This window comes from Phoca vitulina, unplaced genomic scaffold (assembly GCF_004348235.1).
Source record: "Phoca vitulina isolate PV1807 unplaced genomic scaffold, GSC_HSeal_1.0 scaffold28, whole genome shotgun sequence".
Classification (NCBI taxonomy): domain Eukaryota; kingdom Metazoa; phylum Chordata; class Mammalia; order Carnivora; family Phocidae; genus Phoca; species Phoca vitulina.
The window spans coordinates 22,747,853-22,819,941 of NW_022589731.1; the positions used below are offsets into that span (position 1 = coordinate 22,747,853).

At 43.5% G+C, this 72,089-nt stretch overlaps 1 protein-coding gene across 1 annotated transcript; it reads left to right on the forward strand.

Moving 5' to 3' along the window:
- The first annotated feature begins 23,935 nt into the window (after nt 1-23,935).
- Nucleotides 23,936-25,618, forward strand: FOXI2 (forkhead box I2). The gene is made up of 2 exons (XM_032423194.1): nt 23,936-24,446; nt 25,176-25,618. Exons 1-2 carry the CDS (start codon nt 23,936-23,938, stop codon nt 25,616-25,618), a joined length of 954 nt encoding a protein of 317 aa, XP_032279085.1.
- Nucleotides 25,619-72,089: the final 46,471 nt, after the last annotated feature.

The window sequence follows — 72,089 nt, forward strand, 5'->3', positions numbered from 1 at the left end:
GCTGTATGGTACTAAGCCTTATATATGCTATGTTCTTTCTTATACATACATAGCTATGATAACATTTAACTTATTATTTAAGCACAGTAAGATACTTATAACAACAATAATAAAATAGAACAATTTATAACAATATACTATAGTAAAAGTTATGTGAATGTGGTCTCTCTCTCTTCCAGAGTATCTTATTATACTGTACTTACTCTTTTTCTTGCGATGATATGAGATGATAAAATGTCTATAGGATGAGATGAAGGAAGTGAATGACACTGGCACTGTGGGACAGCATGAGGCTACTACGGATCTTCTGCAGATATGTCAGAAGGAGGGTCATCTGGTTCCAGACCGCAGTTGACCCCAGATATCTGAAATGTGGGAAAGTGGAGCCATGATGAGAGGGGACTGTTGGCTCATGAGTTACCTTTTGAGTGAGATCCTTTTGTTAGTCTACTGCTCCATTCTGCCTTCTTCTCCTTTTCATCACCAAACTATATTCATTATCAGGACCTCACTTAACACGTTAACATTCATTAGGGCTACTCTTGAGGAGTAATTACTTTAAATGTATTATACTTTAATAGTGCACTTCTGTGAACATTTTTCTCCTTCACTTTAATTATGGCCATTAAGGTTGTCTGGCTGCATGATGTGACTGCTTTCTGCTGACAATGTTCGTGGGGCAACTCACATCCCCATCCTCTCTCAAGCCTTGGGCTACAGATACTCCTCTCAGAGCTTTCTGCTAGTGAAAGATGATGATGACACTTTTGGAGAGAAGAGCACTATTTTGGAGTCCCCAGCCAATTGCCTTCCCTTATAAAAAACATTGATTACATTCCCCAAGCCTATTTTTTAAGTGTAACAAAAATAATTCTAATATTATAAAAGTACAAGATCTGAGTATATTTCAGTCATAATAAATGGTCATTATCAAAGTTCAATTGAAAATAATTTAATGTAACCATAATAAATTCATTCACTAAGTAAATGAATATGACAAATGCTCTACAAACCTGTAAATCTAACTAAAATGTGCTAGAAATTAGAAACATAGAGTAAAAGCATTTCTAACAGATTACAGACTTAAAGATAATATTGAGTTTTGTATGCTTTTAGGAGGCTTTATTTCATTCCAACAAAAGATGTTTGTTTGTTTGCTGACATTTAGTTAGATGCGGAAGCATTCCCGCTAGACAGCATACCCTAGAGGCTGGGAAAGACACAGCTAAATTAGCTATAAACATTCAGAGAAATTTTATTTTTAAATGAAATCTCCTTCTTGATAGGATGAGTGAAAACATGAGAGTTAAAAGGAATTCGAGAACCATGAGAGACGATGGACTCTGAAAAACAAACTGAGGGTTCTGGGGGGGGAGGGGGTGGGAGGATGGGTGAGCCTGGTGATGGGTATTAAAGAGGGCACGTTCTGCATGGAGCACTGGGTGTTATGCACAAACAATGAATCATGGAACACTACATCAAAAACTAATGATGTAATGTATGGTGATTAACGTAACAATAAAAATTTTTAAAAAAGGAATTAGAGATCAAACAAAATAAATAAAAGTACATATGAAATCTGAGAGGGGTGAGAGACATTTTTCCTGTCAATAGTTAATATTTTAAGTTTATATTCAAACCCGGCCCCAAGAGAAAAATAAGTCAGGGTTTCAGTAGCAGCAAACAAAATGTAATAAACCCCTAGGAGTATATTAAGAAACCAATCCACCCACCAATCAAGGTGATTGATGACAGAAACCCTATGAAATCAGGAAACTGAAATGTCAAGCAATAGAAATTTTTTTAAAAAACTATATGTGCACAAATATATTTATGTCTATGCAAATGTATGTCTATGCGTATGTATGTGTTTATACACATGTATGTGTATTTATAAATAGATGTGCATATATTTTTAGTTTTATCTTATTACTGCTTTTAAAAATGGCACTTCATACTTCATTTGGTTTTTCACTAAGAAGTATGTTACCTAGCTTTTTAAAAATACAACTTACCATAACTTATCAACATGCCCATATTACTGAAATACAAAGTAAAGGCTCAAAGACAACTGATGGCGGTAGATACTGCTTACATATAGATCTCTTTACCTTTTAAATAAAAGCTTACCTCAAAAATGGAATTCAAATTATTGGCTCATCAACTTTGAAATATTAATACATAGAATACTTTTCGTTATTTTCTAAAATGATAGACCACAAGGGTCTCATAAATAATGATTTAGGCAACTGTACAAGTTTTTACCTGCACTTCACAAAAAGTATTCAACACTCTGAAGGGTGTCTATTGGGTATGAGCGGCAGCCTACCCACCCAGCTAAAATAAGATGCCAAAAATTCTGAGAGTCACCTGTTGAGTACCTATGAGATTAAGCTGTTGGATTGTATGTTGAAACGAACACGTGGCATCAGACGACCCCCATCAAAAGTACAGCTCTGTGTGTGTGCGCCCCTGGGAGTGAAAAGGAAAGCGAGGAAAAGAAAAAGAGAAAGCAAGTGTCAGCCAGCAGTGAATGAGAGGACTTGCCAGCCCCCTGACTTGCCAGAAATGACCCCATTATAACTTCCATGGGCTAACATTGGAAACCAGGGGCAGAGAAAGCCAGTCCATACCATAGGAACACTCCAACCATGGCCACTTGAAATGGGCAGCAAGAACCCAAATCCAGGGCTTAGTGGAAAATCACGCAGGGGACACCGAGAAATTCTAAAATAGACAGTATTGATCTGTCCCCTGGGTACTTTCAGGTTCTGGCCTTTAAAGCGAGATCTCCGTCCCCCTAAATTCCCTTCGAAGTCAGAGTGCTTTGCTGTGCTACTGTTTCCAACTTGCCCCATATTGCAGCATTATTCATAAAACATGAAGAAAAACTGGCCCCAAACAGAGTATGATACCTATGCCCCTGCTATGGGCCCGGGTAAGAACTGAAGCATTCGAATTCTGCCCACGGTTCTCCATGACTAAGCAGAGACATCAACCGCCCCAGAATCTGAAGTCATGTTCCAAGTGCCCGCGAGCCACTCCTACACCTCTCCTAATTTTAAAGGTCCTAGAGGGGAAAAAAATGCCACTTCTTTGTCCTGGAACTTGGGGCTGATGCAGAGCATCCTCGTGGGCAGCTGTTCCTGAGCCATCTAGCAACTGTTCTGCTCTGCTCCTGTGGGTGGCTGAGCCTTCCTGCCCGGTGAGTTCAGGCCCGATTGCTAGAGAATTCCAGCTGAGCTAGAAGTTAGCACTAAGGGGAAGTCTTCACAGGATGAGGGCCAGCTGGGTGGAGGGAAGGTGGGAGGAGCGAGGGGGAAGAGGTGTCAAATGCAGCCTGAAGTCATTTCATAGAAGCCACATGCTGAAAATGGCCAAGACCATTAGCAACCCAGCTGGACCTGCTTTGTGTCTGCCTTGCACCGACATTCCAGAAGCGCCTCTCCCACCCTGACAGGCCTTGGCTGTATATTTTAATTCCTGTCTTTGATTAAACATTGATCATAATGCGTCACCCCATGATGTTTCATGGAATGAGAGTTCTGCAGTTACCTCTGAAAAATTTTATGAGCATCCTTTGCAGAGAAATTGATCGTACAGTGGCTCACTGGCCAGGAAGACAGATGAGTTGTGGGGCGCCATATCCTGGGCATCAAGAGCTCCAAGAGAGGCTGTGATTTAATGAAAACACCTCCGGACTATAGCCAGCCACACAGTGTCCTGCTTCATCCAGAAAATAAAGCAGGGCTCACCTGACTACAGGCTTTGTTATCTTTACTTTAATATTATACATGCCTGTAGGATCCCGAGTTTCATTTGGTTCCTAGAGAATATACATTTTGGACTCATCCTGCCTCGGTTGGCATCACTGTTGAACTCGATTATTCCCCGACTGGTATAAGGCACAGGACCAATTCTGACCTGGAAATGAGAGAAATGATAGAAGTTCAAATTTTAAGAACTCTGTTACTGAGTTTTTAAAAGACCCATCTCATGCACCGAATACTTGTGTAGGAGGATGCTACATGGCTTCATGTATTTATCAGCCTTCATTTTCCCAGTGCCAAAAAGTGGGTGATGCTCTATTCACAGGCGAGTCTAGGAAGCTGTGTAGGGGACATCTGTGGCTTCTCAGGTTTGACATTTACCGATAAGCATGCCATTCATATGGATTTGCACATTATAGATGATTTCTGGCTTCCGTTCTTAATAGAACCACAGATTTCTGGGATCAGAACGTAATGAATGAATTACAAATCTATCCACCTCTCAAGCAATTTTAGCACTGATGTGACTTCTAAATTGTGAGTTCTTTACTTCTGATTCCCGTATTTGCATATCTGTTCAAATCCAAATGATTAAAAAGGAGCTATCAAGGTTGATAGGCCTAAAATTAGATTTCTCTGTTCATTTTGAATGTACACGTTAATGTAGATATCTCTACTTCCTGTTTTTCTCTGAACCTTCAGTGGAGGAGGATGAAGTGCGTGCCAACAGTTTGAGACATTTTATTTCTTTTCCGAAGGAGCCACTAAGAGCATGTAAATCAATCAACAATGAAAAGCCACTCCACTTTAGAAACATGTACAAGGCTTTTTTAAAGCCACGGTTTTGGGAAAGAGTAAATATCTACCAACTCGATTTAAATTGCTCTCCAGTGACTTCAATCCAAGAAAAAATAGCAACAACCACTTACACTAAGAATTATTATAGGTGTTTTTAAAAATCATTTTATCCAATGTGACTAATCCATGAAAACACATATTTTAACACTTGTCTTTAAACCCACAAAATGCATTCTGATTACATCATCATTCACCGTAATTCCCCATACATTTAGTCACCAGGAAAATTACTATAAGGGACAACTTTTTAAATCTTTTTTTCTGCTTAAAAAGAGTAACTCGTTATTTAAAGGAATTATACAATATTTATGGACCCTTCTTTGAAACACAGTGTGCAGAAACAACACTCCATAAATAAATAAAGAGCTTTTTGAGAAAAAAAAAAATCACTTGGTTTTCCACATCCACAAGGCAGTGGGGGACATGTAGGATCTGTCCTGCTCTTCAAGGAATGGGATACTGCCCAGAACTTTAGGGCTGCTACCCTCTGTCTGGCAACATATGTGCTTTTCAATCCTGCTTCAGATAAAATCAGAACCAGAAGGATCCAGTCTGGTTTTTGACAGCTCTTCAATCAGTTACTGGATAGGACACATGATATGGCTGTTCCTTTTTTCCAGGAAGCCACAATTTTGTAAAGAGCCAAATAAGGTACATCCACCTTGCTTCAGCAAAGACTAAGCCTGTGACCTTTCTTTCGGAAATGACATTGTTGTCAACTAAACCATTGTCGCTGCTGTCTTCTTCAGAGGATCAAGGTCTGTCTGGGAAGTTCTGCCTGCTGAAGCTACCGGCAGAATTACAGTCATGCACATGGTAGGAAGTTAATACTGCAAAAGTTCAAAGGTGGTTTGGGTTGTTCATTCCAAGCTGGGGCTGTCTTTTGTATTTAGTAACTTGAGCACCTCTGCTTTTAGAGGAAGGTACTTGGAAAATAAAACCATGATTCCTTCAAGGCAGATTCTGGACCCCAGGTAACTTCTTGAAAGAATTTTTGTATCCATCTTGCTTTGACTTGTTAAGAGTCCTAATTATTTTTCCCCCTTGAGTGATTAATTGTTGAAAAGAAGAGTCCTGCCATCTGGGATGTCAGCTCACCAACAAAGAGTGATTCTTAGTGTGAGCAATTAAACTGTGTCCATGTTCAAGCCTTCCATTCTCCCATCTTCTGTATCATCAATTAAGGTGTCTTGCAGATTAAGTTACCTGAGGCTGACTTGCCTGTGCTGAGGGGGAGGGGTTTCCCCATTAGGAACAAATGCTGTAATAACTCCCCAAAAGTATCCAACTGGGCTATTAAGTGCTTGGAAGGCGGTGTCATCTGCTTCCTTGAAACAAGGAGGTGTTCTGGTATCTACACCCTGCTGTGCCCTGCCATAGAACTAGACAAAGAACCTTTCCTTAAAGCACAAGAGGGATTCTTTTTCCACCTATTTCCTCCTCTGTGACATCAAGTGTCTGGGAATTATACGGCCCTCTAACAGAAGGTTAGAGACACTCAGGTCTATACACTTTATGGTTCCCACACAAAATTATTATATGGTAAAATGATCTTTGGGTCGTAACTCAGGTGGGTCTTGATCTAACGCTTAAGATCAGCTATTTTACAAGAACGGGTCAAAGACCTGGTTTCAGCAATTGCTTTATAAATACTGTAACTTCTCACAGGTTTTAAAGCTTAGATAGGCAGGGATGGAGGGGCAGGTAATTAAGGCAGGGATGGGGTACAGTAACTGCTGAGAATGGAGTCCCCAAATGCATAAAGGACTTTTGGTTTTATGGTAATTAGTGAACTTTGCTGATCCTTACAAAATATTAGATTTATCATGTTATTAGGAGCAAGCCAATACATCCTGAGAATTGAAAGTACCAATTACTGAGAAAGGCAGGGATGACACAGGGGACTAAAGATAGAGGAATGGCTTGAAAATCCATATTAGAGAGTAATTACACCTCCTGGTCCCATCCAGTGTTTCTGAGACTCTATACCCATAAAAGAAAGAACACTTAATTTCTTAAGCTACTAAACAAGAGGGTTTCAGACTCAAGAGCATCAGGCACAGAGGGAGATGGGAATAAAATGTCTTACTCAAACAGGGAGATTGAGTGAAATTGTACAAGATGAACAGTGATGCAGTAGTCCTTCCATCTCCCAGGCCCACAATATCATAAGCAGGCTCTGTACCCAGGCAGAGTGCTGGGGCATCCCTCTAAGAAATTTGCCTCCATATTATTTTCTGACTTGACATTCAGGGATCAACTCCAAGGTTGCCTTGGTTTTGCATGCACGTGCACACACACATGAGCTACCAACCAACTTTTTTATTGCCTCACTCCTAAATATGAATGGTCAGCCAAGAATCACTAGATCTTTAATGATAGGCTCCAACATGAACAATAAAGATTGAAATGATTAAAACATAAAAAAGTATAAAGGAGCCCAAAGGAAAGAGAGACAACACAGGATGCAGAAGATAATTTCAAAATAATTATAGCTAATATCCTAAAAGATGTAAGAGAGAATTTTGCAACCATGAAACAAGAACAAGAAGTTATAACAAGGAAGAGGCAAAAAATAAGAAAGTACTCTGGTTAAAAAAATTGTTGAAAATATCCATGAGAACTAAAGCAAAACAAAAATAGAACAATTGGAACATAAAGTCAAGGACTTCTCCCAGAAAGTAGAACAATAAGAAGAGAGGATTAATAGGACAGAGAAGACAAGAAAATAGTGGGTCAATCTAGGATGTGCAAGGGAAGACCTGAAACACTTCCAAGGAGGAAAAAAGTAGACCATAACCCAGGAATCAAGAATTTTAAATAACTTTGTACTTCTCAGCAGCTTTTGAGGCTGGGGTATAATGGAAAAATATCTTCAAAATTCTATGTAAAAATAATTTCCAACCTATGTATCCATACCCTGATAGACTACTAATCAAAGTGAAGGTAGAAAGTACAATGTATAAAGTTCTCAAAAACATGTACTTCTCAATCACCTTTCTTGTGAAGCAACAAGAAGTGCTCTACCTTAAAAAGAAGTATATAATCCAAGAAAAAGAAATATATGAGACCCAGAAAGCAGGAGGTTCAAGAAGGAAAGAAAGAGGAAAAAGAAAGTCACTGGATAATTGCAAAGGAAAGTCCTTATGAAAACAGAGAGCAGGAAGACTGGTTTAGAGAAATTAATTAAAAGAAGGACTTCAGGGGCGCCTGGGTGGCTCAGTTGGTTGAGCAACTGCCTTCGGCTCAGGTCATGATCCTGGAGTCCCTGGATCGAGTCCCGCATCGGGCTCCCTGCTCGGCGGGGAGTCTGCTTCTCCCTCTGATCCTCCCCCTCTCATGCTCTCTGTCTCCCATTCTCTCTCTCAGATAAATAAATAAAAAATCTTTAAAAAAAAAAATACTTAAAAAAAAAAAAAGGACTTCAGAAAGATGATTTCTCAGACATATATACAAAACTAGGTAATTTTCATCAGACTAGTTAGACTTTGTAAAGAATTGTACTTATATGCCTTGTAGAACATATTGAAGGTATGGAAAGACTTAGATGTTCAAGGAAAACAATGTAAATTTTAAAAACTGAGGCATTCATTAACTCTTGGAAAAATAACATGTTACATAAAAGAAAATGTAATCATACCATTCTGCTTGGTCAGCAGTGAAAGATAGTTACAGAAGTAAAATAGATAAAACACTAAGAATGAATTTAAATAAAAATTAAGATGCTAAACTGGGAGAATGGGTTGGAGGATTAGGTATAAGTGAACCAAAATCCATCTTTTAAAATAAAACCAATAGGTAAAGCTAAAAATTGATGAGTTGGGCAATAACAATATCTGCATATTATTTAAATGTGCATGTAAAAATTTTAAAAACCAGGCAATAAAGTTTAAAAATTATTACTTCCATGGAGCAAAATAGGTAGGGGGATAGGAAAACAAATAAGTTCTTGCTGTAAGTTCTTTGTATTACTTTGATTAAAATATTAATTAAAAAAAGAAAATGTACTTTAGAATTATGGAGGAAACTTCAGAATGCCCAACAGAAGAAATCAAAAGTGGTCGCCTCTGTGGAATAGGTAAGGAGGTGGGGAAGGAGGATGGGGGGAAAGAGATCTTTACATTTTGCTTTCACCCATTTAGCATCATGAACATTGCTTTAATAACAAAAACAAAATAACTACAGGATTAAAAATTAACATATTTAAGTTCATTATAGTAATTTAAAAAATAGATATCAAAATCTAGTAATCCACCAAAAGGAAAATGTCCTAGCTAACAAACACTGAAAGCCTACTGAGTGCCAGTTTACTTGAGCTAAATTCTTTTATATGAGTTAACACGTTTGGTGTTTAAAGTGCTGTGAGGTAGTCACAGACAACTTAACCCCGATTTAAAGCATAAAGAAGTTAACGTTTAGCAGGGTTAAGTAACTTGATTACTTACAAACCATAGTGGAAGAAGATTCAAGACTAAGCAATCCCAAACTCAAACACTATGGTTTTTAGCCACCAACTTGCATTACCCCTGTGCAATTTGAAGTCTCCAAAATGTGCTCACGACCTTTCTTTTCTTCATGTCAAAATGGTAGCAGCAGTGAGTAATGTTTGGAAGACGTTTACGGCTAGATTTTCAAGTCTTACATTTCACTTTTGCTAAGGTTCTTGTTCACATCTCTCATTTATGTTGAAACATTTTTCCCCCTACAACCTGGATTTTGGGTCTGTGTTAGAGTATAGAGCTGTTTTAGGCTATAAAAAGAAGCTCTAGTTTCAGAAATATGAGCTCTCAGGGAAGAAAATGTCAAGATTTGAAAATTCAGTGGCATCTCACAAAACAAAGCCCATTGCCAATACCATTAGGGCTCAGGGTGAGATACTTTGTTTATGGACCTATTACAAATCCTGAAGACAAAACCTTACACTTACCACCCACCCAAAGTGTACTGAGTCAGTAAGATGAATAAGTTGGACATCTAAATGGTTGGTGAGGACCAGAGCAGAACTCTTATGCAGGTCTAGTATGGAGATTGGTGTAACCTCTTTATAAAATTATCAGTGTGTAATAAATTTAAACATATACATACCCTATGAGTGGGTAATTCTACTCCTAGAAAGTCATTTGTATCTTCACCAAAAGATTTGTATAGGATATTCATAGCAGCACTATATCTAATAGCCAAAATACTGGAAACAGTACAAATACCCACCTATAGGAAGGATGGATAAAATGGTCATACAACAGAACGTATTATAGCAAAAAAATAAAAAAGGAGCTATAAGTACTTGCAACAATATAGCTGAATTGTTCCAAAAGAAGTGTTTAATGAAAGATCTAGACCAAAACCAGCACGTAGTAATGATTGTATTCATACGAAGTTCAAAGCCAAGCACAACTCTTCCATGTTAGAAATCAGCATGGGGGTGCCCATGGCTGGGAAGACAGGAGGGTCATCTGGAGCCCTCTAATGAGCTGTAACCTTCTGGGTACTGATGGATGGATGAATTCACTATGAAAATTCGTCAATTTGTATAGCCGACTTGTGGACTTTTCTGTAGAAATATCAATAACATTCACACAAAAAATAAATTGAGCCAGGGAAGAAGTCTTGATACATTTGATACATTCTGAGGTATGTGTACCCTCAGTTTAACTTGGGCACATTATAAAATTCCTGGCTTAGAGGAGAAAATACTACATACACATATCATTATAACAAGCTTAGTTATCCTTACCTGCTCTAAATTTTTGTTCCAGCTTGCTCTTTTAGCCTTTGCTCTTTGCTTGCCTCCTTCCTAGCACGCGCTTTCTTGCCCTCCCAACCTTGCCAACATCATGTCTCCACAGTGAACTAATATGGTGCCTTTGCATCATCCTGTCCTTCTGTGTCCTGTGCTGCACTTAGATGCTTGCCTCAGTCCTTCCTCACCCGTGTTTTCCTTCTAGACAGTTTCATGCTTGCATGACTTAACACAGATCCTGGCATACTGTTGAGGTGTTGATTAAATTCTTGTTGACTAAGCATTTAATACACGTCCTTCTGGTAACTTATGAGAACTATGAAGTGTGGCCAAGGAAAAAAATCACAGGAATTGGCATAACCTTGCTCCACACACTTTCATGCAGATGACGCCTTGTTAAAATGATGATCATGAACAAGCCTTGAGGAAAAAGAAATGACCCAGCAGGGTATTGCACAATCAAGGGTGGAGGAGAGAGGTAAAGTTGAAATTGGGGAAGTCACTTTCTCCTTCTGGGAATACTTTCTGGAGGAGTGCTTTCTGTATCGGTGCTGGGTGTTTGCACATCCACCTCTAACAGGTGGAGTCAACCTTCAATCAGATTTAATAGTTCACATTGGACTGAACCACCCCTCCTTTCTGTGCTCTCAACCTGCATAACGGTGATCCACTTTTCCTACCTCTGGACCACTGGAAAATCACAAATGAGACCACATCTGTAAGGGTGTTTTGTGTGCTCCCAAGCACATGTAGATATGATGAGTTATAATTTTTTTTTTGCTGATAGCACAGATTCTGAATCATACCATTAAAAGGGACCCAGCAACAGCAAAATAATCCAATAATTAGCACCGAATTAACAGGCAAAGTATCACTGCCCAGTTAAGAAAACAGACATTACTTTAGGTATTACAAGCAGAGAAGATTTAACACAGGGAATCTGATGATGAAATTATTGGATGGAGGTGGTATGACGACGACACAGAAAGCTGCCACATCCGGCCGGAGCCAACGCTTCTTAGCCCGCAGTCCACGGTCTCTGCTCTCCTGAGCGGGACTCCAGGAGCCATCACCTGTGGGTGGCCACCTCTGTGGGACGAACTCAGCTCACCTGCCAGCGCTGCAAGTGCTGCCGAAGCCGGCAGCTTCCCAAAGTTCCCCATTCCTGCCCTCGACCTATGGCCGTGCCTCGGCTGGAGGCGCCGCCTGAAAGAGAGCGGCTCGTACGTGCACCTGCCGGATGCAACCTCGCATCGCCAGAAGTCGAGGGAAGACTGCTTCTGCTGGGAACACTGCTTCCGAAGGCTTTTACCCTAGCAGAACAAAAGAGCAGAAGGACAGAAGTCTGAAGGGCTGCAGCAGACAATATCTGGCTCTGTGTTCAAAACCTGTTATTTTTAAAACCCACCCTGATCATTGTAACCACACCGATATGTAAGGAGAAATAGATCAATGGGCTAGAATTCGTTTTAAAAATATTTTTTTCAAAAATAAGTGGTTAGAAGATATTTCTGGTTTTGTAAAGGCTTCATTGAACATAACTTTTTCTTAAAAAGAGTACATATTTGGTTCTCAACAAAGTGTTTTCTGTAGAGAAAAAAAAAAAAACCTACCATAATCTTGCAGAGCACATTGTAAATACTTCTACAATATATTTTTTTAATCCCTCACAAAACCTTTCTGAGATATGGCATGTTTTATAGATAGAGCAATCTGAGGTTTGAGGAAATTTAAGGGGCATGTCCAGGGCACAGGGATGGTCGGTGGCCTGAGCGTTGATGGTGACTCATCTGCTTCCCTGGCCAGAGGTCTTCTTCCCTCAGGAACACCTCTGAAGTAGTCAAGGTGCTGGTAGACAGAAGCAGCTAGACTGGGTGGGCAAAGAAGCCTGACTCCTAGACCCATCCTTTTCAAAGTAGGCGTGTGGAATCCACCACCCCGGTGATGCCTCAAGGTTCATGGGCCAACCTTGAACTGATATCCTCGTCCACTGGGCCTGGGGATACCCACAGCTAATTATCATCTTGTAATTAGATTGGTTTCATTTTTCCTTAATGCAATTCTCTACAGATGTGTAACGAAACTAAACAGATGTTGGGTGTTTGCCTCCATGTCTGCAGAGCGGCTGTTCTGTGAGTAGCTTTCTAAAGGTAACTGAAGACACAGGGGATAGTTATCAAATGCTGAGAAAATTACTTCTTTTCCACCAGGCCCTGGGAGAATCTGATGGCAACTGAGCAAATGCTTAGCCATTGGCTGGGAAGAAGGCAGTGTCTGGCATGGCAGGGAGTTCAGCATGGAAGTCCTTTGAACGCAGTGCACTTTCCATCAATTCCAGATCATCATAGACAATGCTTGAGCCGATGTGGGCACAGGGAACTTTCAGGTGAAGTCCATGGAGATCAGAGGGTGTGATCTAGGGGTACCAGTCGGCTCCAGAAAGCATCCCCAAAATGTACAAAATTGCAGAAATCCAAAAGTTTAAAAAAATACTATAAACAAGCAAACTCCGAGGGGGTAACCCCTGAAAAATCCCTGGAAAATGCAGCAAGAGGAAGAAGACCCAGACTCGTCTAACTGACATGTGGAGGTGGCAAAAGCTAAGAACCAAATTACAGGTAATCATCATGTGGAAATAGGAACATCATTTCCTTCAGCCAGGTGTCCCAGAAAACCAATTAAGTAAGTAAACAAATAATTAAAATTTAACAGATTAGTATTATACTGTATAGTAAATCTTTAATTCAATATTTTAATCTAATTTAATATATTATTAAATATATAAGTAATATATATTTTATGTTATAACAATTATGTTATGTAATGTGTAACAACATACATGATAAAATATAAAATGTGATTGCTACATTATTAATATACAATTATTTAATATTTATAATAGTTACTCTTTAAAATAAAATGTATAGAGCCGTAAACAGGTGCTTCACATGCATCACCTCATTTACCCTCCATGACCCAGTGAAGCAGATGCTATTATTACTTAGGTTACCCGTGGGAATAATGAGACTCAGAGAGGTTTGCTAACTTAGGCAAAGGGACAGAGCCAGGAAGCGGATTCCAAGCCAGGATTGCCTACCTCCACAGTCCATGCTTCTAAATGTTAATTTCCTTGCCACTTAGGCAAAGTGTGAGCTCCCGTGGCCTTTTGGTTCCTGGCATGAGCATTCTTGGCTCATGCTCTGCGTCAGGACAGAACAGTGAGAGGCAGTCTGGGCCACAGCAAGATCTGGAAAACGACTCAGGACTTCCTCATTTCTGGAGGGGCAGCAAGCTTCTCTGTGTGGCACCTACACAGAGCAGACATGGCCAGAGAAACTGCGCCCTTCACCTGCGTGTTCCACATCACGTCTGCCTGCATCCCTGGCGGGGAGGAGCCAGGAGCCCAGCCCCTTCTGTTCGCCTGCCTGTGCTGGCCCAATTCAAGACTGAATCAAAATGATCAGGAATCAGGGGACATCGATCAAACTTAAGAAAAAAACTGATAAGAAATTGAAAATAAAACGATTTTCGGACATTTTGTCATTATAGGATGTAGCCAGAATTGCAAGCAAAGAATCAAAAAGCCCTAGTAGTCAAGAGCATCTCAGCCTCTACCCTGGTCTATTACATGCATGTTACCCTATACATTTCCTAGTAAAAATAAGATTTAGATGCTCATACAGTTGGCAAGTTAAGAGTTGTAAAAAAAGCAGGTCTCGCTTTTACAGACCTGATCATTCACACATGAAGCTTGGGTGAGGGCTCTGCCCAGCCGAGGTCACCCGTGGTGGGAAAGGGACAGCCCAGATGGGAACTCAAGTCCACTGGCCCCCAGGCACTTCCTGCCTCCAACTCCGAACTGGATGCGTTCAGCTTAATAATCAGTGAAACTTTAAATTCATTCCAAATACATTCTTCTTCTTTTTTTTTAAATCAAGGAGATATTCATGGTGTTTAACTTCAACGGATCCTTCTCTGAAATAAAATTTCCACGCCTATTACAAAGTCCTGTGTATTTAATAGCACTTTGTTAAAAAATTCAACAAAATTATCATGAAAATTGGCATTACAATTTTTAATTCAAATTTTAAAAATATAGGGAAGGAAAAATAAGACAAAAATTGAAAGGAAGGCAAACCCTAAGAAATGCTGAACTCTAGGAAACAAACTGAGGGTTGCTGGAGGGGAGGTGGGGGGGATGGGGTAACTGGGTAACTGGGTGATGGGCATTAAGGAGGGCACACGATGGACTGAGCACTGGGTGTTATAGGCAACTGATGAATCACTAAATTCTACCTCTGAAACTAATAAAAAAGGTCAAATGAATTGATTTCTAAAAAAATTTAAATATAAAAGAAAACTTTATGATAAAACAAACTTACCTACTTTGTAGGATATCTTTCTTGAGGAATGATTATATCCTCAAAAAATTTCATTCAAAAAGATCCTTATGATGGCTATGGATTCTGAATATTTCTTTCCTCTTATCTGTTTCACTACTTAAGTTTCAGTACTTAAGCTTAAGTTCCTTGGAAGTGATGGAACTTAAGCTATTATGTGACATAAATGTGGGATTTTTCTTATCAAACGGGTCTACTTGAGGAAATAGACTCTAACTTCCCACTAGATGGCATTACAGTCACATAATTAAGGAAGGGAACACTCCCAAGAGGAATGATCAACAAGCAAAGCCACCATGTGGTTACAAAGAGGGTGACTTCAGTGTCTTAACTCAGCTTACTGGAGTTTGTGGTCTGTTGAGTGGCTACAGTGAAGACAAGCCACACTCATTATTTAAAAAAAAAAAAAAAGGAAAAACATCCAGCCTAGTGAAGAGAAAAAAATGACTATTATTTGCCACTCTAAATCCACGATTTGACATGTTTTGTGCCAGGAAATGTGCAAAGTGCTTTATACGCATGACTTCATTTTACCCCAGGGGGTGCGGAGGGCCTGGGACATGGTTACTATTACATTAGAGATAAGTAAACTGAGGGTCCAAGTTAACTCCTTCAAGGTCACAGAGTTAGTAACTGACAGGTCCAAGACTCAAACCTGACTCAATGTGACATATAGGCTGGCCTGTCAAACGGAACCTCATTGCCAAAGCCAGCCACTGTTAATGTCGTCCTACTCCGTGTCTGCAAATGTCTGCCTGTCTGCAGAGACGCAAGACAGTAAGGGTTACCATAAAACTTAGAACACCCTCATGTGATCCCAATGGTTTCCATAAGTTTTAACATTCAAGTAACACTATATAAATTCCACCACACCCATTTATTAAATATATGCATGAAAGAAAGTGAACATTACACCATTCACTTACCAACTGTGTTTTCCAGCTTCTTACTCCTCAGCGAATTCAAGCCTTTGAACATGCATGGAATGAAATGAGAGGAATATAACTAACTGCCAAAACAGCAACAGACCACACAAAGAAAAGAGACCTTTCAAGTGACTTTATAACATACTCCTTTGACTGTACTTCATTACTGGGATTTATTTTAAGGACAAAAAAGAAGTGCAAAGAAATCTTAAATCTCATTCAGTAGTTGTTCTGTTACTAATGATACTGGTATGGCTGTTTGAAACCATAGAAATATACTGTAACATAAAGCAAGAAGTAATTATGTTGATATTATTAGGAATCAGATTTCCAGTGTAAGAGAAATGAGACATGGGTATAGAGTAAAAGTTGAAAGAAAAAAAAAAAACCAACAACCCTATAGGTTAAATTTAAATACAAAGTATATTAACCTATGATTTTTTAAAAGTATATTTCTTAGGAGAGCCTGGGTGGCTCAGTTGGTTAAGTGTAGGACTCTTGGTCTGGGCTCAAGTCATGATCTCAGGGTTGTGAGGTCGAGCCCCTCATCAGGCTCCATGCCCTGTGGGGAAGCTGCTTGAGACTCTCTCTCCCTCCCCCTTTGCCCTTCCCCCCACTCATGTTTTCTCTCTCTCAAATAAATAAATAAATCTTATATTATATATATATATTTCTTAGCTCTGTCCACTGAAAGGTCTAGAGACAATGTTATTCTTTCCCCAGGAAACCATTCTACTCCCTATATTTAGGTTTCTGATACTATTCCCTCTAAAAGGGAACCATGGCCCACGGGAGAAAGAGCTGATTCAAGATCCGGGTCAGGGAAAGTACAAAATGAACCTGTGACATCTTGTGTCAGAAAGCAAGGAAACATTCAAATACTAGCAGGGCCATGTCAAAGGGACACAGTGGCCAGCTCAAAGGGACTCCCAATGCCCCAGTTTGGGGACAAGATAAGCATCACAAAAATAATGAGAATTTATTAAAACATTAAATACATAAAAAAATCCTGACTCCACAGTGATACTCAAAAAAAGAGAAACCCAACAAAACTTATTGTTTCCAATTAGGATGACTGTTTCACCAACATCTTACTCTCATAATTGATCAATAAAGGGAAAGAATCATGTTTTTGTGTTTGTCTTTTTAATAGGAATTGTAGTTCGGGAAAACCAGATAAGTCATGACACCTGATGACAGAAAGCCCTATTTTACAGAAAGAAAAGGCAGTTATTAACAAATGTTAATGGAGTGGTGGAATTGGGAAATTTCCAGGTTGCAACTCCCAATAGACTGATTCAGGAAGCAACCACCAACTGAAAATAAGATCAGTAGCAATTCCTACCCAGGGATCCTTTTACTTGGGGAACTGGATTTTTTTTTTTAATTTTTTATTTAAACTCAATTTGGTTAACATACACTGCATTATTAGTTTCAGGGGAAGAATTTAGTGATCATTATATCAAGTGTCCTCCTTAATGCCCATCACCCAATTATTCCTCCCCCCGCCACCTCCCCTCCAACAGCCCTCAGTTTGTTTCCCATAGTTAAGAGTCTCTTATGGTTTGTCTCCCTCTCTGTTTTTATCTTCTTTTACTTTTCCTTCCCTTCTCCTATGTTCCTCTATTTTGTTTTTTAAATTCCACGTATGAGTGAAATCAAATGGTATTTATCATTCTCTGACTTATTTCGCTTAGCATAATACCCCCTAGTTCCATCCACATCATTGCAAATGGCAAGATTTCATTCTTTTTGATAGCTGAGTATTATTCCCTTTTATATATACACCACATCTTCTTTATCCATTCATCTGTCAATGGACATCTGGACTCTTTCCATATTTTGGCTATTGTGGACATTGCTGCGATAACTACTGGGGTGCAGGTGCCCATTCACATGACTATGTTTGTATCCTTTGGATAAATACCTACTAGTGCAATTGGTGAGTGGATTTTTTTTTTATTGTATTCAAGCATCATGCCACAGATTAGTTCCTAATTGCCTTTACAAATGAAAGATCTAGCTGTCACTCCCTTAACCTAATGACCACACTCAGTTATTGAGAGGGGACCAACCCGGCGTTGTGTGCCTGCTGATGTGATGGGGTAAAACCACTTAACCAGAATCTATACCAATCTTGAAACCTAACTTACAGCATAAAAGAAGTGCAGGGGGATACGTTAACAAAGTTAACATCACCAGAGGGAACAATTGGACAAATCCAGATTGTGGGACCTCCCACAAGTCAACTGGACTGCTTTTTTAAAGAATCAGTACCCTTAAATAAAAACTTTGGGGTAGGGGCAGAAGGTAGGGGCTGTTCTAAGATAAAAGAAACTGAAAGGACATGACCAATACATGATTGCTCTCATAGGTACATTGGATTCTGATTCAAAAAGAAAAAGGTTAAAAAGTTATTTAGGAAAAATTGGAGAAATTTCAATATGAAGTGTGTATTAGATAATATTATAGAATTACTGCCAATGTGTTTGTTATCATTATGAGACAGTGTATAAGACAATGTCTTTTTTTTTTAAAGATGTATGCTGACATGTTTAAGAACAAAGAATCAAAAGGTGTATAATTTACACTTAAAAGCTTCAACAACAAAATACCCATGTGCACAGAGATGAGGCAAATGCAGCAGGAACTTACAAAATTTAATTCAACTTCTGATCTTGGTGAGAATAAAAGTTAAAATATACAAAATTTAAAAGTTGAAAAATCAGTGAGATGTCATCTATTTAACTATTATAGTTAAGTATAGTTAGGTTTTTACTTAATAAAAGGAAACTGGAGTACATTGGGAGAAAAAATCTCATAAATAAAGCCTTTCCTCAGTTATCTATCAAGAATAGAGAGAACATATTTGAGTATATTTAACTTATAGAGAGAGACCAATGCTAAACACAAGATTCATTTTCTAGGCCAATGGATGATTGATTAAAAAGAGAGAATGCCAACAGATGCTAGATAGCAACCACTCACATGTATATTTTACATGTATCAACTCAGGTAGACTTCATAATAACCATGAGATGGGCACTATTAGCTCTACTTGGCAGATGGAGAAACTGAGGCTTGGAGGGGGCTAGCAGGTGCTTGGGACTAGAGCCAACACTTGGATCCAAGTTTATCTGTAGGTAAAGCTCTCACCTTCTACTTTCTCCAGCTGAAGAAAAGTTTTGGCAATCCGTAGAACCCTAACATTGCTTTAGTCTTTTTTCTCAATGATAAGAGTTTGAAGCATATTTCAGTTATGTGTGTTAATCAAGAAACCTAACAGGTCAAAGCACTTCACAGGTGGGGAAAACATGGAAGGCAGAGATGGAGTCACTGACCTAAGATCCGTGGCTTGAGGCCAAGGTTAGGTTGACTCCCGCCAGAGCTCTCGGCCACAGTGGCCCCTGACCTGACCTCTTCTAGAGTGAGAAACTGGAAATCCATATATCATTCCAGAACTTGGGGCCTTCTTTGGAAGACAACAACTGCAAAAGTCAAGGACAGGTTTTGTGGATGCTGTAAATGGTCTATTCAAAGACCAAAAAGCTTGAGTTCTCTCCAATTTCAAATGTTTTAAAAAGTTAAGTAGACTGTTCCAACCAAGTTGTGTCCTGCCAATCAGCCTTGAATATCAGTGGATGTGCCTTTCTTGGAGTCCCACACAAGAGATGGTGAGAAGTAAGGGCACAGGGGCAGGGCTTTGCCCTGGGGAGGCCTAGGCTCAGTGAGAAGTGGGAGCCTCGTTCTAACTGCAAAGGGGGGGATCACTGAACTGGAATGACATGGCTCTGTTTGCGTTTAAGTTTTCTATTGCTGTGTGACAAATTACCACAACTTAGCAGCTTAAAACATACCCATTCATTAGCTCATGATTCTGCAGGTCAGGCGTCTGGAAGGCAGGGCTAGGTTTTCTTTTGAGGCTTAAATCAAGGTTGGCTACCTGTCCTCTTCCAAGGTCATTGCTATTACTGACAGGACTCAGTTCCTGGTGGTTATAGGACTGGAGTTCCTGCTTCCTTGGTGGCTATCAGCCTGGGGCCACTCTCAGCTGCTAGAGGCCACTGTCGTTGCTCTTGTGTGAAAGGTGATGAATTCAGTTTGGCACATGTTGAGTTAGAGAAGAGGACATCCAAACGGCTGACAAAAATAACAGAATCTTTAGTGAATTCCGGAGTTCTCAACTGGAATTGATTTGGCCCCACAGGGAATGGTTGGCAATGTTCTAAGATATATTTAGTTGTCACACTGGAGGAGTGTGGCCAGCATCTAGGAGCCAGACATCAGGGACACCGCTTATCATCCTACAATACACAGGGCAACGAAGACTAATCCAGCCCAGTGTCAAGAGTGCTGAGTCTGAGAAACCGTGAGTTACTGGTTGGTACTTAAACCCACAGAGGGAGGAGAAGGGGGTACGAAAACAGAGCCCTAACAGGAGGGCAGGCCAACCCAGAGCTTGAGAAGAAGCCAGGAAAGGGGAGGTCAATCAGAGAACAGAGTTGAAAGACAGGGAGAGGAAGGGGTGTGGATTCTGGAAGGCATCAGGAGCTGCTGAGGGTCAAGCAATGAGGAGTGGAAGTAATCACTGGATTCCTGGAGACAGAGGCCACCAGAGACTGTGCTGGGCAGCTGTCTGTTTGGGCTGAGTGTGTTTTCCAGAGGGGAGGACAGAACAAACACCAGCAGAGGCAGGAGAGAAGCAAAGAGAGGGAGCAGCATCTGTAGAGGGACTCAGGCTGGAGACACTGAGATCCGAGATCCGTAATGCGGTAGTCGGTGGGGGGGGGGGGGGGGGGACGAAGGGGGGGGGCCCGGGGGGACGGGGGGGGGCGGGGGACGATCACAGAGGGAGCCCCTGGGAGAACTGTGGGCATCAGAACTGGGAACACTGCACCTCTCACTCGGGGCCCTGCCAGGGGGTGCCTCCTTAAATGGTGCACCTCGGGTGGCCCTTGTGCCCTACCTGGTCCCAATCCTGCCTCGGAGATAGACCCGTGTGACAAAGAGGGACACCTCTCCCATCATGGCCAGAAGGGAGGAAAACAAGGTGTGGGTGAGGCTGCAGGGGGGCTTGGAATTTTGGTGGAGGAAGGTTGGGGAGAACTATCCTCAAAGTAGGCAGTGGGGTCACTTTTGAGAATAAAGGGGAAGGGGGACAGGGGTTTGAGGAAAGGGTGGAGTTCTGTTAGGAACTCAGCCTGGGCAGGGCTGAGGGCGCAGGGGGAGCTGGGTACTCTGAAGATGGAGTCTTTTTCCTTGTTATTTCATCCCCCTGAGTTTTTGTTTTTGTTTTTGTTTTCCCTTTTGGAAAAATGCTCATCAGAGTTCCGTCCAACTCTGACTCAAGTGTTAAAACATTTCTTCCCCCAAATGACTATACTCCATCTACTGATACTCATTTTAAGGGTCCAATCTGTTGAAAGATAAGGAGACTATTACAGCAGAGATGGGAGACAGACATCGGGCTCAGAAAGAAAAGAACAGTGATTAAAATATGGGCCTTCCTGCACAAATTGTAACGCTTTTTATAAAAGCAAAATTGAGAGAAATTACATGAAGCTTCATCTGATTTTCTTAGAAGTCCTGAAACTCACAAGTGCTAAAGAATTACAATATTAACAGAAAGAAAGGCTATTAAAATTAAAGGGGATTTGGAAAGAACTATCATCTTTTTTTTTATTCCTTTTCATTGTAAGAGATGAGCCAAGATGTTTTTTTAAAATTCAGCATCTCTGCTTTTATTATCACAGTAATGCAGTTCACTGTGATAACATGAATGCTTCCTCCCAAATCACAGTGTTACTCCTCCAAGACAAGTGTCTTCTACATTCAGAGCCTTGGGCAATCCAACCCCCCTCCCCGCACCCCTCCCAAGGGAGGAGCAAAAGCTCCCCGCCTCTGCAGAAGCTACACACCCACATCTGCTGCGGGAACACAGGAAGAAGGGCTGTAGGTCCTGTGCATGCGGCTGTGCTGGGAAGCCCGCCCACATGGCTGTGTTTCTGAGCCTGATGCTCTTTCTCCATGCCTCCCATGGTTTGGGTCAAGATTGAGCTGGGTGGCTTCTGTGCTGTCCCAGCCTCATGAAGCCTGGTTTCTGGACAGCTGCCTCCTAACCAGCAGTCTTTGCAAAATGTCAGTGTGGAAATGGGCCTAGACTCTCAGCAAACTAAGTATAGTGAGGGAGGGCAGAAGGGGTGTACATGCGCTGAGACAGTTTGCTTCTTCATCATGAACACATCTGAGTCACGCTTGCAACCATATTCGCCGACGAGAGACTTTTTCTTTAAGGTGCTGTTACCAAAAAGTTTGTCACATCTCCAGAAAGCGGCACGTGTTTAAAATTGTGAGGAAAAATTGTGAAAATCGCTTAGCTGAGAGGCAGATGGTTCTGGCTGATGGAAGCAGAACAAGCAGGTTAGTGTTTTCCACCCTGAGGATTCCCATCCCCCGCCCCCCCAGTTGTCCCTGCAGCGATGGGGTGGAGGAGCTTCTGAAAGGTACCTGGGATCCCCACTACCTGTACTCCTCCAACCACAATCAGAAATCTCTGGGGAAGGGGGAGAGCGGCAGGGGGCGTACAGGCTGGCTGAGGAGCTGGCCTCTACCCTCTAGAAGCCCTGAATCACCCCCTGAACCGCCATGAGGTCGCCCAGCACTTCTTAAGGGCAGTTACTTTTAAGGGAAGAGGACTATATTGCAATGGAGGGACTCTTCCTCTTGCCCTTTGTTAAATTGTTCCACAAATTGGTTGTTTTACATAAAATTTGAAATTACAATTTGACAGATCTAAAGCCACACCAAGAATAAATGGCTGACACAAGATGGGACCCTTAATTCCAAAGTCCAAATCTTTCCCTCCGTCCAATCCTTAGCCCCAATCCACCGCCCTCCTCCTTCTCTCCACCACCAAAAGTGGAGGGGAGGCGGGCAATAGGATTGAAACTTTGGTTTGTTAAATTAATTTAAATGTATTTGCTTTGAGGATCCACAAAGCCAAGGCGGAAACCAATTTCAATGAGACTGGTTCTATGACAGCAGGCGCTGAATTTCGTAGCGATGGGACCCATCTCCGAACCTTGATCCCCAGAGAATTTTCCTTTCTCCGCGCTGGCAGGTGGCAAGAACTTGGGAGTCCTGGAGGCTGGCGCTCTTTCCAGGCACCCAGCCTTGGGGCACCAGGCGCACAGGGTGGATGGGGGGGGGCGGAGGGGAGAGAGCCCGTAGAGCCGGTGGGGAATAGGGAGGCCAGGAGCCGGGGGCTTTGGGGAACCAGGGGGAGCCGGAGGTAGGGGGAGACGCAGCCCGGGAGACCCGCGAGCTTGGGGGAGCCGGGGTAACCGCGCTGGCGCATGGGGCGGGGCGCACACAGACGTCCCGGTCTTTCCGGAGTCCCAGGAAAGCCAGTGGAGGGTTTTGCTAATCCCTGCACCCGGTGGCGGAGGCCACTGCGGGAACACGCCAGGCGGGGTTTCGGAAAAAAAGAGGCTTCGCTGGACGGCTGGGGCGGCCCGAGCTTCCAGCGTCTGTGCTCTCTCAGGGGTCTGGTCCGCCTTCGCGCATTAATTGCGCGGGGACTCCGTATGACTCCAGTGCCACTGTCTTGGCCCAGCCAGGCCTGGCCTTGGGCACTCGCGTCCTTCACCGCGCTGCCTCTCCTCGTGGCCCCAGCCCATCGACGTCCGTGGGCTTCATCGAGACTCCTTACCCAGCGCAGCGGCCCTCTGCTCCCTTCCCGGTGGCCCCAACCACACAGTGGCCCTGGGTGATGAGAGATTCCGCAAGGGCAGGGTCCCCCATGGGCGAGCAAAGGTGACGTGCGTTCCACTGGGGGCCTGCGGGAGACGTGCTATCTGCGCGAGGGTCCAGGGCAGCCGAGACTCCTGGGCCCTAGAGGCCAGATGAGGCCGGGATCGGTGAGATTCCTGGGGACTCTGGTGTCGGGCGCAGGCGGCACCGAGTGGGGGAATCACTGGGGCGGCGTGTCTGGCTCTCGGCCGGACCAGGGCGGGGCGGAAAGCTGACCCTGGGGCGGGGACCGAGACAACGCTCTCACAGCGCTGTCGGGGGAGGGGGCTCGTCACCCACACTCACCCCGGGCTGGGGCCCCGACGGCATTTAAAGGGCGGAGGGCGGGGCCCGGCGGGCCGCACCCCGGAGCTGCTGGCGGCCACGCTGGATGGGGCACCCATGAGCTTCGGCGCCGAGCCTCCCGGCCAGGCCCGGGAACGGCTGGACATGGCCTCGTACTGCGACGGCTCGGGTGTGCGCCCGGCCCCGCACAGCCAGGCCCGGGCAGCCGCGCCCCCGGCGGGCTACGCGCTCGGGGATCTGGGCGCTGCGGGCGCCGGCCAGCGTCTGTGGCTGAACCCGCCCGCTCTCAGCCCCGCGCCCTACGCGCCCTGCCCCGGGGCTGCGCCGCCCTACGCCGCCCCGGGCTACGCGGCCCCCGGCCCCCTGCTCGGCGCCCCGGGCGGCCTGGCGGGCGCCGACCTCGCGTGGCTGAGCCTGTCGGGCCAGCAGGAGCTGCTGCGGCTGGTGCGGCCGCCCTACTCGTACTCGGCGCTCATCGCCATGGCCATCCAGAGCGCGCCGCGGCGGAAGCTGACCCTCAGCCAGATCTACCAGTACGTGGCCGGCAACTTCCCCTTCTACAAGCGCAGCAAGGCCGGCTGGCAGAACTCCATCCGCCACAACCTGTCGCTCAACGACTGCTTCAAGAAGGTGCCCCGCGAGGAGGACGACCCAGGTGAAAAGGGCGCGCCCGGTTGCCCCGTCCAGGACTCCGCGGATTCCCGCAGCCCGGCTGCTGGCACTCCAGGACTCGGGGCGGCCTGGGGCAACCCAGTCCCTCCCGCACTGCACAGCTGGGGTACTGAGGCGGGAGGAGAGGGAGGAGGAGAGACGTGCTGGGCAGCGGCCAGGCCCCGAGACGACCCAGGGACCCGCAGACCCTGATTTCAGGTCTAGGACTCTGTGAGGCTCGCAATCTCTGTGCGCTCCCGCGGAGGAAGAACCGGGAGAGCTGGTCAGCTGGGCGACCTTTGGGGTTACTTCTCTGGGCTTCAGTGTCCTTTGCTGTAAAACGGGGAGGACAGTGGCTACCCCAAGAACTGGTAAAGCCAGTGAGATGCGGCTTCGAGAAGCGCGGGAGACAAGCCAGAGGCCAAGCACGGGCCGCTGGGCTCCACTGGCCGCGTGACTGTGCATCCCGCAGGCTTTCTCCCTGGCCTTGAACTTAGAGGGGCTCGGTATTCTTGGTTGTTGCCCTTCCCCGGCCTTTCTGGGATGTCCACATTCTTCCCAGTCTGGCTGTGGAGGCCCTCCCAGGGACAAACCTCAAGGTTTAGGGTGGGAGTGAGGACTAATGGCGGGACCGGTGGGGGAATCTTCTTGAAGTTGACCTCCATTCGTCATGTTCACACCATGGTCGGTCAAACCCCATATTCTTTGAGCTGAGCCCTTTCTTCTTGCGCAGGCAAAGGCAATTACTGGACCCTGGACCCAAACTGCGAGAAGATGTTCGACAACGGGAACTTCCGACGGAAGAGGAAGAGGAGAGGAGAGGTGGGCGCCGCTGCTCCCTCGGGAGCCAGGAGCCCGGGACGAGCCAAGGCACCGGAGCTGGAGCCCCTTGGCGCGGCCCCCCCGGACCTGCAGGCCCCGCCGTCCCCGCCGCCGCCCGACGCCGCCGCCTGCTTCTCCAGTTTCACCTCCGCCATGGGGGCCCTGGCTGGCGGCCTCGGGACCTTCCCCGCGGGCCTGGCGGGGGACTTTTCTTTCGGGAGGCCGACGACGGTCGCCGCCCAAGGGCCCCAGGCCCCAGGCCCCGCACCCGGCTTCGGCGCTAGCCATCAGAGGGCGGCCACCGGCTTCCGCGTGGGCCACTTCCTCTACAGTCGGGAGGGGACCGAAGTTTGAGGGGAGGCGGGGATTGTCCCAAGTGCTGTCCAGAGGTACTGAGCTCCAGCCCGGATCCCCGCCTGCTCGGCGCCACAGAGTCGGTGGAGTGGAGGGAGCGCAGAGCCCTCCGGGAGTCGCTGCACAGAACTGACTGAGCTGAGCGCGTCTCACCCCCCGCCCCCCGTGGCCCACCTGTCCTGCCTCACCCGGGTGACCATTCATATGGAGCCAATGGGCCGCTCCCTGCACCACCGGTTCTTCCAGTTCCTCTGGACCTTGGACCTATGCTCTGCCCCATCGGCCTTCAAGGGGCGACAGGCTGGCACCCAGACCCAGCTTTTTGGAGGGGAGCCTGGCCCATTCCAAAAAGACTTCTAGGGGCTTGTGGGAAGGCAGCCCGCGTGCTACCCGCCGCCCATTTCCTCCTCCAGCCCAGCCTGGTCCACCTGGAGGCTCAGGGTCTTCCCTCGGTGCTCTAGGGAAGTCCCCGGGGGGTCAGCGGCAGCCCCATGGGGCCAGGTAGTTTGTCTTCACCCTCACCGGGAGTGTGGCACCGAGGGGGATCTGGGACTCCAGAGACTGGGACTGGGACGGGTGTAGGAGGGACTTTCTTGTGGCTGTAGATGCTGGTGATAGAAGGAAGGAGGGCTGCCAGAGGCCAGGGGATAGCAGCTCCTTTCCCTGTTGGTGCCTGGCCTTATTGACCTTGTCCTAGGACCAGGTGCCTCAGGGAACCGCAGGAGCAGGGCCTGGCACCCCAGAGTCACAGGATGGGCTCCGGTTTGCTCCCCACCCCATTCACACTCACACCCTGTGCACTCTTGCTCCTTAACCCCCAGTTTGGGCCCAAGCTGCCCCTTGCATGCAGAGGGAAGCAGCAGGTTCCTGTGTCCATGTAAGCCCGCCCTCTTAGTTTGTATTTACCCAGAAGGTTCCCTTTGGAGTCCACAGCCATTGGGAGGAGAAAGTTCGGCCCTGGTACCAAACTTAGGCCCTCTCCAAGTTTCTGGTGGCTTAGGGGCACCAGTCATTTCAGGGTGCTTGGTGGGCTCACCCTCTTTCCCTGCACCCAGGGACTCCAGAGAGGCGCCTTCTCTGGAAGAGCACAGGGAGAGAAGAGTTAACCTGGGGGGGAGCAGTGGGCGGATTAGCGAGCCAGCCAGAACCCCAGCCTCCACTAGCCAGGGCCACCGTGAGGGCAGGTTTTCCATGCCTAATTTAGAATCCCAGTGCTGGTGCGGGAAAGGAATGGTTGCCCTTGTGTCTGTTCCTCGGAGCTGACCAGCAGCAGTCCTGATGAACAGTGGGGGGTGTGTGTGTGAGAGAGAGAGAGGAGAGAGAGAAGAGGAGAGGAGAGAAGAGGTGAGCGGCTGGAGACATGGATAGGGCAAACCAAGAGTTGGGGTGAATTTGGACCCTGGGGCATGTGTCACTGAACCTTCCAGGTGGCAGCCACAAACTTGCTCGCTTCTCAACATCGCAAGACATCTCACTGCTGCTGACCTGCAGGAAGAAGGTAAGCAGCGGGCTAGTTCTGTTTGTGATACAATGTTGCCAAGCCAGACTTACAGCCAAGGCAAAATCTCTTTTGGAGAAACACTCCCCAAATGTAATATGATTAAAGAAGGCCAGAAAAGAGAAAGAAAATCCTTACCTTACAAACAAAAGAATTTTATCTCAAGCCTATTTTAATAAACTACGATGCTAAAAAGAAATAGCAATATATGGAACTTGAGTGTACACGCTGTTTTATACATGCACTATTCCCAGAATCCCCACCAGAGACTCTGAGTTTGCAGGAAACTTAAAAAGAGATTTTTTTTTTTAAAAAAGTTTGACAACATTGGGAAAATGCAATGTACAATTTGACAATCAATGGAGCTTTCAGAAAATTGGCTGACAAATACATATGTAAGCACTGGGTATCCTACCTAGCTGCGTGACTGCTAGAAATTGGTGCAAAGCTGGTCTTTTTCCTTCCAACAAACGGTTTTCTGTTAAAAATGAGGAAAAAAAACCTTCAAAAATATTTTTCAGTTTTTGGTTCGTTTGACTCAAAATCAGTTTTTGGTATTTGAAAATTGTTCATCTGTATTCAAGCTTTATACAATTAATAGGTCATTGTATAATCAAACAGATGGAATCTTTGTGAGAAATGCACAATTACAAATAATTCTAGCCCCGTGGGGCATTCAGAAATCAGAATCCACCTCTCCTTGGTGACAGTCCAAGTATCTGGAGGTCTTTTCACAAGGGGTGGGAGGTGGGGGCGGGGGGAGGGTCAGCCCAAATGCAGTTTCCGGGCCTTGGCACAATCAGCTTGGGAGCCCCTTGTTACCCCAAAGAGATGTTTTCCCAGAGAAAGGAAACTTGTACTGAAATCACAGTAAATAAACAGAGCAGAGCAGGTTGTAGTCAGTTTATAATTAAATCCTTTCTTCTGTCAGGACTCATCGAACTTGACCATGGTTCTAAAAGCAAGCTGCCCCTGGGCCACTGAAGGGCCAACTCCTCTTCCTCAGATGGGGAGCTGCTGCCCGGAGGCCAGGAGAACCCCCTCACCTGGGGACTTGGGGTCCTATCGCGGTGCTCAGGCCCCATCTTCTCCACCTCTCTGCCCCTTCGGTCTTTAAAGTAAAGAAGCCTATGGAAAATTCCAAAATATTTTAAAAATAACTGTACTTTGCCAAAGAAGTACCTCTGCATGACGTGGTAGGAACATGATGGAATGTCATTGGAATACGCTGCTCTTTGTCTGAATAAACATTTTGGTGCTAAATAGTTGCAAATATAGAAACAATGTGTCTCCAATTCAGAAGGGAAAGACAACTAAAATTACCAGGATATCAGGTTGTTAGAATTCTTTCCGTTGCTGGACAGCAGTGGAAATTTTCAGGTCATTGAAAACCAAAGAGTGTAATAATGTAATAAATTATAATCTCCCCCAGGAACATGTTAGTCCTGGGGGGAGAGGAATCCCCAGGCAAAGAACGATCCATGATGAAAACTCAAAAATATGTTAAAAGTATTTTTTAAAGTGTATGTAACTAGTGTTTTAAAAGGTGAGCACTGGATTTCAAGATACGAGCTTACATTTCACATATTGATTAAACATTGAGTACGTTTATTTATGACGGACAGAAGTCTTGCATTTTAACAATGCTGCCCTGGCAAATAAATGTTCAACTTTCAGTCTTTAATTTCCTAAGTGTATCCGCTGCAATCAAGTGGCAAAAGGAAATAACATTACAGTAATTATTATAACTCTTCAGTGAAGCGGGAAACTGAAGTTTATTGTCATTGTGCCGATAGAAAAGCTGAGCCAGTGGGCTAAGTGTTCTCCTGAAGCTCATCTAATGGGAGCTAGAAAGGACTCTTGATAGACGTGCAATCTTCCTCTGGCCCATACTCAGAAACGCATCTTCATATGCACATATCCGCACACACAAATGCACATCATAGTGCCACGCTGTGGCTGGGATTCGCAAGAGAAAAGCCATGGATGACAGCACTTATGCAAAGGTATAATATTTTCAACTAATACTGTGAGAATATCACATTTGCATTCAGGATTTGACTTCAGATGGGGAGGAACGCGTACGAATATCACAGACTGCAGTAGGGGTCAAGTCGCATACATCCTAATAAAATGCAGTACTTTGAATAAACCTTTACAGGTGCCGGATCTGGACCGGGCTTTGTGTTCATCCTTGCAGGGCATCGCCCTGGCCCATTGCTGCTTTCCCAGGACCTCCTTCCAGTGGGGGAGACAGAGATGAAGGAGCAATTACAGCCTGCGTCTTGGTTATTTGGCTCCAAAATGATGACTTTGTGATCAAGTCAATAAGCCATTTCATTTGCGAACACACAATTAGTGCATTTTGTCTTTACACCTCACTGTGTTTGCCACACTCTGCTAACTCAGGATGTGTTTGTTTGATTTCTCGGTTTTATAACTTCACTGTGATTGAGGCCAGGAGTTGAGCCCTGTCCCAGGCTGGAACCGGTCCAGTCCGCTCCTTTCTCCGCAGCATCATTCAGGAGCCTTAACATAAAACCTGTCCTCTTACTAGAAGATCTACCGTCTGATAGTGACAAGAGACAGCAACTGTTGTGACCAGAGCTGGTCCTTCCTCAGGGCTCCTGGAGATGAATTTCTTTTGTGCATCCCTGCTTCCATTAGTTGAAATTTTGGGAACTCTGCCTCTTCTAATCTAATATAAAATATGCTATATAACATTATTCAAGGCAAATTGCCTGGCACCTGCAATAAATTGACTTCTTTCTTTGATCAGCTATCATTGGTGATGGAACACAAAGAACGTGCAATATTTTTAGTATCACTCAGCTCACAGAGGGTAAATGAAAAGTATATCAAATTGGATTTTCATTTAAAAAATCAGAATTGTACCCCTGTTTTAATATAGAGCAGATTGAACTGATGAATCATTAAGGCTTTCTCTACCCCTAAGAATCACCCAACCATCCATCAGACATCGATTGATCATTGGGGTGACAAGGACTTTGTTAACTGCTTAACGGACATTATCTCATGAGGCCCCCACAACCATCAGGAACCTGCCTACCCTCTGCCCCTGACTTATCTGCCTATCACTTCATCCTTAGGTTCCAGAAGGATCTCACTTCTCAAGAATCTTTCCCTGGCATCCAAAGTCAGAGTTAGGTGTCCTTCTGTTCTGCTCTTGCAGGTCCTGGGTGGTCTGCATCACCATCACCCCCCCCCCCCGGATTATAGTCTATGTGGGGAGCAGCCTGCCTGCCAGGGTAGACATCCAGGTGGTAGCAGTTGAATGAATAAATGAATGAATGAGTGAGTGAATGAGTATGTGAGTGGGTGTAGTTGTACCCTAAGCTTTCCATACACTCTCCATCTCATCATAGGACCCCCCCACACACACCCACTGTCCCCTATGACGGGCCAGATTCCTCCATATATAGGGTCAGGTCTTTTTCTGGATCCTCCAGATGCAAAAATGACTGAGACAGAACCCTGAGGACAACTGCCCTTATGCACAGTGACCCATGCTGGAGGGCTAAGTGCAGAGGAGGCGTGGAGCTGGGGGCATGTGGGTAAGAAAGTTCAGACTCCAGTAAGGTTTGGTTAGTCCACATGAGCTTCACACTTGGATCATGAGAGCCATCAGAACAACACCAATGATGTTCCAGAGAATGAAGCAGACACTCGGTGGCCACCCCTTGATGAGAGGTTAACCACATAGTCCTTTATTGGAGGGATGATTCCATATATGCCAGTGACGCCCAGGCATTTTCCAGGCCACTCTTCCCTTCCACCTCTGCTCTCCCCCGAGTGAAGTCCCCTTGTCCAAAACAAGGCTTAGTGCCCGAAGTGGCAGGAAGAATCTGAGACAGGAATTGTATCATGCTTCTGGGTTCCTTCCACAGGGTCTGGGCTTAACAAGACTGAAAGATGGGGAGAGGTAAAGAATGTGTGTGCAATAGATAATTTTCACTGTCTACTTCTGGAAGTGTTCAGAGGTCTGCCTGTCTCCCGGCCCCTAATCCGTTGCAGCAATCCATCACTGGGGCTGGCCCGCACATGTGCACGCACCAGTGGTTTGGCTCTGCCTAAGGCATACATTAACTTCTGCACCTGAACCAAACCACCTGCTCCTTTGATTGGACCTCACTTTACTGGGTCCACTTTACTCCAGGAAGCCTGAGGGCAGGTCAGTGTAGGGGGAGATGGACTTCAGGAGTGAGTAGAATTAATACTTTAATGAAAGGTTTCTGTTTCAGGATTCTTGAAAAGTATGGTGCTTAATTCTCTATGCTGTCTTTTTTTTGTGGTCCTGAATGGAACAGGACTGCTTCATTGCTTTATTTACATCCCCTCCTTTATTCCTGCTAAAAAGAATAAATCACATCATATATTTTAATTGGGGACTATTCAAAACAATTGGTCACATTCAACAGAACATCATAAGAAAGAAATTATACAAAAAGGAAGGAAGGAAAAGCTTTGAAACAGTCATTTGTTATAAAATTCTTTTTTTGAGATATAATTGACATATAACTATATTAGTTTCAGGTGTATAACATGATGATTCAATATTTGTGTATATTGTGAAATGATCAATGCAATAAGTCTGGTTCCCATCCATCACCTCATATGGTTAACATTTTCCTCCTGTGATGAGAACTTTTAAGATCTACTCTCTTAGCAACTTTCAAATATACGATACAGTGTTATTAACTATAGTCACCATGGTGTACGTTACATTCCCATAGCTTATTTTATTAGCTGGAAGTTTGTACTTTTTAACACCTTTATGCAATTCTTCAGAGATTTATTGCCCCCAAACTGCTTTTTTGGGGGGGTCATTTACTATTGCTTTAATTTTTTCTGCTGTGCCCTGGTTGGTATCTATAATGAATGAAAGATATATAAGAGACATACGAAATGTAAGAATCCACATCAATAACACGTTTTTATTAACAAGATTTCTTTTCCATCATTGCCAGGAATATTTCTTCATTTCCAGGGTTTGAGCATGTGAGCCTGTTAGTACACATAACCATAATTATGCATTTATTGCAGGCACAAAATTAAAATGAGATTTATAACAGGAAAAGGTCATACATTTTCAAGCAACTAGAAAGATGGATGTTACCACATTCTTCTGACCTCTCAGGAGAGACCCCACTCTTCAGCTCAGATTTCACATGGGATCATTCACACAGCACACTCAAACCTCCCTTGATAGCCTAATGGGGCATCCTCAGTCAAAAGGACTGTCAGCATAAGCGAGTGTAGAAAGACGGGCCTTTGCTGAGACAGATCGTCCAGCTCCCCACCTGCTGGACCAGGCTTTCACCAAACCAGACACGGTGCTGTGGCCATTGTGAAATGGACACACTGAGTTTAGAGGTGACCAAATCTAATGCTTTATAAATGCTACCACACTCACAGACTGAGTGAAGTCTCCATAAGAGAGTAAAAGCGTAGAGCCGGGCTTTTGAATTTAGAGGTGCAGAGTCCTGCAGTTGAAATGAAGCCAGCTGAGATGCACCGGCTGGGGCACGAGTGAAGGTCGTGGTGGTGACCTTCTGTCGAGGCCTCTGTGAACAGGGGCTTCACAGACACTATGTCTACTAAAAGCTCATACGCAGGGGAGGTATTGTTAACTAAGCTTTACAAATGAGAGCACTAAGGCTTCGAGAGATTCAGTGATTTGCCCAAAGTGGGTGGGGTGGGAGACCAAAGTTCAAAGCCACCAGCGTCTGACACCCTAGTCCATGGTCTTCCCATCACCTGAATGGCCTTTCCTGTAGCAGATGGACATGGCAGAGAAACTCAGTGTCTCTGGTCCTCAAGCTCGGCTCTTGAGAACTGAATCCACTGTGTCCCATTCCCGTGAAAGATCAGGCACAGGACAGAAACACGACTAACTTTGGACTTCATTATAAAAAAATATATATAATTTAGTAAAAATGATTTTAAAAAACAGAAACATGACCAACTTTTGACTTTCTTGTAAGAAACACAACTCAGTAGGCAAGCTCTTTTAAAAAATTAAATATGACTAACTCCTCTGCATTATATAATTTATTAGATACGATTTTTAAAATTAAGGGAAATCACTTAATGAATAGAGATATAATCTATAGCTTCCAGATAGGATAGAAGGGACAAAAAATATTACAGTAGGAAATTCCAAATTATTTATCGTATCCGGCCCACCACCTGTTTTCGTGTGGCCCACAGACTAAGAGTGTTTTTTCCATTGGTTAAAGAAGAACACAAAGGAAGGATATTTCACGACATGTGAAAATTACATGAAATTAAAATTTTAGCGCCCATAAATACAGATTTACTGAACACAGAACGCCCCTTTGTTTAAGTGCTGCCCGCGCGGCCTTGGCGCGGCATGGGCGCCCATCGCAGACCCATCACAGACTGCAGCTGCATTGGATACGATCACCGCAGTCACAGACCACACCGCCAATCCCAGTGGTGGCCCCCATGCAGCCTCTTGAAGACCACGGATGTTGACATTCCAAGATTTTTTTTTTTTCCATCACCAGTGGCATACCCATTATCTCAAAAGAAGAAAAGAGTGGACCTCAAATGTTGTAATTTTAAGGCATGGTAGTGTGCGTTATTTGGCTATTGAGTTCCATGGTGAGGCATCGCGTGGATCACGCAGGAACACCATACCTGTGCTAAAGGCACCGCGCTACATCAGAATTACTAGACTAAGCACTTCTTCATTCAGGACAGCGATGCTCAGAAGAATTAGAACATTTACAACAGGCTATATCAGCACAGCAAAACTTCTTCACAAAAATAAGACGATGAACACGAGGCTGCCGTCCTGGGAAGTTTCCGAGTGTCTCGTTTGTCAGGTAGGCAAGGAAAGCCTTTAATTCACGATAAAATAATTAAACTGGATCTGGTGCGGTGGTTGAAAAACGTGCCCAGGAAATGTCCAGAAAAAAAAATAATAAACTCACTTAAGACTATTGGCTTCTGCCCTCAATTTTGTTCTATTATAATTACGCTTTATAATTTGAATGTCATCAAAAATTTTTTGGAAATTTGTTTCCTCTCTTGTTATAGAAGTATCAAAAAAAAAAAATCCTTTCCAGAAAAAAAGTTGTTGACACCTGATTTATCAGATAATAGGAAAGGAGACTAGAAAAGAATCATTAAGTGTGAACATAAAATAAGATGTAGAAATAAGCCCAAATATGTGATCAATTATAATAAGTGTAAATGGCTAAACTGCTCTAATAAGGACAGATGATTTGATTTATTTTTACTGCTGCTGATTAGAAATATACCTAGAATAAACCTCAAGGAAAATTAAAAGTGAAGAAAGAAGAAGACACAGCAGTCACATTCTAACCAAGAGAAAACTGGAATAGTAATATTAATACAAAATAGAATTGAGGTGAAAACATATTGATATGGGTAAAAAATAAATCTACATAGTAATAAATTCACATCAAGAATATATAAGGAACATAAACAACCTACAATATTTTCTCATAATTCAGTAAAGAAAAACTGACAGAAAAAGACACATTTGACAAATTCACAGAATAAGTGATCTGAACCCACTTCTACCTAGTTCAAGCAGACACATACACACAGATTAGTAACATTGTGGACTTGAACATTGAAATTACCCAACCTGATATAACAGATATAATTAGAACCATATGCTAAAAATGATGGTACATTTTACGCAAGTGTTATTTATAAATTAACCACAGGCTAGATCTCAGTGGGGAATTTGAACAATGATGGAAGAACTTTGTGACATAGACCATGTTTTCTGACCTTGAGGCAATTAAATTAGAAATCAACAATAAAAGATCATTAAGAAGATATCTGGGTATCAAAATAAATTCTTAAAATTCTTAAAAATGTTCTGGCTTAAAAAGGAAATTGAAATGAACAATTATGAAAATGCTTGAGAGACAGTTGTTCAGGTAAATATTTAGCATTATATATTTTTGATGAATTTATTTAGAAAAACAAAGGATATAAAAATGATTGAGTTACGGGGTGCCTGGGTGGCTCAGTCAGTTAAGCGTCTGCCTTCAGCTCAGGTCATGATCCCAGGGTCCTGGGATCGAGCCCTGTGTCAGGTTCCCTGCTCAGCAGGGAGCCTGCTTCTCCCTCTCCCTCTTCCACTCTCCCTGCTTGTGCTCTCTCTCTGTCAAATAAATAAATAAAATCTTTAAAAAAAATAATTGAGTTACATCTTCAATAAAAGTAACTAGCAAAGAGAAAGTATGTTAAAGAAACAAGAAGGAAGGAACTCATAACAGTAAGCATGGACTAATGAAAAGGATAACAAAACAATAGAGACAATCAACAAACCCAAATGTGGGTTCTTTATTTTTATTTAATTAATTAATTAATTTATTTATTTTTAAAGATTTTATTTATTTATTTAACAGAGAAAGAGAGAGAGCACAAGCAAGGATAGTGGCAGGCAGAGGGAGAAGCAGGCTCCCCACTGAGCAGAGAGCCCGATGCAGAGCTCGATCCCAGGACCCTGGGATCATGACCTAAGCCGAAGGCAGACACTTAACCAACTGAACCACCCAGGTGCCCCACAAGTGTGGGCTCTTTAAAAAAAATAAATAAATTGGGCAAAATGTTAGCAAGGCAGATCAAGAAGAAAAGAAAGAAGAGGTGGCTCCCTAAGCAGTCCTAGGAAGGATGGGTGCCTCAGTCCCTTCCACCACCTTACCCAGCAATGCTGATTGCACTTTGAGGACCAATCCTGCAGGCCTTCACTCCAGCTGCTCCCTGGGACCTCCCTGGCATGTGACTATTGTATCACTGCCTCCTGACATGTCACGTGGTGCCTGAGTCTGCTTCTTCACACTTGACATCACTCCTGAACTCCAACCATGTATATCCAACTGCCTCATGGACATCTGCATGTGGATGACCTCCACGCACCTCAAGTCCAGTGTGTTCCAAGCAGAGTTCATCTTAGAGACAAGAGTTTCAGCACTGAGACAGGAACCAGACAGTTTGGGAGGACTGGGAGGCAGGGCAGCAGTGTGGGGTCAGAGGGTGTGGACAACTATTTCAAATACTGATCCCAAAGAGGAGAGGGGAGGAGGAGGTCAAATTGGTTTTAATTTTGATTGGTGTTTAGTGGGAGCATGTTCAAATGCAGAAGATAAAGGGCCAATAGGAAGGGCAAAGGGAAAAATAGAGGCCAGAGAGGGGAGAGCAAAGAGAGGAAGAAGGAGGCTGCTCAGAAGTGGGGAAGGGTTGACCCAGAGGGGACAAAGTCCACGTTCTCCTTTGAGACTCCAGGGAAGGAGCTGGGGGGTGAGGGGGCGGGAGGGGGGAGTTCCCATGGGAGTCTCTATTTTTTCTGAGAAGCAAAAGGTGAAGTCAACCTGTCGAGAGGTAGAAGTAAAGAGGGAGTGAAGGAGTGAAGGAGTTAAGGAGGAAGTGGTCTTAAAAGGGAAGGTGCTGAAGACTATAGGGGCAAATAACAAAAGGAGATGAGTAAGTGTCCCTAAAATTTTGAGGACTATCAGCAAGATTCCAGATGAAGGCAGGGACAGGTTCCTTACTCAGGTCTGAATCCTGGCATCAAGCAGGGGGGCAGAAGCATTGAGGCCCCACCTACAACCTAAAAACCTATGTCAAAGATCTTCAACTAATTTTTTCCAACGAAAAACTCAAAGTTGCATTGGATTAGTTTAAAGATTCAAGCATTTTAGAGCCTGAAAGACCCTTGAGATCATTCTTCCAACGACAGCTAATGCATTGCACTTGTTACTCCTTCCACGGCAGACATCAGTAATCACGGGGCTCTTATCTTCTCCATCTTGACTCATCTTCAGAATCTTTCTCATCATTGTCCTTCAAGAAGCCATTATCTGTCTTCCGGCGTTCACACATGGAGTTCAATGTGTTTCCAGCCATGATAACATGAATGAAAACTGAAAAAAGTCAAGTGGTTTGTTCAAAGTGGAACTTGCTGTTAATGGCAGAGCGATGCCTAGATTCTAGGTTTCTCAACTTGGTCTGCCATCTTGTTATGCTAACGTACTGTGGAAAAGCTAGCCTACCCACCCTAAGGAGTGGTTATTCATATTTTCAAATATTTTTCCCTCTTCCACTGAGAAAGATGTGTTTGTTTGTTTGTTTGCTTGTTTGTTTTTTGAGAGCATGTATCCCTCATCCTCCTCTTGCTGGCACTACACAAGGAATAAATATTAGTTTCTGCACAAAGCACCTCTATGAAAATTGAAATGTTTGATTTAAAATTTTTATCGCACAGATGCTGCTATTATAGAATGGAAGAATCTGCCCTTCTCACTGACTTTTTCTTCATCCAGGCCTGGAGGTGACCTGGGGTTGATTTCCAGGTCTGTCCCCGCTCACTCGCCGTTCTCATCATGGCTTCATCAGACACACACTAGGTAAACAGTCAAATGTTATGTTAACCTATAATATAGCTTAGGAGAAGTAAACAGAATCCCATGCATCTTTAAATGTTTCCTTGTCTCATTTTGCATGTTTTCATTTCTTGAGTAAATTATTTGACTTAAATGTTTAAGACTCAACTTGAAGGAACTCGGAGGAAGAAAATAGTGGGATAAACAAACTCTCATTAATATGTTTTCAAATTGAGTCAGACACGCCTCATAAAACAATAGACAGCAGCTTCTGGTTAATTAAGCTGGAGTCACGTTATTTTTTAAATAGTTGAGAGGGAAAAAAAACAGGCAAATTAATTACTTTTTGACTGAATTGATGTCATTATATTGTAGGGGCTTGAATAAAGTTTATCAAAATTATGAACAGGTCTGTATATTTATTCTCTCAGCAAATAATGACTGGGTGCTCAGCATATACTTGGCACTGTATAAAAACAGCTTGTACGTGAGTTAGGAAAGGGAGTAAGGAAATCAAGGAGGGCCATGACTTGGGACAAGGGGTTATATCCATCTCCATGACAGTGCGTGGCCCAAGAACGCTTCATTATGAGGAGCCCCTACTCATGGATGCTGGAAGGTTGAATAGAGAGTCTCCACGTGAGCTGAGTGGGAGGCATTTCTGGTAGCAGAAACTAAGTGAGCAAAGACCTGGGAGTCTGGAAACAGCAAACGGATGTAGGGAGTGTGGGGGTGAGGGTATGACGTCCATCACTGCGATTTTCCATTAGGTGCACAGAGGAGTGTAGCAGAGGACTGAAATAGGAGGTGGCTTTAGTCATAGTCTTGATTTTGAAAAGAACCAGAAATCAAGTCAAAGATGGCACCAATACTGACCAATGGGAGAAGGAGCCAGGTTAACCGCTCTGGAGAAATTCTCAGGGAAAGGGCTTATGCAGCTAGAATTTTATTCTATGTGAAACGTGGCTCCCATGTCTTTGCTGTGACCTCAAAAAGACCACTTTGGGGTCCAAGCTCTGGTCACAGTCTCTGGAAATATGCAATGCCCTGTCTTTTTAGCTGAGGTGACAAGAATCCTACTTATTCTTCCTAGATCCACAGGTCAAGTGGTCACTCAGTTCAGATTTCAATCAGTGGTTCCGTTCTTCTGCATTTTAACACAGGCACTTTTTGTGGCTTCCAGAAAACAAAACAAAACAAAACAAAAAAAACCCTTCCATGAAAACATCTATCTAATGGAAAGCTCTCTAATGTCTACACTATGGTCTCTGGGAAGACAACCAGAAGCTTGAGGCACATGAGTCTAGGTGAAGAGCATCTCTATGATATGTGACATGCACAAAAGGTAATGAATGTCCCCCGAAGTCATATGGTCACAATGTGTTCACATCACATGTCACGTCAGGTCACCTTTTCTGGGCCCCCTTCCACCATCAATCACTCACTCCCAGTGACTCCCTTTGCCCCCATGTGCCTGTCTCCCCATACTGAGACTTAGTTGTTTACGAATCCGCTTCCCCAGTCGGCCATCTCCTTCTTGCAGGAGAAGCCTAGAACTTATGCTTCTCTGCCACCCAGCATGTGGTTTTGTCCCTGGCATCCAGAAGATGCTAGAAGGGTTTATTTTGTACTTACCTTACCTACCATCCCCTCCCTCCTTTTTATTCTTAAGCTGAGATGTTTCTGACTCATCGCTGTATTTTCTCTGCCCCTGCCAAACACCTTGGGTCTATTCATTCCAGGCCCAGAACTAGAATTCTTTCTTCACCAAAGAAGCCTGTTACTTACAACATGACAACCTTTCTGGAGAATTAATATTTTAATTCCACTGTCATTCATATTTTTAAATTTGATTTCAGTTTCAACTGGGTCTAGGCAATTTTCACAGATATGTTTATTCTGTTCATGGTCTGATACCCAGATTTTGTATGAATAATGAGCCAATAGTCAGATGTCAGATAAATACTGCTCTGTTTTGTTGTTGTTGTTTGTTTGTTTGTTTTTTGTTACATCTCTCCACTTGGGCCATGGGTGGCATCACCATGATCCAGATTGAGCCAACCTTAAGCACTGAATATCAGCAGAAGTTGGCACAGCTTCTGAAGGGATATTTCATAGGCAAAATTCCTTTCCTAAATGCACCCTACTGGTTCCAGATATTTAACTGAAAATAATCATAATGTTGAACTTAAAGCTTCTATAGGTTTACAGTGAAAAACCTGATCGGATTACCTAAGCTTTATTGTTCTCTTGAAATTGGAAGGGATAAAATGTAGTAAAAATGTAAATGTTTTCAGAAACTATTTCTCCTGATGTCATTTCTCTAAAAGCCTTAGCTTTTACTTAGAGATTGGTTGATAAACAGTGGCAATAACTACAAAAACCTCTTTCAAGCTGAATTTATATGAAACACTTAGGGTAGCGCTCTTCCCCTGTACTGGCTGAAAAGCAGCCTTCCCCATCTCCTTGCTTATCTAAACAGCAATGACACGTACCCAGAGGATCAGTCTGATGGGAATGCCGTGTGCTGGTGATAGGGCATGACTGGTGTTGTGCTCAGGTTGAAAGTTGCTTCTCTCTTCCCTCCAACCCAATTTCCTCCATCAGGCGAGGCCCCAGAGAGCTGGTGTCTGGTGTCGGGCTGTTTTATTTCTTTTCCCTCCCCAGCTGAAGGCTCTGTGGGTCAAGGGTGCACTGTTTCAACCTCATTGTGGTTTATAAATAGGATTATTTCATTCTAACAATGGGACTGACAACAGCGTTTCCTATAAGAGCCCGGGCCCACCACCTATAGGGATCACAGGGTGAAATGACAAGAAGGTCCTACTTCCTCCAGTCGGTCATATAGTCATCCGTAAAATTTGCCTCTCTCCAGGGTCTTTGTTCTCCCAGGAAGGGTGCAAATGGCCCTCTAATGAGTATAGAATGTGAAGCAGTATTGACTTTGTCCTTCTCCTGTACCCAGTTTGGCATCCTACTGTCAGCCCTATAATTTTGGAGAGAATACATTTCTGAAGAGCATAATCAGAGGAAGGTTCAGCTGAATCACGCTCATTCCCGCACATGTCATGTAAGATCCAGAAATCTGTACAGTTTTATTCATTATAAATCTGATTCTTTAAAAGTTTTATACTAAGAACACAAAATTGGGAGAAGATTTTTCATGACCTCTTGCTTTCTTTCAAGCACCATCAAACACCAGTTTGGCACAAAGTTCCTGGTTCAAGGAAAAGAGAAATTTGTCATTATTTTCCCTTGAATCATTACTATCTCTCAGTAATGAATGTGAGTCATTATCATTGAATTGCTCTCATCTCTCCAGCCTGGGCCTGGCCAATGAGTGCAACACTCAGGACAGAGGCTGCGTGGCAAGAAATAGAGCAAAAAAGGGAAGATTCAGTCACTCAGCCACCTTACATTTCAGGTACAAACTGATGGTCAGGTAACTGAATGAATCAAGGCGACTAAGATACCAACTCAGGTTAGGTGGATTCTCTGCCCACCAGCCACTTTTCTTCCCAACCCATGATGCATGCCATGGCTGAGGTTGGTTTCCCAAAACAGAGGTCACCTCATTTACCTCTGGAAATATCCAGGGGCACCCGAAAACAGAAACTGCCTAGAACTCAAGTTCCAAGAGAAGAAGCAATAAAGCCTTTTCGGCTTCAAGTGCCAAGGCCTTTGGGAAGTTGTTTTCCCATGAAGCCATCTTTCTATCTCTTCCCACAGGGCTTTCTGCCTCATCCCAACTATTACCCTTATTTTATTCTTTATGTGTTTACTGCATTGCCTACCTGTCTCCCTAACTGGATTGTCAACCCCCCGGAGACAAAGTTGGCCGATTCATCTTCTTATTCCCAAGACCCAGGTATGGTGCATGTTGGTGGATTCTTAGTAAACACAGGACAAGGGAGCATCACTGTGTAGTGTTCATGCTAAGAGCAACTGGACTCCAGAGGAGGCCCTGGACACTCCCTTTGTTTCAGCAGAAACTTGCTTTCCATCTCTAAGCTGATAGGGAAGAGAAGGTGCTTGATTCCTCTTTGGAAGCTCCCCCCTCCCCAAACAATTCTCTTACAAGGAGAGGGCTTGGGAGAGACTGCCTCCCAGACATTCTGTCTGGCCTCTAATTTGCCTAAGAGGGGCTGGCAAACTTCCAGGTCAGTGGAAAAGTGCAAGCTTCACCTTCTGTCTCCTGTATCCCTCCCCCACCTCCCTCCAGCCCACCTACCTGTGCAGCTCCAGGCTCAGGACTCCTGGCACCTGGCTGAACACTTTTCAGTAGCTTCTTCTTCCTTTTAAACCCAATTTGCTGACACCTCCTACAAGACCCTATCTTTCCTCGGGCCACACTCACATGCCTCAGCATACTGGGTACAGCCACACATCCACACGACCATGCTGGGCCTACTCGGTCCATTTCTCTCCTGCCTCACCGACTTTGTACACACAGTCTTTTCTGCCCAAAGCCTTTCACTGGTGCACCTGCTGTGGTCATCCTCATGACCCCACTCCATAAACATTCACATCCTCCAGGAAGCCCCCCTGGGTTTAACCTGTTCTTTATCTTCACAGCCCTGACTTCCTCTTGCAGATGACTCAGCACACTCCTGAGCACTGCTCTTTGAAGGTGGGGACATGCTTGGATTTTGCATCACATTATCACCTGGAAATACCACATGAGCCCAATCCAGTCTATGGCCTGCTTCTGCATAGCCCTGAGCTAAGAATGACTTTTAAGTTTCTAGAGGGCTGAGCACAAACAAGCAACCAAACACAAACAAAGAAGAATGTGTGGCAGAGACTCTGGCTTGAAAAGCCTCAAATATTGACTACCTGGTCCTTTTAAGGAAAAGTGTGCCAATCTTGGCCAAGGACACCGCCTGCTCATCCAGTATGTGCTCAACGAGTGACTATGGTTGAATGCATGTGGGGTGCTGTTGGGAGGCACCCTCATTAGCAGTCCTCATTAGCAGATAGGCACTGATTAAGCTTCAGATTCTAGAAGTGACAGCTGGGAGCTGCAGGAAGTTGTCCCTGACACAGGATGAGAGTATTTAGGGGATGGAAGGGAGACATCTATCTTGTAAGTTTGCATGCAAAACCGCCAGAGACATTTGAGGCAATTTGCTGGGGGTGGGTGCATTTTCCTGTCTGGAGGGGGTGCCCAGGGTAGGGTCACATTTTCAGAGGAAAAGAGGAAAGGGAGAAGGGTCTGGTGCATTTATTTCTAATCTGAACCCATTATCACAGGCATCTTTGTGAACTACATCTATACATCCCGAGATCCTGTAATCAACACTTTCGCGACTACATATGGTTTTTCTAAAACATGTTTTTCCAACTTTAGAGTTAACATAAGCCTTTGCTTGAAAGGTTATATTCCTGAGAAATTAAAACAGGCTCTGCAGTAAAATAATTTGACATTTCAGGGAACCATTTCGGCCGTACACTGAATGTCAAGAAACACAAAAGAGAATCTCTAATTGATGATAAAGAACAAAGAACAGCCAAGTTTATTCTTATGTCCATTGCTCCAACCTGATTAGTCAGATAAACAGCTTTGAGTTCAGCCTACTGAGTGATGAATATTCTGTCTCCTTGTCTATTTTTCTTTTGCAGAGAGAGGGATACTTTTCAGCATAGCCCACTAACAAACAAAATAAATTTTGGTACTTGAGATAGTTTTCCAAGCCTTTTGACTGTGTTTCATTGTGACTTATCATTTTGTTTAAATAAAAAGTGGAGGGGCACCTGGGTGGCTCAGTCGGTTAAATGTCCAACTCGTCATCCCAGCTCAGGTCTTGATCTCGGGGTGGTGAGTTCAAGCCCTGTGTTGGGCTCCACGTTGGGTGTGGAGCCTACTTAAAACAAACAAACAAACAAAAAACCAAAAGCTGAACAAGAATATAAGAATAGTTCAGGCATTGGGGCACACAAAGGCTTGGAGGCAGGAGAGAAGTTGGCATGTTTCAGGGAAGTGAAAAGCCCGTTGGGCATGGCGCCCAGCTTGGAGGCAGCATGAAGAGGCTGGAAGGGTAAGCAGGGGCCAAGTCCTCCCCACAGTTAGGGCTTGACCAGAGGGCAAACTAGCAAAGGAGTGGATGCTTATTTAATAAGAGGGACTGACCTAGTGAGGAGGGGATTATGTGGAAGCAGTGTGCTTACTTGTTTTTGGAAACAATTATGGTAGAGTGGAAAGAGTGTGAGTGTTGACTTCAGACATTGGCTCTATGTTTACCATCAGGATGACTTTGGGGCAATTGTTGAGTTTATGAGCTCCCTGGCTTCTCGCTCCCCCAAGGTAAAGGACCTGCTACCTGGCAGGCTTTCTGTGGGGACTGAATGGGACACTATACACAAAGGCCCTGGAAAATGCTTGGCACCTGGCAGAGGCATGGCGTAAGGACATTATTTATCCTGTAGTTCTAGACCATCTCTGAAACTTCCTCTATTTGTAATAATTGTAACTAACATACTAGGTGCCAGACCTCATTCTATTTTTTTTTTTTTTTTTACTAATTTGTGGAACCCTCACACCCTATGAAGCAGGACTTATTGATTCCTTATAGATGATGATACTGAGTCACAAGGAGGGTTGAGTAACTTGCCCAAAATAACACAACTCCTAAGTGTAGAGCTGGGATCTGAACCCAAATAGTCTGGCTTGAGTCTTCCCACAAGTGCTAAACCAGTTTGCATATATATTTACACATATATTACAAATAGACTTATACATACCACTTATACATAGGGCTTAATAATAACTGCAAATATCTAAATCAACCTAGTTTTCTAAAGACACAACACAGCAGTAAATCTTGACTTGTGAGCAAAGACAGAAGACAGACAGAATAGGTATGTGCAACATATATGTGTGTATTCTAACCTTAGAAAATGTGTTCTCTGAAAAGACAAAAATATTAACTCTAGAAAATGAGAAACTTAACCAGGATCCCGCTAATACCATTAATAAATTATAGTGGTGCAAAGGCAGGCATGGAAAATCCTTGGAATCAAGTGAGCCTCTGCAGAGATTCCTCACCCCCTATGGTGTGTCTGCCTGGCTCATTACCACTGTATAACCTGACCCGTCTTCATGCTTTCGGGCTGGGCTTAGCACAGAGCCACACATCACCCTGGCTGGACAGTTACGAGAGACACTCTGAGAGCTCCTAATAACAAAGAGGGACATGATGACCATGATCATGCTGGGAAACCAAAACCACAGCTCTGTCTTTTCCAGAAGTGATCTATGTCCAAACCCTGCAGCTTCCTGCCGACTTTAAAGTAACCCAAGCAGAAAGCTGTGAGGAGCCTGAGGTATTTCATGCTTGTGAAATTTCCCACCCTTTTGACGGCTTTTTGAAAAGAGAACGTATTCGCAGAATTTTCCTTTTATGCCCCTAGAATTTCATGCTGATTATTTACCAATTAAATGCACAAGAAAATCAACTGAAAATACAGTCATTCTTAACTATCAAGTGTCAGTTTGATTCAGTTACACTGAATCAAGACCTTTTGTACATTTTGAGGCAAAAATGTCTCACGAGTACTGGATGTGTTTAAATATTTGTGAAAATGAATAAGAGATGTAAATGTAAAAAATGAAACCTTATAAGTACGAGACAAAAAACATGAGTGATTTTGTCTACACAGTTTGATACAGGTTGAGTGGGGAAAACTCAAAATCCAGAATCAGTAAGGAAAAAGATTGATAAATTTAATGTCACACACAAAAAAGTTTTTGCATGGCCAAAAAAGTAACCTTATATTGTCTTGATGTACAAAATATTCTCCTTCATAGTAATACTCCTTGTCTTTAAATCTATTTTGTGTGATATTAATGTAGCCACTTCTGCTGAAAGTTTTCATAGAACATCTTTACTTAGTATTTAACTCTCAGTCTGTTCTGAATGCATTCAAAGTATTTATCTTTTTAAAAATTTTTTTATTTAAATTCAATTAACCAACATATAGTACATCATTAGTTTCAGATATAGTGTTCAATAATTTATCAGTTGCATGTAACACCCAGTGCTCATCATATCATATGCCCTATTTAATGCCCATACCCAATTACCCCTTCTTCCCACCCACCTCCCCTGCAGGAGCCCTCAGTTGTTTCCTAGAGTTAAGAGTCTCTCATTGTTTTTCTCAAAGTATATCTCTTGTAATACATATGTTATAGAGTTGGTTCTTGAATTTTTTTTTAAAGATTTTATTTATTTATTTGACAGAGAAAGACACAGAGCAAGAGGGAACACAAGCAGGGGGAGTGGGAGAGGGAGAAGCAGGCTTCCCACCGAGCAGGGAGCCCCATGTGGGGCTTGATCCCAGGACCCTGGGATCATGACCTGAGCCAAAGGCAGACGCTTAATGACTGAGCCACCCAGGCGCCCCTTGGTTCTTGAATTTTTAACCTGCATTTTGATAAGAATGTTCAATCCATTTGCTTTTACCTTAATTATTGATAATGTTTTAAGATCTCCATTTTACTATTTGTTTTTTGTTTCCTCTGTTTATTTTCCTTCTCTTCTTCATTCCTGCCAGTGTGTGTGGGTGTGCGTGTCAGTGTATGTGTATGTTAATCAGATATTCTATTTTTTTATTTTTTATTATTTTTTTATTATGTTATATTAATCACCATACATTACATCATTAGTTTTTGATGTAGTGTTCCATTAATCAGATATTTTAATATTCTGTTTTTATTCATCTTGTGGCTTTCTAGCTATCTCTTTGCATTATGTTTTATTGGTTACTCTAAGGATTACCACATACATCTCAAACTTATATCACACTACTTAGAGTTAATATTGATTTAGTTCAGGTAAAATATAGGAAACCTAAAACAGTATATTTCTGTTTACCCTCACATACATTCTCAGTGATATTGTTACAGATTACCTCTATAGATGTGATAAACCCATCAATGCAGTATTATCATATTTACTTTAAGAAGTCGCATATCTTTTAAGAAAGTTAAGAGAAAAAGTACATGAATAATATTTATATGTGCCCACATATTTAAAATTTCCGGTACTCTCCATTTGTCTAGTAAAACTGAGTTATTTGCACTCTTTCCCTTCACTCTGAAAAACTTTCCTTGGCATTTTTTTGTTCACATGTCTGTTTCTGTTGGATTGTCTATTGTTTTTTATCTGAAAATGTTTTTATCTTGCCTTCATTTTTGGAGGGTAACTTCAATGGATATCAAATTCTTGATTGATAGGGTTTATTATTATTATTATTCAGCCTTTGAATAGGCTATTCTGATCTTTTAGTTTCCATGGTTTTGAATGAGAAATCAGCCATTAATCTTGACATTGTCCTTCTGTACGTGATGTGTTTCTTCATTTCTAGATGTTTTCAAGATTGTCCCTTTATCTTTGGCTTTCAGCAATTTGTCTATGGCACAGTTAGGAGCAATATCTTTGTGTTTATCCTTCTTGGGGTTTATTGAGATCCTCGAACTTGTAAAATATTATTTTACACGAAGATTAGACCATTCTTTCTTCAAAAAGATTTTTTTCCTGCCCCCTTTATCTCTCTTCTTTCCTGTGATTCTAATTACACTTATGTTGGGCCAATTCGTATTTTCCATATGTCTCTGATGTTCTGTTAATTTCTCTACTTATATTATTCTCTCTTCTGGTCAGATTAAATAATTTTTATTGATCCACTGTCCAGTTTACTAATTCTTCTGCTATCTCCAAATGGATGTTGCAGCCAGCTAGGAGATTTTTATTTCAGTATTTAACTTTTTAGCTCCAATATTTTCTTTTTTTTTTAAGATTTTATTTATTTGAGAGAGAGAGAGAGCAAGAGCAGAGAGGAGGGGAAGAGGAAGAGGGAGAAGCTCGATGCCAGGACCCTGGGATCATGACCTGAGCCAAAGGCAGACACTTAACTGACTGAGGTACCCAGGCGCCCCTCCAATATTTTCTGTTGTTTTCATTTCTGTATTGAGGTTCTCAATCCATTTGTTGGTAGTATATTTTCTCCAAGTATTTGAACATTTTTCTTTTAATTCTTTGAACATACTTAAAATGGCTACTTTTAAGTCTTTTATGCTAAATCTAACAAATGATTCTGCTTGAAGTTTATTTTTATTGACTGCTTTTCTTCTAGGGTATGGGTCACACGTTCCTGTTTCTTTGTACATCTAGTCATTTTTGTTTAAAAACTGGACCATGTAAATTATGTGTGGTAATGACTCTGGATTCTGCCATATTCTTCTGAGGATTATTGGCCTTTTGTCTGGATTCAAACTGCAAACCTTGTCTCCTACTAGCAGGCACCTGCTGGTATCTGTTCTTATGGTGCTCTCTGCTCCTTTCACAGATTGGTCCCCTACAGTTCTCCCCCATGCTTGTGAAATGTGGTGCTCAGCCAAGAATCTGAGAGGGCCAACCTCTCTGTGTTTTCTTTGCTTTTAGAAATTCTCTAATTTTCAGCTGCTCTGCTGGATTTGAGTTCTGTACTCTGACACTTTAAGTTCATTCAGCTCCAGTTTTCTGCCACTCAGTATTCTCATGGTTGGAGAATGCATGCTGTTTTTGAAAAAGCATCAAACTCACTTATCTGTTTTGAATAGCACATCTCTCAAGAATCTATTTTCCTTTGGCCTCTTATTGCCTTTCAAGGGGCTTTCCCCTACATCTGTGTGTTCAACTATCAGCCAGAGTTTTGGAGTTTATTCTCTGACTTTGGGTCTATTCTATCTGAGTTCTCATATTGCCAAAATTTCCACTTTCAATTTTCAGCTGCTTTCCCAGCCAGCTCTGAACTCTGTTCCCTGGAAGTAAGATCATATTTTGTCCAACCACCATTTCTTACAGCCATAGTCTTGAGTGGATCAGCATCCTTGTTCCAGTGAGCCACAAACAATTCTTATCTCTTCCATTTGCAATCTTTTGAAATTAAACTTCTCTAGCTTCTGTTTGCTTTTGGATGTTTTCCAGTACCTTTAAATAGTTGGTTATTTTATTTCACCCATTTTTTTATACTGTTATCTGCAGAGATTCACATGACCACTTTATTTCTCTGCCAGTAATGGAAATCGAGAATTTTTTCTGAAGTTTTAATTATTTTATTATTATTTATTATTGTTTCCTAGAGTTTTTAAGATTTCTGTTAAAAGATTACAGGTATATTTCATTATGTCAGAGGGTCTGAATCCATTCCACATTTTGGAAGGAATTTATTGAGATGTTATTTGTAACGTAAAATATAGTCAGTATTTGTTCATGGTGCCCCATAAGCACTGGATGAAATAGGTGTATTCATGGGTAGAATGGAGTAAAGTTTGATATATGTATTAGGTAATGTTATCCATTATGTTTTTAATGTTGTCCGTATCACCTATTGTTTTTTGTCTTCTAGGTCTGTGTTAGGCTGTTAGAAATTATAGAATCCTCCCACTGCTATTAAGTTTCTGTCCACTTTTTTCTTTTATTTCTTGGAGTTTACATTTTATGCATAGTGGTGCTATTATTATTATATATTATATGCATGCCGATGCTAATAATATTGTATATTATTTGGTATATAAAGACTTATGGTAGTTATAGCCTTATTATACAATGTACCTTTATTGTTGTAAAAGACTTCTCAGTAATTCTTTTCAATCATAAATTTTTTATTGTGTTACATATTCTTCCTATTTGACATAATTTTAGTTGTTTAAAACTAATCTGTGCATTCCTTTTCTGATTCAAAAATATCACTAAGTAGAATTTTGCTGCAATATTTTATAGGAACATTGGCAAGATGGAAAATATTTTATGTCCTCTTCAGCTATTCATCCCTTCCAAATTCTCTTGTATCCAGGACTGAACTGTACATCAGTCTCAGCACATATCCCAAGCAGTGAGTCACTTGACATCACTGCACATCACATGAGTTCATATTACCCATCTTCTCTTTCTCCATGAGCATTCCTGTTTTAAGGCAGGTTATCCTTTACTCAGCCCTTTTTACAAGCCAGAAGCCATGATACACATTGTAATGCTACAACATTACTGAATTCTTGCAACAACTCTGTGAGAAAAGTAGTATCCTCATCAATTGTACAGATGAGGATACTGAGATTTAGAGATTGATTTGTCCAAGGATACAGATATTTTCAAGGTTATTTGCCAGTTAGGCCATGCATGCACTCATAAGGGTCACAGCCAGATGGATACAACTTTTAACTTCAGACTATCTTACTCCTCCACCTACCTCTATCTTAACCACCATCTACCCTCCTCCCTCTTATTCCACTTCTCAAAGGGAAGCTTTGAACACAGCAGAGTTCTGGTAGGAAACCTCCATGGATGGTTTCCTCTTGCTCATGCACCAATTTCTGGTTTGATTAGCTTTGGCCAAAGTACCAGGAAAGAACCCACACATGGTGATTAAGCACAACAAGATAGGCCATGAAGAATCACTAGGGACCATCTTCCTGGGAAGAAGGCAAGGTTACTAGCATCCATCTGGTGGCTCCTGGAATACCATATGGAGCCTTCCTGTGCAGTGCCATACTACTCATTATCAGAGCCCTTCCATTCATTGCATTACTACCTACATCATGACCAGCTCTTCCAGAGCAGGGTCCTTCTTTGGTCATGTTCATATTCCCAGAACCCAGCACACATCCATCCCAGAGTAGGCACTCAGTGCATGCTTGTTGAGTTTTAAACACAGTGTGTCATCAGAATGTGTTTTCTATACAAGAAAACTTCACTTACTCAGATTAGCAAGAAAGAAAAGCAAATATGAGTTGTTTAAAACATTGTATTATAGTCTTTGATGCTGTTTTGTAAATTCTATGTCTAAATAATAGCTGATGGCTGGATAGAGAATTTATGTCAGGGCTTTCTATATGATACATACAAACTTCAATAAGCACAACTTTTAAAATAAATGATGCTGCGAGCACACAAACATTAAGAGACCCCCTCTTCAAATAGTTACATATACTCATCGCCACATCACTCTACCTCTGGGCTGAGGTTTTGGATTTAAAGTTTTAGTGACCATTTTAACCAACAACATTCTGCTACAGATTTCTTTTCATTAATAATTTTCTAACAAGAGCTCACATGGAATGTAATAAATCTTAGACATAAAGCACGTGCATCATGCATTTGAAGAACTTCTAAACTTTTAATTTCTTTGTTTTTTAAGTCAATATCTCCTTTTAAAAATGCCCAGCAGTATTACTCAACCGGTCGGAAACTTTCTTTGCATATATACTTGAATCATGACAAAAATCCCCAAAGTTTTATTTTCATATATTTTTAAATTTCGTGGATTATATACTTGAGTATACTGGATAGAACTTCATTCTCCAATGTTCATCAATTAAATGATTTATTTTAAAGTGGAGATAGTTAATTGCCTTCATAATATCTAATCTCACTTCTTTATCTACAAGATCTCAATATTATTCTGTGGGAGGGCGCTGGAGATATACCTGATTAAAAAAAAAAGGAACCTACATTTCCCATCATCCTGTGGAAATGTGGTATAACTAAGTTCCCACCAATGGAATACAATCAGAAGTAGTTTGGTGAAGATCTGGAAAATCTTAAAATTGGGGTAAGAAGGGGTCTATTCAGATTGTGTGCTGCCTTTTTGCTTTTGTTCCTTGTCTTCATCCTCTTTTTTCTGCCTGGGAAGAAGGGGGGACAAGTGATGAAGACACTGTCCATTTACACCCAAACTCTGCCTGACTTACGCTGTGATGCTGGGTCACAGCAAAATTGTCCATTTTAACCTCCATTGTATCATCAAGAAAGTGACAGGCTCAACAATTCACTCATTCCTTCCACAAATGTTTAGTGAGTATCTAACCTATGAAATGCTCTGCTTGGTGACAAGCAAATCCTGCTGCCATACCAGTCAGGCTTGGATCCAACTTGTACTGGCAAAGAGAAGATGGTGCAGTCATTATTTTATGCCAGGCCTGGAGAGATACTGCATAGTGCTTAATGAAAGGATGTGGGAAGGAAGAAAGGAGAGAAATAGAAGGGGGCAGGGGAGGAAGGCCCTCTACATCTTCCAGGGAAACAATAACTTTTGAATTCTACTTCTCTCTTCCCAACTACACACACACACACACACACACACACACACACACACACAGAGCCCGTCTGGGCTAGCTCTGCCCGGGGATGCTAGCCCTGTTTGACCAGCCCTTGGCTTGCACTTCCACTAGCAATTTGCATATAACCAGAGCAAACTAGCTGTTGTTGGTCAGCCTCCTAACCCAGTATTTACCTACAAAGCAAATGTTATTTACTGATGCTTTTCAACTGAAACTTGATGCCCATAGACACTTATGCCAAGAATGGGGAGTACTTTTGTCTTTGAAGGACTTGGAGTTTTCATTTTTCAATGCCATCTATTGGCTTTCTCCTTTGGCTTAGCCTGTTTTAGGGCTTCTGGAGGACAAACAGAAGTCTCTTGCTGTCATGGATAATGTTGTCTACAAGTCAAAGATATTGGACATCCTTCCTCCTGAGAACATTTCCATACTTAGTGGTGGATATCTGCTCTTTCTTAAACTTTCATACCAAATCAACAGTGTGAAAAAGTGACAGAAGGTGAAGGAACACTCCTAATCTACATCCTTGCTCTAGAAAATGTCAGAACATGAGGGAATTAGACACAAACCATAACTCGTGTGCCCATAAAAATGGCCAAAGCAATGGCAATGCAACCATTTCCACTCAGGCCTTAAAGCCACATGCTCATTTTATGATTTAAGATTCACAAACACCACCCAGGAAGAGGCTTTGATCATTTTAGTGATCCTGTGAATCAAGGTCGTGAGGAAGGGGGAACACACGTGTGAATAAGGTCAGCTAAGCCATGCATCTTTTGAATGTACACTAAGTCTTCCTTGCTTACATTTTCCTTTAATCATAACTGAAGCTGTAGATGCTCAACCTCTAGGTCTGGGAGCAAAGAAATTTCTAGAAGACTAGTTGGTATAAAAGCTCCTTCTCTTTTCTGGCACTGAACTTCCGACCTCTTTGATAGTTACTCCACTTGGTCCAAATGATGTGTCTCTCGATTCCCCAACCACACCTCCACCAGCCACTGTTTAAAATATACCATGGAGACAGTCTGTCTTGGTTTAGCAAGGCTTAGATGAGGCTCAGGAGATGGAGCCTACTTCTGGCTCTGCCATCCACTAGCTGTGTAGCTGGAACCAAAGTCGACTTCTCTGAGTCTTACTTCTAAAACCAAGAGAACTAGACAATATTATTTGTAAGTTTCCTTTGTCTCTGAAGGATGTCACCTGGTTGATAAAATAATCAATGATTAAGAAGTGTCTTGAATTATGGCACCAGATATGTTTGCTTTAAACAGTGCTGTGAAGAAATGGAAGGAGTGGGGAGATAGTGGGCCCCCAACAGGGACTGGGGGAGCCTCATCTTCCAGGGACAGTGCAGAGCCTTCCCACTGGAAAGTGCCCAAGGATGCCACACACCTGCTGTTCCCTCTGCCCAGTGGAAGGAGGGCTTGGGTTAGTAGGACCTCCTTGCCTGCAAGTGGGCAGGAGGCCATGTCTTCCACCCACCCCACCTTGGACCTCTAGGCCCAAGGCTGTTTGAGCACCATCAAGGCCCCCCCCCCCCCCCAGTGCCCTTCAGCAATGCCTTGGATGTGGTCTTTGGAAAGCTGGGGACCTGGGACAGGCATTCATTGGTCTAAAATGACAGTTTTTGGACTTTTGTTGCTATTTTTGTTTTGTTTTGTTTTACCCGAAGTTGATTTTGTGGAGAAACTGCTAATGTTTCTCAGAAGAAAAAGGCAGCCCTGGGAGCTTTTCTTCTTGGAGATTCTGTCCAAACGCTAAAATCACACTCAAAATTGCTGAGGCAGGTTGTTCCACTAGAGAAGTTGGCAGCTTCCCCAGAAACACAAGCAAGGTTATGAACTCAACAGGAAACGAAAGGTGAAAAACAAAACTCTGCTGCTGGCTCACTCCTCAGTGAGCCAGGGAGATGGTGCTGGAGGCACAGGGAACTCAACGCATCACTCCATTGGGGCCCATCTGGGAAGAGAGCACCAGCCCAGCCCCACACCTCCACCCTCTAGGTACCAGAACACCAGGCCATGGCGGCAGCCCCAGGAGCCCACACCCCTGGTTCCCACCTCTGGCTTGGGGGAAGGATGGGCAGGCAGCCTGGACAGGGACAGAGCAGCATGGCCAGAACTCAAGGCCATGGAGGGATTGCCTGTGTCGTCCTGGCAAAAAACCTTTTAAGGAGGCTGTGGGGCTTTCACTATTTCCTTATCACTCAGAACAGAAAGTACCCCAAGACGGAGAGGGAATCGATCACTTTGTATGAATGTTCTTATGGTTCAAGCTGTGCAAATTCTTCACACTTTCAAATCCCACTGCCAGACATGCATCAGCAGCAAAATTAATGTGCATGGTGATTGCGTCATCTCAAAAGTAGACTATCCCTAGGAATCAATCAAAGTCACGGTCCTCCGGTCCTCCGGCACTCGGTTCCTGCAATATGCAATTTCAACCAATGCTTCAAATAATTTATTTTTTATTCTGGGGACTACTGTGACGGCTTCTCAGAATGAATTCCTTGTGGAGAAATTACCAAGTTGATACCAGAGACAAAGGAGCACGGGAGAGTCCACCCAGGCTGCCCCCCAACCAAGCCTTCTGCAAAATGGGGTACCAGAAGACTTGTACACTTTGGGGGGATTTCCACCCCTGATGTCATGCAATTTTCATCTGAACCTCCGTGGGTCCTCCCTCCCACCTTGGCTGACCACCGCTCTAGACTGCTCTTTTCTGAAATTTAAATTGATAGGTGAATTTTATATCATGAATCAAATGGCATCCCATCAAGTCTCAGCTTGCAAAGAACAAGAAGAAAACTCCAAACCTCACATTTTCAGGCTCTATATTTGATTGTTTTGTTCTCAGTTTCTACCAAATCACTTGACCCTCTGTGTTGTTGGTAGAATAATTTATATTATTATAATGAAATTGTCCTCAAGACATTTTTATGCTGTATGATGATGTAGTACATTGATGGCAGGAAAAGCACAGATATTGGAGCCAATCCCTTCAGATTCAAATTTATTACAGTTCCACAATTTACTGTGTGACCTTGGGCAGGTTACTTAATGTCTCTGAGCCTCATGATTCTCATCTACCTTTTTAAGTACCTAGCACAGTGTCTAACATATAATACACACTCAAACTGAAATTTCCTTTCTCTTTACTTATTCGTTTCTAGATAGAAAAACCAGGGACGCCTGAGTGGCTCAGTCGTTAAGCGTCTGCCTTCAGCTCAGGTCATGATCCCAGGGTCCTGGGATCGAGCCCCGCATCGGGCTCCCTGCTCGGCGGGAAGCCTGCTTCTCCCTCTCCCACTCCCCCTGCTTGTGTTCCCTCTCTCGCTGTGTCTCTCTCTGTCAAATAAATAAAATCTTAAAAAAAAAAAAAAAAAGACAGTCGTGGTCCCTGAGCACCCTCCAACCCTCCCCACCAGCAACGCCCACAGTGATCAGGGAGCTGTCCAGGAGGCTTTGGGTGACTGCGCAGGGCAGCGGCCTCATCCAGCCACCTGCAGCTCACCCCCTGCTCTGGTGCAATTCCAGCCAGGAATGTCCTTCCAGCTATGTTTCCTTCTGGTAAACTCCAGTGCTTTTTGCAGGGCATCGTTTTGGGGCCACCCTCTCTGGAATGTCACCCAGCTCTTCCGGCAGGGTTGGCCAACTTGTCTATTCTCTGCTCTCAGACTGGTTACACCACGTCACCACTAGATGAATGCCTATTTACCACCCTTCCCCACTGGGCTCTCACCTCCTTGAGGTACAAATTGAAACACATTCAGCTGAGTGTCCACATCACCCGGCAATGCCCAATAAACAGTGAATGAGAAAGCCAGGGAGGTCACTGAGCACTTACCATGTGCAGACACAAGAATCCAGTGCTCGCACATGCCGCGGTACTCAATCTGCCCAAACGTCTGCAGGAGTTAACATTATAAACCACACTTTTCCAATAAAATACCCGAGGTTCGGAGAGGTCAGGTAACCTCTTCAAAGTCACAGAATTAATACTTCACACAATCTATATCTGGCCTATGCCATGTCTTCCTAAAACTAGAGTTTCTACAAAGAAACAAACCACCTCTTAGACTACATCTGTGCACTATTTGCCTAAAAGCTTTCCCTTTCGTCTTCTAGCTGCTCCTGATTTTCCCTGGGGGTTTCTGCATCCTGCGGCAGAGGCTTCAGGATTTGTGCTCGTTCTTGGATTTCTCTTAAGATTGACTTCATCTAGAGGTGCGTGGGTGGTTCAGTTGGTTAAGCTTCTTCCTTTGGCTCAGGTCATGATCACAGGGTCCTGGGATCGAGCCCCGCATCGGGCTCCCTGCTCAGCAGGGAGTCTGCTTCTCCCTCTCCCTCTGCCCCTTCCCTGCTTGTGCTCTTTCTCTCATTCTCTCTCTCTCTAATAAAAAAATAAAATCTTTAAAAAATATTTGACTTCATCTAGGATGTATGACAAACGGCTCCCTGTTTCCTTGGGCCAAACTCATGCCTTTTCAGTGGAGAATGTTCTGACCTTTTTTCCTGCCTGGCTGCTAAGTTAGACTTCCATGGGCTTTTGACTAACCATTACTTTTTGGGTTTTTTGGGGGGTTTTTTTGGGGGGTGGTTAGTTTGGGCAAAATTCCCCAGTCCGAGCATTCTTGAATCTAAGATGCATACTCTGGGTGAGTTCTCTGGCTGATGCTCCAAGTGCAATGTCAGGTTGAAATGTCCACTGGGAAATAACTCTCCAGACACTTTGGGAAATGGTTCAGGCAAAGCCAAGGTGGTGTTGCAGAGAGGTGCCAGTGCATCTGGTTGCCATGGTAACAGCAGTTGAGCTTCTGACACAGCCTGCAGCCTGGTAAACACCAATATGTTGTCACATTTCCAGTGAAGAAACAAAACAACCCTTCCTAAATCCATCCTGCTCCCTCGGTGTGAACTCTGATATGACAAAGAGGCAGGTCAACATGGTTTCCCTTCTTCATCAAAGTGTTTCTCTGGAAACTGAACTGTTGGTCTAGGCAGCCCCTGAAATTTCCTGTAACGACATTGGAGTCGGGATTTCCATTGACTTCCATTCTTCCAACCATATGCCAAGAGCTCTTGGGACAAAGAAGAGTTTGACCCACACAGTTGCTTATCTGGGACATAATTCTTGTAATCCAGCAGAGAACCCGATTTCCTTTTCAAATGGGTTTAAGAGATATGAAGCAACCCTAATGATTTACAGTAAATATTATTTTTACACTGGCCAAAATAGCACCAACTTCACTGACATTCTAAACAGCTGGGACAATCTCCTCACTGTTGACTGTCAATACAGTAGGACAAAGACAAAAGGGTGCTTCCCAAGGTCACCTCAGGTGGGCATAGGTAGGACCTCAGCTTTCAGAGGTTGTGCTCAGACCACCAGTTTAGTCAAAAAGTCAAAAAGACAGATTTTTGTTCTAGAAAGTCCGATGGCCTTCCTTCCCAGATATCTGGGGGGCCAAATCCAGAAGTGGACTGAGGCAAGGAGAAGCAAGGGGAACCACAGTTAACTATTGCTGTCTTGTGGTTTTTCTGAGAGAGGAGGGAGCTGGGAATCCATTATTCTAGATTCCAACAGATGGGAAGAACATGCAGAAATGGACAGCCCGGCAGAGCCCGGGTTCTGTGTAAGGCCAGCGAAAACCTGCCATCTCTCTGTGATGAGTTCTGCTCCTCATCGGCCACATGGCCCCCGCTTGGCCAGACTCCTCTTTCCCTCTGCAAACTCCTTAGCAGGGCCCTGGAGCCTCACTCCCCAGCCTCTGAGCATTTCTTACCTGCACTGTCTACTTGTCTCCCAGTAAGCACAGAATGCCGGGTCTCCAGCGGCCAGGACCCAGTCAGAGCCCCCTTCTGGACACTGCCCGCTGCATGACCCACCCTGCACTCCATTGTTTGCATAGGATTTATTGTTCGGGCTTGAACATGCAGCTGTAGAAAAGCTTATTCTTTTACTGGGTAGAGATACTTTCTTTTTATTTTAACCTGAGCAATAATGCCATATTCTGCTCTCAGTAAAGGGTCCAGAGCTGATTGGCTGATTTGGGGCACCTGTACACCTACTCGCATTTGCTTTTCTCCAAGCGCATGTTAAAAGTGCACCTCCCTCTTTCACACATGCTTCCTGCTAAGCAGCCCTGTCTTTTTGAGCCAGTGTTTGTGGGGTTGTTCATCCTCTGTGTTAAGATATATTTATTTATTTTAGAGGTGGGGTGGTACAGAGGGAGAGATTGAGAGAGAATCTTAAGCAGGCTCCACATTGAACATGGAGCCCGACTTGGGGCTCGATCTCACAACCCTGAGATCATGATCTGAGCCGAAACCAAGAGTCAGACACTTAATGAACTGCGCTATACCCAGGCGCCCCCTACACTCCAAGTTTTTAATAAGATTCCTTTTTTAAAAAAATCACAGCCAGGAATGTGATTTTAATGTGACCATGCTCTCTGAATAGTGTAAACAAGCATTTTTTTTTTTTTTCTCCAACAAGGTTAGTTACTTGCAGTTAGGTTTACGTTAAGGGACTCTAAAGGTACGTTTGGTTTCCCTACGAAGGAATAAGCACGGGGTGCTGCTCTGCTGTGGTCTAATTGACTGCCTTGCCACGTGGAAGGTGCAATCAGAAGGGAGGCAGGCGCAGAGGGAAAGGGGGAATGTGTCTCTATACCTAACTGTCCCCCACCCAGACGGCAGCCAGGAGCACACGGAGGACTCCACAGTGACGTCTGCCTGTCACATTTATGGCAGCTTCGCCCACCCTCTGCTTCTGCCCAAGACAAATTCAAACGGCTCCGTTGTTTTGCAGAGAAGATGAAAACCACCCCACGCTGCCCTTTCTCGCTCATGTGAAATTACTGCAGCGACCCGGGGGTGTCTCGGGGCCAAGCAAAGCTGACACGACCGCCGGCTCCCAATTAGCTCCGTCTGCCAGTGACACGGCAGACGATGATGTGGAGACTCAGGCACAAGGCTGGGCAGACTTCCCCAGCTGCAGAGCCCGGTCTGATCCTCAGATGGAAGCCATCCCACTCCTGTAATGATAAATATCACAGCAATTAGCCATGAGCCGGGCTGGCTGGTTAATGCCTCGAAGAGCTGGTGCAGCGCTAGTCTTTGGAAAGAGAGTGAAAACGCACCCAGTTCCAGAGCAGCTGTGAATCTGCTTCTCTGATGTGGGGAAACAAGACCAGGATCCTAGGAAAGAAGGGGCACGTCCGGCCATCTGTAGGCACGCAGCACAGACTTCCAGGTTCTGGCTCTGACCGACAAGCAGCCGGAGACAATCCTCATTTCTGGAGAGAGCGATGTGTGCAGGAGCCAACTCCAGCTCCCTGAGCTCAGCTCCCCCTTCCCATGGGGCCCCATCAGCTTGTGGCTTCGTCTGCCACACCTTCCCATCCGAACTTGACACTCTGGCCCCGTGCAATGACTTGTGGGTCAGACCCCACCCCTGCTCTTGCGCAACCCGATGCATTCCCGCTTGGTCTTCCTGCTGCCTGGAGGGCCTTCTCTCTCATTCTCCACTGATGAGTGCCCACCCATCCCTCAAGACCAGCTTCAATTTCACCTCCTCTGAAAAGCCTTCCCTGACCCTGAGCCCAGCAGGGCTGGTCCGCTCTCCTTTATATCCCTAGAAGAGTTTGTGTCTTATCACAGATCTAACACTTCCAAGCTGCCCTATAGCTATTTATTCCCAGACCTGACCCCCCTTCCCCACCGCACTGACGGCAAGCCCCATAGAGGGCGAGAGTCTTGTTTTATCTTGTTCTTCCTTGTACCATCTGTGGTGGTGTCGAAGATGTATATGGAATTTTAAGATGATCGGACCAGTATGCTAGGTTACCTTCATTATTCCAGTTAATACTATCATCATATGAGCTCACTATATGAGGGAAGGGTCCGCCTGAGTTGTCTGGTTGGATGGATGGGAGTGCATGTTCTTACTTTGCTCAAAGATATCATGACAGCTCCCCATCCCCAGGCTCCGTGAACTTGCCTGATACAACGTTGATGACTCCCCACTCTAGAACCTAACGTTTCCAGGAGAAGAATCTCAATTACGTATTCACATCAAATTCTGCCTCTGCTCTTTTCAAAGCAGATGGAAAGAAGGCATCAGATTCATACTTGAAGTGCATGATACAACTAAAGAGAAAAGAAGAGCCAGCCCTTTTGGTGTCGTGACCTGCTTTGGCCACAGACCCTTGGGCTGGTAGGCAGGTGTAGTGGAAGTATGCAAGGTTTTCTATTTGTAATTCTCCTCCCTCTCAAAGGTCCATGCTGAATGTGACAAGTAGGAGTTTATGTGACAAGTGCATGGGGGAGGGTACACTAGACCTTCTGTGAAAGGTGAATCAATTTGCCCAACAACCCCTGGAGTTCATTGTCACAGGGAAGATGGCCCCATGTTCCAGTGCAGAATTCCAGCCACTTCTGGGTCTGAGACAATGCACCATTTCAGGGTGAGCCTGCTTGCCTTTTGTTTTGTGATGATGGTTAGAGATTGCTCTATAAGCAGCCTACATAAGTATGGAGGTGGGGCAGGTTGACTCTGGAGCTCAGGGAGAGGTAATTACACAGAAGCATCTATGTTGGAGGCACGGTGTTCAGATCCCAAGGCTGAGCAGAGACACAGCTGCTCGGTTCACATTTCAGGGGTCAGTTTCCCCACAAGTGGAGTGAATGGGGCTGGACAATAGGGTTTGCAAGGTCACTTCTAACCCTAGCCTTTTATTGGTTTTACACCCCAGACCTGCATCTACTGCAGTCCGAAATCTGAATGCCCAGGCTCCACCAACACAAGAGCTTTGACATGCTGATGGGGACATCGGCCACTGAAACTCACATGTCACCTTCTCAGGGAGGCTCCTGACCCTCTTCTCTGCTTAGTTTTCTCCACAGCACTTACCACCACCTGATACACTGTGTTTTCCTCCTGTTAAAGGACTAATGGTGGCTAGGACTAGCTGTCTATACCTACCCTCGTTCCCAGCACATAGTAGGTTATCAATAAACATTTGTTGAGTGAAGGAATGTCCCTCTGCTTTGAAAAACCTGAATTATCTCAGGAGCAAATGATGAGGAAAAAATATTTTTTACCTCAATGGTATCAGTTACTGAGCAAAACCTTCGGGTTTTTTTTTTTTAAGATTTTATTTATTTGACAGAAAGACACAGCGAGAGAGGAAACACAAGCAGGGGGAGTGGGAGAGGGAGAAGCAGGCTTCCCCCCGAGCAGTGAGACCAACATGGGACTCGATCCCAAGACCCTGGGACCATGACCTGAGCAGAAGGCAGACGCCCAACAACTGAGCCCCCAGGTGCCCAACCTTCAGGGATTAAATTAAATGGGGCGAACAGTGTGGTATGGCCATTACTCCCTAAACAACAGTCTGGAAAAATCTGGAGTAGTCCATACAAGGGAGGGAAAAGGTATAGAGTAAGTGTGTGATTGGACTCTTACAAATAACTGAAAAATGAGTCCTTTTCTGCTTTGGTCATTTTCTGGAAGAGTCGATGGATAAAGCTATTTCAGACCCTTATCAGCACACCCAGATCTCTGTGTCCTGTGGCTTTGCTCTTCCTAGGGATAGTTCTACCTGTCTGCACTGTCATCTTAGGTTTGCACTGATGATAGAAGGATAAGAAGGAAGATAAAAGTCAATTTCTTGGTTCTCCCAACATCCATGTAATGACTTTGTAAGCACATAGCATAATTCCTTTAACATTTTCTGCCTGATACGCACCCCACTGTGGGGACCGAAAATCTCTGAAAGATGCATCCATGACCTCCCGCCAGCAGCATGACATAAAATGTAAGTTTAAACCCCAGGCTTCTCCTGTCTCGCCTCCCCTGCCCCAGGCCCTCAGCTCTCAAATGTCTTAGCAGGATCTCAGGGCCATGGGATCTGAGCCCTGAGAGCAAGGGTGATTTACCAGGAGCAGGGTTTCTGTGGAAAATAACTGAATTTCAACATCCCCTAGACTTCACTCTGTGGAAAACTGAACAGGAGCATAGGAAGTCAACAAATTCTCATTTAACAAAAAGGTGTTGGATGTGTTCATCATAATAAAATGGAACGCCCTCAGGAGAAATGACAAGCTGGCACCACAGAATGCGGTCCCCAGGATTTAAAGAGTGAGGTTTGGGGTCTCTGTGGGGCTTTAGGGAGGATTACGCATTTGGTCAAGGACTCCAGCGCAAACCACATCCCTGGAAAGTGACCTGGCATCCCATGGAGATTAACATGGAAGACTTAGCCTCCTCAAGCCACTCCAGGTGAACAGGGTTCTCGACTATTCCAGAAGAACAGCCTTGCCCACTTCATGGCGACTTAAATGAATGATTCCAAAGGGTCTGGGCACTTTGAGTCTGAGGCTTGGTTCACTGGACGCTCTCCACACAAAGGGGGTGTGTGGGAGTCTCCATGTTCAGGGTATTGGGCCATTCCGTCTCTCCTTCTAGTCAGTATTTCAGACTTTGCTCGGGATTGCTGTATTAATTAGGCAACCGTATGTATAGGATCTGTTTACATAGGATCTATAATGGAGGATAGGTATTAACCACAGGATCCTTAAAAGTAGGATTAAAGTCTAATTTTTGTTCATTCATTCATTCAGTCATTCATTCAGCAAACGTTAACTAAGTGTCCACCACGGGCTAGAGCTTTGTAAAGAGTTGACGTCCTTGCATGAATGTAACCTCCCTCTGGTCATGACTGGCCAAGATACTAATTTTCCAGACACATCTACTCACACCCTCCTTTCTTTTTTTTTCCAATATGCAAAAAATCTTTATCTTACTCTATTAATCACTGAATACTTTTTTTGTTCTTTTTCTTTCCTTTTTTTTTATTATGTCAGTTAACCAACATAAAGGACATCATTAGTTTTTGATGTAGTGTTCAATGATTCATTAGTTGTGTATAAAACCCAGTGCTCATCACCACACATGCCCTCCTTAATACCCATCACCCGGCTACCCCAACCTCCCACCCCCTTCCCTTCTGTAACCCTCAGTTTGGTTCCTATGGTTAAGAGTCTCTTATAGTTTTTCTCCTTCTCTGATTTCTCCCCCTTCAGTTTTCCCTCCCTTCCCCTATGGTCCTCTGAGCTATTCCTTATGTTCCACATATGAGTGAAACCATATGATAATTGTCTTTCCCTGCTTGGCTTATTTCACTTAGCATAATTCCCTCCAGTTCCAACCATGTCGATGCAAATGGTAGGTAGGTATTCAACTCTTCTGATGGCTGAGTAATATTCCATTGTATATATGAACCACATCTTCTTTATCCATTCATCTGTTGAAGGACATCCCGGCTCCTTCCACAGTTGGGCTATTGTAGATATTGCTGCTATGAACATTGGGGTTTATGCGTCCCTTCTTTTCACTACATCTGTATCTTTGGGGTAAATACCTAGTAGTGCAATTGCTGGGTCATAGGGTAGTTCTATTTTTAATGTCTTGAGGAACCTCCATACTATTGTCCAGAGTGGCTATACCACCTTGCATTCCCATCAACATCAATGGAACAGAATAGAGATCCCAGAAATGGACCCTCAACTCTATGGTCAACTAATCTTCGACAAATCAGGGAAGAATATCCAATGGGAAAAAGACAGTCTCTTCAGTAAATGGTGCTAGGAAAATTGGACAGCCACATGCAGAAGAATGAAACTGGACCATTATCTTACACCATACACAAATGTAAACTTAAAATGGATGAAAGACCTCAATGTGAGACAGGAATGCATCAAAATCCTAGAGGAGAACATAGGCAGTAACCTCTTTGACATTGGCCACAGCAACATCTTTCAAGACATGTCTACAAAGGCAAGAGAAACAAAAGCAAAAATGAACTTTTGGGACTTCATCAAGATAAAAAGTTTCTGCACAGCAAAGGAAACAGTCAATAAAACTAAGAGGCAACCCACAGAATGGGAGAAGATATTTACAAATGACATTATAGATAAAGGGTTGGTATCCAAGATCTATAAAGAACTTCTTAAACTCAACACCCAAAAACCAAATAATCCAGTCAAAAAATGGGCAGAAGACATGAACAGACACTTCTCCAAAGAAGACATACAAATGGCTAACAGACACATGAAAAAATGTTCACACCTTCTTTTCAATAACTTTTCCCATCTTTGTTCTTTCCCTAGGCCAGATGGCAATTTGGGCCATAAAATGTGTACAAGACATAAAACACACAGATTAGAAATATCTGTTCGATCTTGTCCACAAGATCTGTGGTTTCTCAGACACACCTGGGCCCTGTTAGGACAAATTCACAGGAGGCAAGTTTTGTTTTGGGATTGAAAAGAACTAGGTCTTAAAGAAGCTGACCATGAACAAATGTTGCCCTGTCTTAGGCACATGAGACACCAGTCGGCCATAACAGCCACCGTGAAGTTAGAGACTGGGTTGTGAGCCGGGTTGTATCATGAGGGAGGTTACTTAGGGTAACAGTTACAAGTTCAGTCTGGTCAATTAGACATCTGGGTCTGAGGGTAGGCTCTACTTCTTAGAAGCTGCACAATCTTGGCCAGACTATTTAACCTTGATTTCCCCCATAGAACCAACATGAGACACGCAGGAAAAGCACTTAGCTCAGAGAAGTGGATTTAGGAAGCACTCAGGGAATTTTAGCTCTCTAGGCTGTATTTAGTGTTGGAAGCCAGTGAACTATCTCCCAGAAAAGACATCCCAAGCAAATCGCTCAGATTCTTCCTGAGTGATGGTATCTTTCCTCTTCCCCTCCACCAGTCCCATTTCTACACATCTCCTCAAGCCTTGCCTGGGCCTCACCCTTTGTCCATGAAGCTTTCACAACCCACCAACTGGAAGCACCTGGGTAGCTGTTGGTGAGTCTAGACCCTTCTGCAGAATCCTGGCACGACCATGCAGCAATCATCCTGAGGGGTTCACAAAACCCCTGCAATCTGTGGACAGGTTTTGATAAGGAAGCCCTCATGATCCTCAGGCCCCTAAGGGAAAGGCTAATTGTTCAGGGGCCTGCATCACGAATCATAGATACAAAGGGCCACGTGAGGGACCGGTGCTGGGCACGTGGACAGTGGCAGTATGGCTGCCATCCTCCTTGTCATGATATGTGATGCTCAGCTGACTGGTGGCACGGTGGCTCTGAGGGTGTGTCCCGCACCTCTCCATGGCCTCGTGCCATCGTGGCATCTCTCCAAACATGCGGAAATTTACAGCCCAGAACAATCAGTTCTATTCTCTAAAATAACAAATGACTTCCATCATCACAAAGGCAAGTGTGACCTCTGCTGGAAGATTCTTGAGACTGACCATTATTAGGAAGGAAGGAAGGAAGGAAGGAAAGAAGGAAGGGAAGGAGGGAGGGAGGGAGAGGGAGAGAGGAAGGCCCTTGACTCCAACCTAGAATCCTTTCCACGTGAAACCCCAGGCTGATAAGCCTGTCTGGCTGACCTCTGACCCCATGGCCTGTGTGTCTGCTTTCTCGGGGCCCCTGGCATGCCTCCCAGGGGTGAAACCAGCCTTCAGTCACCCCCAGGAAGCAGAGTTTCTGTAAGCTAATCCTAACCATTCCCTACTGACCATTTAAAAACTTTTTTTTTTTCCAAGTAAGATTTTGGGGAAAACCATTTTATTACTGCATTTGGTGGGTGTGACATGCAGTCAGGAAACATAGCCTTTATGTGCTGAAAATTATGCTAACTTTTTGAAGTTTCTTGTCACCAAACCTCCTTGGGCAGGGGCGTGTGAAGCTGTCGCTTTCCTCTGAGAAATTCAATCTTCATAAACAGCCCTTCCCACGTGATCCCACATGATAAAGTGGCCGGTTAATATACGTGCCATGAGCATGACAGAGACCCTAGGCTCTCAGACACACCTCACTTCCTTGATCACTGAGATGGCAGGATTTCTCAGGTGTCCATCAGCCAGGAGGCCGTGGAGTCTTGGATTCAGTTCCACCTTCTGGTGCAGAGACAATAGCCCCAGGAAGGTGCCCACAAGTATCTTTGAAAAAGAAAACCCTTTGTTCCCCACACAGACCTCACAGACCTTCTGGGTCCTGCATGACTAGACAGCTGTCCCCTTTGTTTGCAATTCCACACATATCACTGTGGGCTAGTTTTAGAGCTCTAGTTTGACAGGCAAAGTGGACACAGGAAACAGGAGAGCTGTTGCTGTGGACCATTGAGAGATCCCAGTTTGAATGTGGACTGGCATGGGATTGTGGCAGCTTTTACAAGCAGAATATCTCTGTTCTGGAAGCTAGACGCCACTGGGAGATATTGGATTGCTAAGATGAGGGGAGGAAAAGGGGCACCAGCTGGAAGGTTAAGTGCCCCCTAAACATTCAGGTGAGTATAACCTGGGAAGATTGAAGCCTTATTGATGAAACAATTTCTCAGATCCCCATGTGGCTCGGGAGTGTCTTCCCACTGAGGCACTCCGGCTCCCGAGGTGAGCAGAGCAGACACGAGCAACCAGGAGAGGGGTCCCCATCCCATAACCTGGAGCCCGCAGGCCAAGGATGGTCATACCCTGGCCACCCTGGCACTCTCCCCTCCTGTGGATGGGTTACAACCCCACGTGCATACCCTCTGCATTCCCATGGCCAGGGAGTGGGAGCACCATAAGATGGATCGTGTCTAATTTAGAAGGCCATTTGTCCTCAGGGCCTAGGAAACAGGCAGACCAGGGTGAGAGGAACGTGGGGCAAGTTGCCTGCTCATTTTCCCCTTCTTTCAAATGGTGACAATTGCAATATCTACTTCGTAGGGTTTTGTGGGTGCTAATGAGATCCTAGTCATTACTTCGATTCTATATTTATCATTTGCTGATCTAGTGCCTGGCACTAAATAAATGTAAACCTTTTTTGTTTTGTTTTCATTAAACTTTGCGTTTCTTGCAAAGTCTAAGCTGCCTTCCTCGTTCCCTGGGAAGCTCCGTGAGGGTGGACGCTGAGCCTCAGTCCTGCTCTGTCTTTGCAGCCCCTGCATGGGGCCAGGACGATGGGCTATAGTAGGTGCTCAATAAAGGTTTATCAACTCAGATAAATCTCTTGGCAGCCACTTTTCAAACTTTAGAAACAAAAATAAAATGGCCCTTAAAACAGCACAAGGAGAGACGGACGACTGGCAGTGGGAGAGGAAGGGAAAGGCAGCAGCAAGCCCCTGCCAGCAGAGAGCTTGCCAGCTCTGGAGGGGGGCCCATTCCACCCCCTCAGGGCTGGCACAATGAGGGCTGTAGATCAGACCCTGTAATTACATTCTGCTTCCTGAGAGTGCAAAATTGATCACCAAAATAGCTTCATCTCTTCGTAGCACGCATCAAAAATGTTTGTTTACAGACAGCCGAGGGGCTACTAATTACCTCCTGACACCTTTCGACAACACTCATTCATTCTCCACGCCGGCCCTGACAGCCGTGAAGTGTGTCCCTGTCACCCGATGTGGCCAAGTAGCAATTTCCCCCGTTGGGGCTGCCAACCTCACTCTGCTTTGAATGACAAGAGATCAGGGGGTTCCTCACGCGGCCAGCCCGACCCTCACACAACCCAATCTGTTTTTTTGCAGAATCCCTTCAGCTAATGAGCCCTGTGCTCATTGGGCTGCAGGTTCCATATAATTGCTGTGTGATTGTATATCACAGTCCTTGGCAGCTCATTATGGGAAGGAGGAAAAAAAAAAAAAAAAGGAAAAGAAACCTCAGGATCTGGGTGAGTCAAACATCAGGCAACTCACATTTTAATTGACACATTGAGCACTCATGATCCACAAACTATTTCTCTCCATTGAAGGTTATAATCTTCCTCTTAGCTGATTTATAACCTTGCCGATTTTGACATCCTGCCCTTCATCTTCAAGTAGTGGATCTAACAAAGAGTAATTCGGGGCAGGAAGGGGTCTTTAGAAGTCCCACCTGTTTCCTAATTAAGGGATTCACAGGGAGCTCATGTAGATTGAGTGTCTGCCATGAGTCCGACATTGGGTGGCACCTTGGATGCGTCACCTCAGCCTTGTCAACTGTGACCGGTGGGAGTCTACCTCTTTTGGAAATATGTCCCTCCTCCACTCACCCTTCAATGACTATTGTACAGAAGCGTGCCCTGGGCCAGGGCCTGGAGTCAAGCTGTTCTTGCAGATGTTACTTCCATTGAAGGTCATTCAGTCATAACACATATTTATTGAGCACATAGTAGGTGTGCTCTTTTCAGCCCTGGGGCTCCAGCGGAAGACAAGTCAAAGTCTCTACCCTTAGAGACCTCCCAGTCTAGGGCAGGAAACAAGCAAAACCGTGCAGTTCTTATGCTGTCAAGAGGGAGTAAGTGTTACAAAGAAAATGAAGCGTGTTGGAAAGAGAAGGGAGTGTACACATCAGGAGTATCTGTCAAGGTTCTGGAAAGAAGCAGGTGGAGCACTCAAAAAGATTGATTTGAAAGCCCTCTAAGGAAGGAAGGGGTATGGAGGTGTGGGTGGGGTGAAGGGACCACCAAGGAGGCTGAGGCCCCAGAAAGTAGCAGCGGTGGGAAGCCAGAACCTTCCAGGGCCTGTAGGAGTGGGGAGGGTAATGGGATCCATGGGGCCAGAGGTGAGGCTGGTGGTGGAAGAGAGAGCCCTGAGGCCCAGGGAAAACACACAGGTGAAGCCCCGCTCGCCTTTAAAGTGACATGTCAAGCTAACAAATTGTTAGATAAAACATGTTCTATCTTCCTGCTATGATAAATTTATCTTCATGATGATGAAATAGAAAAATATATGGAAAGTTATAGTTGTAATTTTCATTTTTAAAGTCATATTCTATCCCTTCATAGTAGTTACCCTTATTTTTGGTATATATATAAGTTGTTCTCTCTTTAAAATTTTGGGATACAGTTTCTTCTAACAGATCAAAATATACCCTAAGTCTCTAGTGTATGACTTTGTTCTAGTCTCCTGCCTGATCACATTCTCTCCTTTTTTTTTTTTTTTAAATCCTCTTCTTTCTTTTTTCAACCAACTTCTTATCTTACCAATTCCTTTTATAAAATCTTTTATAATTTTCTTCTTTACAGTCATATTCCTTCATCGTATTAACCCTTATTTTTGTACATGTATAAGTTTTTCTTTCTTTAAAATTTTGGGAGGCACTTTCTTCTAACAGACCCAAATACATCCAAAATCTAGTGTGTGGTATGGATCTATGCACCAGCCTGATCATATTTGATCACATTTTGTTTTGTTTTTGTTTGTTTGTTTTTATCTTTTTCTTCTTTTTTTTCTTTCTTCTTTCTTTCCCTTTCTTTTCCCCCGGTTTCAAGTCTTTTCTGATTTGTTTAGTGTATATTTTCTGGGGACGTTGTTACCCTGTTAGCATTTTGTTCTCTCATTCATCTATTCTCCTCTGGACAAAAAGACAAGATGGAAAAAATCACCTCAACAAAAAGAACAAGAGGCAGTACCAACTGCCAGGGACCTAATCAATATGGACATTAGTAAGATGTCAGAACTAGAGATCAGAATGATGATTTTAAGGATACTAGCTGGGTTTGAAAAAAGCATGGAAGTTATTAGAGAAACCCTTTCTGGAGAAATAAAAGAACTAAAATCTAACCAAGTCAAAATCAAAAAGGCTATTAATGAGGTGCAATCAAAAATGGAGGCTCTAACTGCTAGGATAAATGAGGCAGAAGAGAGAATTAGTGATATAGAAGACCAAATGATGGAGAATAAAGAAGCTGAGAAAAAGAGAGATAAACAACTACTGGATCACAAGGGCAGAATTCGAGAGATAAGTGATACCATAAGACGAAACAACATTAGAATAATTGGGATCCCAGAAGAAGAAGAAAGAGAGAGAGGGGCAGAAGGTATATTGGAGCAAATTATAGCAGAGAACTTCCCTAATTTGGGGAAGGAAACAGGCATCAAAATCCAGGAGGCACAGAGAACCCCTCTCAAAATCAATAAAAATAGGTCAACACCCCAACGTCTAATAGTAAAACTTACGAGTCTCAGAGACAAAGAGAAAATCCGGAAAGCAGCTCGGGAGAAGAGATATGTAACTTACAATGGTAGAAACATTAGATTGGCAACAGACCTATCCACAGAGACCTGGCAGGCCAGAAAGGACTGGCATGATATATTCAGACCACTAAATGAGAAAAATATGCAGCCAAGAATACTATATCCAGCTAGGCTGTCATTGAAAATAGAAGGAGAGATAAAAAGCTTCCAGGACAAATAAAAACTAAAGGAATTTGCAAACATGAAACCAGCCCTACAAGAAATATTGAAAGGGGTCCTCTAAGCAAAGAGAGAGCCTAAAAGTAACATAGACCAGAAAGGAACAGAGACAATATACAGTAACAGTCACCTTACAGGCAATACAATGGCACTAAATTCATATCTTTCAATAGTTACCCTGAATGTAAATGGGCTAAATGCCCCAATCAAAAGACACAGGCTATCAGATTGGATAAAAAAACAAGACCCATCGATATGCTGTCTGTAAGAGACTCATTTTAGACCCAAAGACACCCCCAGATTGAAAGTGAGGGGGTGGAAAACCATTTACCATGCTAATGGACACCAAAAGAAAGCTGGGGTGGCAATCCTTATATCAGACAAATTAGATTTTAAACCAAAGACTGTAATAAGAGATGAGGAAGGACACTATAGCCTACTTAAAGGGTCTATCCAACAAGAAGATCTAACAATTGTAAATATCTATGCCCCTAACATGGGAGCAGCCACTTATATAAGCCAATTAATAACAAAAGCAAAGAAACACATTGACAACAATACAATAATAGTGGGGGACTTTAACACCCCCCTCATTGAAATGGACAGATCATCTAAGCAAAAGATCAACAAGGAAATAAAGACTTTAAATGACACACTGGACCAAATGGACTTCACAGATATATTCAGAACATTCCATCCCAAAGCAACGGAACACACATTCTTCTCCAGTGCCCATGGATCATTCTCCAGAATAGATCACATCCTAGGTCACAAATCAGGTCTCAACTGGTACCAAAAGATCGGGATCATTCCCTGCCTATTTTCAGACCACAATGCTTTGAAACTAGAACTCAATCACAAGAAGAAAGTTGGAAAGAACTCAAATACATGGAGGCTAAAGAGCATCCTACTAAAGAATGAATGGGTCAACCAGGAAATTAAAGAAGAATTTAAAAAATTCATGGAAACAAATGAAAATGAAAACACAACTGTTCAAAATCTTTGGGATGCAGCAAAGGCAGTCCTAAGAGGAAAGTATATAGCAATACAAGCCTTTCTCAAAAAACAAGAAAGGTCTCAAATATACAACCTAACCCTACACCTAAAGTTGCTGGAGAAAGAACAGCAAATAAAGCCTAAACCCAGCAGGAGAAGAGAAATAATAAAGATCAGAGCAGAAATCAATGAAATAGAAACCAAAAGAACAGTAGAACAGATCAACGAAACTAGGAGCTGGTTCTTTGAAAGAATTAACAAGATTGATAAACCCCTGGCCAGACTTATCAAAAAGAAAAGAGAAATGACCCAAACAAATAAAATCATGAATGAAAAAGGAGAGATCACAACCAACACCAAAGAAATACAAACAATTATAAGAACATATTATGAGCAACTATATGCCAGCCAATTAGATAATGTAGGAGAAACGGATGCATTCCTAGAGATGTATCAACTACCAAAACTGAACCAGGAAGAAATGGAAAATCTGAACAGACCTATAACCACTAAGGAAATTGAAGCAGTCATCAAAAATCTCCCAAAACACAAAAGCCCAGGGCCAGATGGCTTCCCAGGGGAATTCTACCAAACATTTCAAGAAGAATTAATACCTATTTTTCTAAAAGTGTTCCAAAAAATAGAAATGGAAGGAAAACTTCCAAACTCGTTTTATGAGGCCACCATTACCTTGATCCCCAAACCAGACAAAGACCCCATCAAAAAGGAGAATTACAGACCAATATCCTTGATGAACATGGATGCAAAAATTCTCACCAAAATACTAGCCAATAGGATCCAACAGTACATTAAAAGGATTATTCACCAAGACCAAGTGGGATTTATCCCTGGGCTGCAAGGTGGCTCAACATCTGCAAATCAATCAACGTGATACAATACATTAATAAAAGAAAGAACAAGAACCATATGATCCTCTCAATAGATGTAGAAAAAGCATTTGACAAAGTACAGCATCCTTTCTTGATCAAAACTCAGAGTATAGGGATAGAGGGTACATACCTCAATATCATAAAAGCCATCTATGAAAAACCCACAGTGAATATCATTCTCAATGGGGAAAAACTGAGAGCTTTCCCCCTAAGGTCAGGAACGCGGCAGGGATGTCCACTATCACCACTGCTATTCAACATAGTACTAGAAGTCCTAGCCACAGCAATCAGACAACAAAAAGAAATAAAAGGCATCCGAATCGGCAAAGAAGAAGTCAAACTCT

Coding starts and splice junctions, on each gene's coding strand:
- FOXI2 (XM_032423194.1), top strand. CDS start 23,936: ATGGCCTCGTACTGCGACGGCTCGGGTGTGCGCCCGGCCCCGCACAGC. Junction 24,447..25,175: donor CCGCGAGGAGGACGACCCAG/GTGAAAAGGGCG, acceptor CTTCTTGCGCAG/GCAAAGGCAATTACTGGACC.